Here is a 72,089-nt window from a genome sequence, read left to right as displayed (position 1 = left end):
CTACACTTAATCATGCAGTGCAGCAGCACCAAGAGCTTTATAATCCCTCTGTCCCCAGCTACAGAGAGGCAAAAAAGAGGACTGGTAAGAAGTCTGCAAGCATGCATTTACTGTAGAATGGATCTTTCTTCCAAAGAGGAGCCTAAACAAAATATGTTAAATTGGATCTGAACAGCAGAAAACAAAAAACACTATTTAATTTTTAGCATGCAAACTACCCCATCCACTGATGTCTCCATGCTTTATTTTGTGGAGAAATTACTTTAAAAACATTCCCTAACCTTTCTGGCCATGGCCATTTTGAGTAAGGGTAGATGATTCATGTAGAAATTACTTCCTGGAATCTATCTGTCCTTAGCTCAGGCATGCATGCATGAGTGCCCTTAGCTCAGAAAGCACCTCCTTGCCTCCTGAAGACTCCTGGGATGTATGACATCATTTGCCTAGGCATAGAAAGCAGGATATAACTGAAGAAATGGATAAAAAAGGCTTAAAACAAGTAAATACAATATACCTTTCTATCTATTAACTAATGCTTGCAGCATAAGGATTAAAAAAGTCCATGTTAAGTGAGAGAGTGAAGTTTCACTTTAAAAGGGTATTGCTTCTTTTGTTTTGTTCCTTCTCCTTATACATTATTATTCCTCACTGTGTTTTTTTTCTTTTGATCTACTTTGCCAAAATCAAGCTAACACTTGTTCTTGCATTAATGAGGCCTAATTATTTATTGCAATTTCTGAAACTATCTAAAAAACTAAGTTATCTGTACATCTAAAATAAAAAAATCTATGTTTTGAAAAACTTTACAACTATGATTAAACTATATTAACTATATATTGTAACTATAAGCCGTATAATTAAAGAAGTATTGATATAGAAATGTCAGAGGTAATGACATAGACATTTCAAAACCTCCTTGTACTATGCTTACATAGTTATATAGTTGGTGAGCTTGAAAAAAGACACAACTCCATCAAGTCCAACCTGTCTGTGTGCTTTTATGTTTATATTACATTGTATATCCCTGTTCATTGTGGTCGTTAAGAGTGAGAGAATTATCCTTTTATCTCTGGAGTGAACTCCCTTTTTAATGCATGTAGAAAAAATTATCCGCACTCTGGTTGATGCTCTTAAAATTTCTTAATTTTATTGAATAGCCACAGTAAACAAATGTAGATTGTCAGTTGACGCGTTTCAGCCTATAAGACCTTAATTATGGGTTATGACTAAGGCCTTATCAGCTGAAACGTGTAAAAAAAAAAACAACAACCTGACAGTGTTTTCATTCCTCCCCTGTTTTATCCAAAACTTAAAAGAAAAGTATTGGCTATATATACACTTTATTTCGAAAACGTTTTATTGGTTTGAAGACATTTTCACAAAGGCTTGAGAAAACAAAAATAAAAAGGAACTAGGGAATAGTTCTAAATATACACTTTAAAGAAAATTTATTTTTTACAATAAATTAAAATAGATATTTTATAGTGTTTGGAACATTGGGAATCCTTGCAGACTGTGAAGTTAGTATGCATGCCTCCAATGAAAAAGATAAACTAGATGTGGAGAAGGAAGATACAGAGACTATTCCTCATGTATCTATTTTTGTTTCAAAATGTTTATTAACTTTACAAAACAGAGTACAAAAGCATATATAAGATAAACGATTGTACATCGGCCAACATGGTCTAATATTGTGATAGGCGTAAGAAAAACATTATTGCAATTAGTGCATATTACAATGAACCATTCGAGGCAATGTCTAAACATAAGCCGAGGTATTGATTGTGAAACTGAACACAAGACCTTAAGGTGAATGATTGACAAGGAGACCTGGAAAGCTAAACCTGCCACCCCTAATGGGATCAAACTGTGGCCAGGATAACTCCACCTAGACGTCTAGGCCACCAAAGAAAGACCTTACTATTGTTCAGTAGTTACGGATCAAGAAAAATAAACCAAAAGGCAATAGAGGGTAATGTATTTCCAACTTTAAAGAGACATTGTTGGAGATAGATTACCTGCTTCCGGTCATCAATCTTACACCAACATTACCAAAAGCTGAGAAAGTGAGAGCCGACAGCAGGTGAAGAAGAAAAGAGAAGACAGAAGTCAGAGTACAGAAGAACGCTAGGGTAAGAGGGACTGACTAGAATGCACTAGAGTGCACTCACAGGCGAGAAAGGGTGTGCAGCAGATATGAAGTCAAGGGTGTAGAGGAGCATTTATGAAGGTTTCCCAAGGTTCCCATATCATTTCAAATTTCTCTGTGTGATCCAGGAGTATACCTGCTATTTTCTCTTGAGCCAAGATCCATGAAATTTTCCTTCTTGCTAACAAGACAAAAACAGTTGGCTTTTTCCAAAACTTGGCTAAAGTAAGTTTTGCTCCCAAAAGAATGAAGAAGATAAGGCATTGCATACTCTTGGAGGCAGACTCGACAGGAAGGTTAGGAAGGGTGATTTAAGGAGATTTCTAAAAAAAGAGTGAGGATGACGCAGGGTAGAGCTTAGGTAGTCTAGATGGAACTAAGTACCCCCTATTATACATTTTTATATTTGCTTCAGCGAGACTAGTGTTGAGCACTCCCTTAGAGGACTTAAAGAAGTTCCTATTTCATGTCTCCAGTTCCCATTGTTGAGACAGGTCAGTTTCCCAGGCCAACATAAAGGAAGTCTTATGCCGCTTACACACGGTCGGAATGTCCGACAACAAATGTTCGATGTGAGCTTGTTGTCAGAAAATCCAACCATGTGTATCGGACATTTGCTGTCGGAATTTTCAACAACAAATGTTTGAGAGCTGGTTCTCAAATTTTCCAACAACAACGAAACTTGTTGTCGGAAATTCCGAGTGTGTGTATACAATTCCAATGCACAAAATTCCACGCCTGCTCAGAATCAAGCAGAAGAGCCACACTGGCTATTGAACTTAATTTTTTTCGGCTTGTCCTACATCTTATACGTCACTGTGTTCTTGACGTTCTGAATTTCTGACATTTGTGTGATCGTGTGTATGCAAGACAAGTTTGAGCCAACATCCGTTGTAAAAAAATCCACAGTTTTGTTGTCAGAATGTCCGATCGTGTGTACACAGCACAGCAAGAGTCAGACGAAAACAGTGCCTTGTAGATTACTGTGATTCCCCTTCTGCTCCACGGTCTGACTACACCACTGTCCTTCATTTGGGGATTCCAAAGTTTGTGAAGGAAGTTGGAAATTTGATACAGAGGCTATTCCTTCTATTCAGTCATCACCTCCAAGGTCAACCTCAAGCACTGTTGTTGGATTCTTGGAAAAAAGAGAGTCTTAAAAAATGACTCTGTCCAAGTCCAAAAAAGCCATAGAAATAGTGACCATGTTGAGAGAGATGACCGAAAAACTCCATGAGAAGAACAAGGAAAAGAGGACAGCGTAACTGGTTCTTGAAGTATGACATGAGACAACTTACACAGACTCTCTTTGCTTAAAATTTATATCATGCAGGTAGTCCAACACTACCTTCTCATGACACCTCCACTACACTGAACATACAATTACACTTCTACATCCCACTCGCTACCATACTCGCATCATCTTACAAACAATCATATTCCTACATGGCCATAAAGAGGAGCACTCTCAAACATACACATCTTACACCACACAAGGTAATCCTTCCACAAATTCATCATAGTCCACTGACATAACTCAAACCTCGGGGTCCATCATAGGTGGTTCAATGCACCTCATCCTTAGAGTCTTTCTACCATAACCCATGAAGAAAATTCTTCCAAGCATTTTTTCTCTTTTTCTTTATGTTTTTTGAGACCCTGGTGAGCAAACAAGAGAAGTTTATTAGGTGTACATACCCAAGCTCTTTTTTTGGAAATCCCAGGACCTCTGTGGGCAGTAGAGCTGGCTTACCTTCGAATAGAAGGAGGAACATCCATTCTCCAATCTTCTCTATGGTGTATGAAACCAGAAGCAATAGAAGTGAATCATTTGGATTTGCTGCAAATGTAGACTTAAATTTGCTCATCCCTGAAAATTCAAGTCGATATTTGCATAATAGAGCTTCCTAGGATTGGAGGTAAATAGAAAAACTCATGTGACACAGTTGTATTGCTAGTCTGTTCTAAGAATATTCTTCTTGGAGGTAAAAAAGACAGACTATTCCCATAACTAGTTCTTGCCTGTATTTATAGAGTGATTCACAATTTTAATGGTGACTGTAAGGAAAATTATCCATTATTACTGATTGCGATTTGTGGATTCAATGGGTTGTCGGACTTGCCATGTGCCATCTGGTCTTACTTACCTGTTCCTGTCTAAGCCCAACCAAACCAATTTAGCTTGTCTGTTCATTAGAAAATGTAACAATTACAATATTTTATTTACAACCTTAGTAAATCCTAATAAATCTCCCATTTTTATTTAATTTTCTTACTAAATGTAACCTTCAGCATTGCACCTGATAAAGTGCATTCAAAATGAGGGGGGCTTACATTATACAGGGCCAGGGTTGTTTTTACCATGATGGCACCACTGGGCCAGTGAATAGGGCAGCGGTTAAGGGTGAACTATATTTACTTATAGGGACGTGCAGTCAGGGGAGGCAGATGAGGCATAAACCTGCTATGAACATTACAAAAAAAAAAAATCGAGCTTCCAGGGTCATTATTTGGAGACCCGGGGTCACAGAGACCCCAAATTTGGGGGTTATGTAGCCTAAATCCTACCCAACCACAGGTAAATTTGGGGCTCCTATGACCTATGGTTTCAGAGATATGGGGCTCCTTGTGCAGCCTGTCAGAAGCTAAGTACATAGCGGCTACTTTAAATACAAGCTGACTTACTCTATTTGTAGCAGACTGAGAGGTTGAGCTCACAGTGCCTCTCACTTCTTTTCAGAAGCACTGAGCTCAATAAACAGCTTGGAGCCTTGGACCAATAGTAAAGTACCATTGGTCCCAGCTGTCCAATAAAAATGCTGCAGTGGAGGCACGCCTCTCACTGCAGTGTCATAGAAGAGGCATCCAGCCCAGCCCTCTTGAATACAAGGACAACACATGTGTTTATGTGTATAAGATTTACCCGCAATCCCATGTTTTTCTCACACAGTTAAAGCGGTAGTAAACCCGCATTTTTTTTTTTTTTTTTTTTTTTTTTAAACCTGCAAAGCAAAAGGCATAATGAGCTAGTATGCACCGCATACTAGCTCATTATGAAATACTTACCTTAGAACGAGGCCCCGACATCTCGCCCGATCCACGCCGAGGAAGCCGACATGCTCCCTCGGCGTCTCTTCCGGGTATCGCGGCTCCGGCGCTGTGAGTGGCCGGAGCCGCGATATCGTCACTCCCGCGCATGCGCGCGGGAGATTTAAATCCGGCCGGACGAGCGCTGCCGGATTTTCGCGGAGAGAACCCCCTTGTGCGCATGCGCCGCTGCAGTCAGCGGCGCATACCGAGGGGAATATCTCCTAAACCGTACAGGTTTAGGAGATATTTTTTTTACCTACAGGTAAGCCTTATTATAGGCTTTCCTGTAGGTAAAAGTTAAAAAAGTGGGTTTACTTCCACTTTAAGAGGGAGAATGAGAATCTGCTGCCCGCTGAAAAAGTACTGTTATATTCCAGCTAAATCATATGTTTATATGCTATCTGTTATAACATAATCATTTATTCTTTATCTATTTACTGTGAAATTACTGGTTGGAATTTATAACTTCAAACTTCAGTAATTTGTTTAAGCCACCCGCTTGAATACAGATTTTGAAAATATAGTAAATTACCTTAAAAACAATATATAATAATTATTTGCATATTACTTATTGTAATTACCCCTTGCCACCCAGGCCAATTCTGACACTTCTATCCTACATGTAAAAATCATAATTTGTTTGTTAGAAAATTACTTAGAACCCCCAAACATTATATATATTGTTTTAGCAGATACCCTAGGGAGTAAAATGGTGGTCGTGAAACTTTTTATGTCACATGGTATTTGGGCAGAAGTTTTTGTAAACGTGTTTTTGTTTGGAAAAAAACTGTTTCATGAATAAAAAGAAAACACTAAAGTTAGCCCAATTTTTTTGTATACCGTGAAAGATGATTTTACGCAGAGTAAATAGATCTCTAACATGTTACAATTTAAAACTGCGCACAATTGTGGAATGACGCCAAATTTCAGTACTTACAGTGCCTACAAGTAGTATTCAACCCCCTGCAGATTTAGCAGGTTTACACATTCGGAATTAACTTGGCATTGTGACATTTGGACTGTAGATCAGCCTGGAAGTGTGAAATGCACTGCAGCAAAAAAAGAATGTTATTTCTTTGTAAAAAATTTTTTTAAATAGTGAAAAGTTTATTCAGAGGGTCAATTATTATTTAACCCCTCAATTCAACAGAATTCTGTTTGGTTCCCCTAAAGTATTAACAAGTAGTTCAGGCACAAAGAACAATGAGCTTCACATGTTTGGATTAATTATCTGTTTTTCCCGCCTTTTCTGACTATTTAAGACCCTCCCCAAACTTGTGAACAGCACTCATACATGGTCAACATGGGAAAGACAAAGGAGCATTCCAAGGCCATCAGAGACAAGATCGTGGAGGGTCACAAGGCTGGCAAGGGGTACAAAACCCTTTCCAAGGAGTTGGGCCTACCTGTCTCCACTGTTGGGAGCATCATCCGGAAGTGGAAGGCTTATGGAACTACTGTTAGCCTTCCACGGGCTGGACAGCCTTTGAAAGTTTCCTCCCGTGCCGAGGCCAGGCTTGTCCGAAGAGTCAAGGCTAACCCAAGGACAACAAGGAAGGAGCTCCGGGAAGATCTCATGGCAGTGGGGACATTGGTTTCAGTCAATACCATAAGTAACGTACTCCACCGCAATGGTCTCCGTTCCAGACGAGCCCGTAAGGTACCTTTACTTTCGAAGCGTCATGTCAAGGCTCGTCTACAGTTTGCTCATGATCACTTGGAGGACTCTGAGACAGACTGGTTGAAGGTTCTCTGGTCTGATGAGACCAAGATCGAGATCTTTGGTGCCAACCACACACGTGACGTTTGGAGACTGGATGGCACTGCATACGACCCAAAGAATACCATCCCTACAGTCAAGCATGGTGGTGGCAGCATCATGCTGTGGGGCTGCTTCTCAGCCAAGGGGCCTGGCCATCTGGTCCGCATCCATGGGAAGATGGATAGCACGGCCTACCTGGAGATTTTGGCCAAGAACCTCCGCTCCTCCATCAAGGACCTTAAGATGGGTCGTCATTTCATCTTCCAACAAGACAACGACCCAAAGCACACAGCCAAGAAAACCAAGGCCTGGTTCAAGAGGGAAAAAATCAAGGTGTTGCAGTGGCCTAGTCAGTCTCCTGACCTTAACCCAATTCAAAACTTGTGGAAGGAGCTCAAGATTAAAGTCCACATGAGACACCCAAAGAACCTAGATAACTTGGAGAAGATCTGCATGGAGGAGTGGGCCAAGATAACTCCAGAGACCTGTGCCGGCCTGATCAGGTCTTATAAAAGACGATTATTAGCTGTAATTGCAAACAAGGGTTATTCCACAAAATATTAAACCTAGGGGTTGAATAATAATTGACCCACACTTTTATGTTTAAAATTTATTAAAATTTAACTGAGCAACATAACTTTTTGGTTTGTAAGATTTATGCATCTGTTAATAAATCCTGCTCTTGTTTAAAGTTTGAAGGCTCTAACTTATTTGCATCTTATCAAACCTGCTAAATCTGCAGGGGGTTGAATACTACTTGTAGTCACTGTATATATATGAGTACTTCAGTACTTATAAATAAATCTCCATAGGAGACACTTTAAATATTTTTTACAGATTACATGTTTAGAGTTACAGAGGAGGTCTAGTGCTAGATTATTGCTCTCGCTCTAACGATCGTGGCGTATGTAACCTGTGTCTATCTGGCTGTGATACCAGCCAATGCCTCACCAGCCGCTGACCTCACCACACATCCCTGTTTACTTAGCCTGACATAATCAAGTGTATGGAAGAGTCTGCTTCTGTCTATATATGCATGCATATGTAGCATAGTGTTTCATAAACTATTCGAATAATTTTCTCTGTGCAATTCTATAATTGTTCTCATTGTTCATAAACTGTCAGAAACATAAGGAGAAAGTCATATGCTGCAAGTAAACACACATTTAATAAACAGTCCACACTCCCTTCCTGTAAATGATAACCCTTTCACACTGAGGCTTTTACTCAGCATGCAAACATTAGCAATCACTGAAATACTGCAGGAGATCAGACTACATGCTTCTGCTTCTCCATACATTTGTTCACATACTCTTTCAGGAGGTTTGTCTTCCTCAGCTAAGTCATTGGAATTGACCCAGACTGTAGTTTTGCAAAATCTATCATCAACTTTTACAGATCATTAGTTCTCAGTGCTGACAGCTTGGTGCCAGTATCTTTCAGCACTGTGATGCACAAGTAATACGATTCGGCATAATTATTACCAGTTTAGGAAAGATTGAATATACAGAACAAAGGGTTAGTTTAATTTTAGGACTTAGTTTAGGGGCAGGGATTGGGGAGTTTACTTAGTGATTTGAGAATAAGGTTAAAGTTGACCATCAATGGAAATGATGGAGGAAGATCTGATGCACTCACAGTTCACCATCCCTCCAATTAGGGGCGGCCGGATGCATGAATAGGGGGTGGCAATGGCAGCCATGAATAGCATGAATCTATCCCCTGCATAAAGGGGGGTGGTATGGAGAGGGGGGGCAGGGCACTAATGCATGGGCCGCCACTGCCTCCAATACAAATATCTTTAACCACCAGATTTCCCCCCTTAATGACCAGGCTATTTTTCCGATACGGCTCCGCGCCGCTTTAACTGACAATTGTGCAGTCATGCGACGTAGTACCCAAACAAAATGTATGTCCTTTTTTTCTCACAAATAGAGCTTTCTTTTGGTGGTATTTGATCACCTCTGCGTTTTTTATTTTTTGCGCTATAAACAAAAAAAGAGCGACAATTAAAAAAAAAAAAAAAACACAACATTTTGTACTATTTGCTATAATAAATATCCCCCCAAAAAATAAACATTTCTTCATCAGTTTAGGCCGATATATATTCTTCTATGTGCTTTTGGTAAAAAAATATTGCAACAAGTGTATATTGATTGGTTTGTGCAAAAAGGTATTATTATTATTTTTTTTTACTAGAAATGGTGGAGATCTGTGATTTTTATCAGGACTGACACATTGCAGAGGACGAATCGGACACTTTTTTGGGACCATAAATAGACACTGATTACTGTATAAATGTCACTGGCAGGGAAGGGGTTAACACTAGGGGAGATAAAGGGGTTAACTGTGTTCCCTATGTGTGTTCTAATTGTGGGGGGAATGCTGACTAGAGGAGGAGAGAGATCGTTGTTCCTGCTTAGTAGGAACACACGCTCTGTCTCTCCTCTCCCCTGACCCAACCGGTATTTGTGTGTTTACACACACAGATCTCAGTTCTCGCTCTGTCACGAGCAATCGTGGGTGCCTGGCAGTCATCGCATCCGCCGGCAAGCTAAGCAGCTCCAGGGACAGGCTGCAGCATGCGCCTGCTACAGCTTCTTAAAGAGCTGACTTACAGCTACGACAGCTCGCACAGGGGAGCCAACCTGCCACAGTATAACTGCGGCGGCTGGTCGGGAAGGGGTTAAAAAGACACTGAAAAGTAAATGATGCAAAAATAAGTACAGTGGGTATAGAAATGAATCATTCCCCTTTAAAACAATAAAACAATTAGCTTTGCAGCCTGAAAGGAAGACAGGTACAGTTTTTATTTTATCCAGCTGTATTTACTCAACTTATAACATCCAAGTGAAAGATATAACACCAATATATCAGAAAAAAATATCAAAAATTCAAAAATAGAATCACTGAGATGAGGCTACTAACTTTGCACATCGCATACAATATTTGCCCACTCTTCTTTGTAAAACTGCTCAAGTTCAGTTAAATTTGACAGTGGTTGTTTGTGAACTGCAGTTTTAAAGTCATTCCACATATTTTCAACAGGGTTTAAGTCTGGGCTCTGACTAGGCCAATGCAAGGTCCTTGTCATTTTTTTTTTTGGGTCAATGTTATGTTGGAAGGTAACTAAAAGAAAAATGATCTGCGCAATTTCTTAAAGTGATAAAACCTAAAATTCCAGTGAATATAATAATAAAGTCCAATAAAATGAAAGACAACGAAAATGTCCAAACAAGTAGAAGTGAAATTGTTCTGCTGAAAAGGGGCAACCAATTCTTCTTAACCACTTCCCACCCGGCCAATGCATATATACGGCCGGGTGGGAGCCGTCTACTCCTGACAGGCCGTTCAGGAACGTCCTTCAGGAGTAGCGGGATCGCGCGCGCGCGCTCGCGCAGCGGCGCGATCCCGATGTGCTCGTGTCACCCGGACACGGCACATCTCAGATCGGCAGGAGGGCTCTGTGATTGGCCCTCCTGATCACATGACGGCCGTGTCCAATCACGGCCGTCATGTGATGTAAACAAACAGCCGGTTGCTAGGCAATCGGCTCTCCTCTCCTCACACGGAAGTCACCGCTGAGGAGAGGAGAGCAGATTGCTGCAGCCGGCTGATGATCAGTGAGTATGGGCTGCTTTTTACAGCTTTTTACTCACTGATCATCAGTGTAGTGTAAACACACAACACACCACACAGTACAAACACAGTCCCCACATATGTCCCCAAAACACACATGTCCCCAAAACATACATGTCCCCAAATAATAAAAACACATGTCCCTAATAATAAAAACATGTCCCCCACATATGTCCCACTAAAATCACATGTCCCAATGATTATCTGCACACATATGTACGTGATCACCTGCACACATATGTACATGATCATTTGCGTACATATGTCCGTGATCACACAAACCAATTATTATACACTTAACGGAATTTTTTTTACCAAAAACATGTAGCAGAATACATTTTGGCTTAAATTTATGACAAATTTTGATTTTATTGGATTTCTTTTCAAATAGAAAAAAGAAAATATAGTTTTTTTTCCAAATTTCCGCTATTTTTGCGCTTATATCGCAAAAAAAAAACGGAGTCGTGAATAAATAACACCAAAATAAAGCTCTATTTGTGCGAACAAAATGATAACAATTTCATTTGGGTACAGTGTAGCATGACCGCGCAATTGTCACTGAAAGCGCTAGAGCGCTGAAAGCTGAAAATTGGGCTGGGAAGGAAGGGGGTGAAAGTGCCCTGTATTGTAGTGGTTAATATGTAAAAAGCTGAATGCTCAAAGACCGCTTTCCTCCATTAGAAGTATAACGAGCCTTGAAAGTATCCTACAGTGGGAATGGATACACCACGGTTGGACTCCGGTTGATGTCTATACCGGGAGGTATTTTTAAGATGCTAGTGATGTACAGCCAGGTTGTAGTTTCACTACGCTGATGGTCCACTGCTCCTTCAGACCTCCCCGTGCCTGGATGCCACTCCAGTTCCAACTGCCACCAGCTGGCCCTCCACACATAGCACACTGATTACATTTTATCACTATAAGAAATTGTGCAGATAATTTTTCTTCCAGTTATACTTTTTTGTGCATTGTGTTCACTTAAGATCTAGCAGAACTTTCACATTATTCAGTTAGTTAGGCATTGTTCACTTAGTAGGGATCACATTTTATATACACGTTGGAAAGTAAACCTTCTTCCCATTGGCAACTTCTGGCATAAGGCAGTAGATTTTTCTCAAGGATGTGACAGTATTTTGCCCCACTCATTTTTCTTTCTATCCTGACAAGTGCTTCAGTCCCTGATGTAGCAAAAAACACCCCAATGACAAGATATTACTACCTCCATGCTTTACTGTAGGAATGGAAACTGTATTTGGATGGGGAGCTGTATTGGATTTCCGCTAGACATATTGTTTGGTGTTGAGGCCAAATAATTAAATTTTAGTCACATCTGCCAATAACACTTTTTCCATGTGGCCTCAGAATCTTCAAGGTGCATTTTGGCGAAGCTCAGTTGTGATTGCATGTGGCCTTTCTTGAGGAGTTGCTTTTTTTCTTGCAACCCTCTCATGCAAGCCACATTTTTGGAGAATTTGTGATATTGTTGTTACATGCACAAAATTACCACTCTTTGTCATAAATTCCTGCAACTGTTTCAGAGTTGCTGTAGGCCTCTTGGTAGCCTCTCTGACCAGTTTCCTCCTGGTTCTTTCATCCAGTTTGGAGCAACGTCCTGATCCAGGGAGGGTCTATGACTAAGCACCACTACACGGTGTGAAACCCGTTATCTGTTTTTTTCCTGTTTCTTGTACACATGAAATGACTGTATTGGATTTGAATTTTTGCAATAAAGATGCCTTCAGTGGAATGGGGCTGCCCAGGACTCTGACTGTTTCTTTAATCAAATTTCTTTTCAAAGTAAGGATCCAACTTTGCTACATTAATATCAAATATCTTTGTAGTTAAAGGATTTCAATGATCACAGTGTAGCGCTTCCCTCCAAAGGAGCCACTGAATTGTTTTGTGGTTTCTCTGGCTCACCCAGCACTTGCTGACACACCTTGAGGTATTTCAAAGAATTTTTTGGGCCAAGCATAGCCTAAAAGAAGCAAGTGTACTTATACAAACAATCAATGACAATAATGTTACTCTGAGAGGTTTGATTAAACACCTACAGTAATTAACAGGCTTGAACTGCATTTACCTAGCAACAGTATGTAAAGAGTCTCTCTTCCTTCTTTACAAGTGATGGGAGTACTTTCTATTACCATTTGATTACGCCAGGCATCCAAATCACACCTCACACCTTCCCAGGGAGAAAGTTCACATCTCTGAGGCAAGGACTGCAATGAGGACTCTCTCCTAATTGTGGTCAGCTAAAGCAGGGTTTCTTTCAGCCAGGAGCAGAAGCCCAGTCTTTTGTTGTTGCCCCCCTCCCCCCCTTAGTTTAAGACTGTCCTTCCTTTTCCCCTCAGCAGTCTGCTCATCCAATTCTCTGTCCTCTGTTGCATCAGCCAATCACTGTGCTCCAGACGCAGCCAAGATGGCTGCCCCCTCCCCATGGAGACACTCCATCGACAAACATTGCAAAATGGTCTTCTTAGTAATGACTGACTTCTGCAGTAAAGAATATTCATTTTAACCGTGTCCACACTGCATGATAATACAATAGCAACAAAGGAAGAAGCTCTACAGCAGGTATCAGCTACAGTCCAGGTTGGAAAAGCATACACATGTATTTTGTAACATTAGCATAGTAATAATAATACAAACAATATTGCTATTTCAATATAAGCTTACCTATAAAATTACCTTTTATGCTGTGCTTCCTGTCTGTTGTGCTGCCTGTCTATTAGCCATTTCTTTCCACAACTTCCTGGATTCCTTGCATGCTTTCCAGCTTCTCCTCTGCTGTTTACTTTGAATTTCTAAGGACTACATAACCCATGGTACCTTGCTGGCTGCAAGCAGTGATTTCTGTACTGACTCCGCCTTCCCATCAGGGTTGCCAGCCTCAGTAAAACCAGGGACAGTATGTAAAAAAATTGTGTTTTTTTTCTACATCTGTCTTTGAAATGTCCCTTACCGACATCCTTTTGGTCTAAAAATCCAGAGATTATAGCTGCCCCACTTCTCCAGTACCTTCTCAGCCAATAGAAACATGTCTGTTTGTACTGTGTGATTGTATACTGTGTGTGTTTGTGCATACTGTGTGGCCCCATAATCTGATTGCCTGGGGGCCCCATAATCTCCTGTTGCCCGGGGGCCCCATGAGTTGTCAGTCCGCCCCTGGATGTGCCATGAGAATGATGCCTTACCTTGCGGAGGCAGAGGGAAGAAAGAGCTGGGGCAGCTCTGACCGATTCTCTGGCAAGTACACAGTGGGACATTCTCCTCCCGGTCACACAGGAACAGGAAGCATGTCCTGAGACATGATTGGCTAGGGAGCCTAAGACTCCCTGGCCAATAGGGGGCTTCCTGATTGGCCGGGAGGAGAATGAAGAAGACAATAGCAAATATTTATTCGCTATTGTCACACAAGTGGGTGTGCTCGGGGTGCAGTGCTCTGTGCCTCGAGCCCACCCTTTTTTAAAGCCTACTAGAGCCTCAGGCTGTAATCACATGCTTAAAAAATAACCCCAATGGAATCCAACGCGTCTGGCGCCCTTCATTTAGATTAGGGGGCTAGATCCATTATGGAGCGGCTGCCACTGGCTGGGATCTTCACAAAGTAAATATATAAACTTCATGATCATTCAGATTAGTAGGAGTAGGCTAGAAATAATTGAAATATAATGTGTAAATAAATACAAGATTTTAGTTAGATTGTCACCTGATTGACAGCTCTGAATCTGCGGGGGCTGCTGACATCACATCCAAGATGGCATCCAGCAGGCTGATCTAGTTTTATCCCTTTAAAATGTACTTATGATAATAGAGACTGCCCACAACTATTTTAGGAAGATAATTGCTGCTCTAAACTTAAATCCTCTAGAGGCATACGCCCTGTAGGAACATTCAGGTGCATGCTCTGCAATGAATCAGATAGTGAAAAAACAAGTCCTGGATGGCCGCACATCGATAAGACACCTTTATTGCAGATAAAATCCAATACAGTCAGTTCATATTAGCAAAGGCACGGATGAATGGCTGATGCGTTTCACACCATATATTGGTGCTTAGTCATAGCTTAAATATCATAGTCTGACTGTTTGTATAAATAGGCATTGGTGTCCAATCAAAAAAAACACAAAGATTTGACCATATTTTGGGCCCGTGGTTTACATCTCCCTTCTCAATACCTGGCTTTAATGCTGTTTGTTTTATGATATATCGCATGACCCCCTTTCAATTGAGTCTTTCTCTGATGCTTTGAATTTAGAATCCTTTACAAATGTAACACGTATTTTGTTTGTAAAACTGGCATATTGTTTAACTTCTATGTTGTATATGCAAAATTTAATAAAAATCATCTTTAAAAAAAGAAAGATGGTGGTGCCAGCAAGTAGTTCATGCATTTTGTACACAAGGGAGGTTTTACAGGTGAACAACATGTATTAAATATGTTAAATGCACATATAGTCTTATGGAAAGATTTTTTCTGAAATTAATGGTCTAATTGCAAAGTCTCTTCAAAGCAGAGATCCACCCAAAAGTGGAACTTCCGCTCATTTGTCTCCTCCCCTTCTCCGGTGCTACATTTGGCACCTTTCGGGGGGGGGGAGCAGATACCTGTCTTTGACAGGTATCCTGTCCCCACTTCCGGGAGTCCGGGCCATGGCGAATTACGTCAGCAGCTCCCTCCTCCTTCTTTTCCCTGCTGTAGGGCCAGTAGGAGAGCACAGCTGTGCCTCGCGCATGCACAGTAGGGACCCATTGTGAAGCCAAAATGCTGCACTGACGGGTTCCCTTACTGCCAATGGCGGTGGCAGCACCTGACAGCTGATGGAAACAACAGCTGCCATGCCAACATCACTGGACTCCAGGACAGGTAAGTGTCCTGTTATTAAAAGTCAGCAGCTGCAGTATGTGTAGGTAGGTGCTGGCTTTTAATTTTTGCAAGGGTGGGCGGGCATCCTCTTTAAGTTACTTCAGTAGCACAACCCCCACAGGAGCTGCTGGATTAGGATTCCCCACTGCTACATGGCCAGGTGCACATTTATTCAGACACAGTAAACAGTCCTTGGTTTTTTTTTTGGGTTTTTTTTGGGGACGACAGCTTGGAGGGGGTAGGGAATTATGGGACAAAAATGTCCAGAACATAGAACAACAGGGGACAACTTCCTCCCTATTTACACAGAAATCCTCTTTTTTCCTTCCTCTGCACAAACTTGGTTCACTAAGTACATAGTTGCCAACATTGTAAAAAAAATTATAGGGACAATTTTTTTGTCTGTAGATGGAGTCTTATTATAATTAGGGGTGGGCATTCATTTTTAGGCATGTTATAGAGAGGAAAGGAAAATGAGCATGGTTTCAATAATGGGCGTGGCTCAAATGGGGTGTAGTTAGAGTCTGAGATGAACGAGGGATGGAGAGAGAAAGAAAGAAATAGTGGGGAAAGGTGAGAGAAGGAAAGGAAGAAAGAAATAGGGAGGAGAGGAGAGAGAAGGAAGGAAAGAAAGAGTGATGGAGGGACAGCAGGTCCAGATCCTACACCATAATATAAATATGTGTATTTCATAAAGTTTCACAATCAGCAGATAAAGATCCAAACACATGGTGTTAGTGCTTCAATCATCCTGGCACCATGGATAGTTATGGTGTCAGGATGATTGAAGCACATTATTTCTATTATTACATTGTAATGTAAAAGTAAATAGTTCAACTCACCATAATGCAGAATCAGTGGAAGTCCTGAGCGTCTCACTTGCACATTGCCTGCCAACAGATGCCATCAGGTGTCCCCAGCAGAGTCCCTCCTTACATCAGGCATCCACAGCAGAGTCCCTCCTTACATCAGGTGTCCTCAGCAGAGTGCCTCCTTACATCAGGTGTCCAAACAGAGTGCCTCCTTAGATCAGGTGTCCCCAGCAGAGTGCCTCCTTAGATCAGGTGTCCCCAGAAGAGTGCCTCCTTAGATCAGGTGTCCCCAGTGGAGTGCCTCCTTTCATCAAGTGTCCACAGTGGAGTGCCTCCTTACATCAGGTGTCCCCAGTGGAGTGCCTCCTTCCATCCCCGGTTCCCCCAGTTCAGTAGAGTCCCTTGGCTCTGCTTCTCACAGACCTGCCAGCAGCAGATCACGAGGCAGAGGGTTGGCAGCAGCTCCATGTTTGCAGGTCTCGTTTTCCTGTACTTAGTGGAGAGGAGAGGGGCCTCCAATCCATGCAGCTAAACAGCTTCAATATACAAGAGAATGTCTACTTGTTCACTGAAGGGGAAAGAACCTGCTAGCCGGAAAGAGAACTCACGGCAGAAGCCAAGTTGTGGTACCCAAAACAGTCCCAATTTACAGAAATTTACAAAGGATAAAAGAAAAATCCCAGGATTTTGATCGGGACGACCTCAGATCAGGGCGAGGGTCCAAAAATCGTTATTGTCCAGGGAAAATCAGGGCTGTTGGCAAGTGGTGTAGTGGTTAGCACTCTCACCTAGCAGTAAGAAGGGTCGCTGGTTCGAATCCCAACCACGACACTACCTGCCTGGAGTTTGCATGTTCTCCCTGTGCCTGCGTGGGTTTCCTCCAGGTACTCTGGTTTCCTCCCACAATCCAAAGACATGCAGGTAGGTTAATTGGCTTCAGTCAAAAAAAAAATTGGCCATAGTATATGAATGGGGACCTTGGATTGTGGGCTCCTTAAGGGTAGGGACCGATGTGAGTGTGCAATGTACAGGGATAGGGACAATTGTAGACACTCAGGTTGAACTTGATGGACTGGTGTCTTTATTCAACCTAACAAACTATGAAACTATGAAGTATATAAGTACATCACCTGCTAATCACTCCAGGGGAATTAACAGTCTTTTTGTTACTTCAGCAACAGCCCATTGCTGTTAAGGAACTGCTGGTAAGGAACCTTCGGTCCCTTTGTGGATAAAATGTGCACATTTGTGGAGTGAACAGCCTCTCCTTCTGCTTTCCTGTAGCCACTGAGCCCAGTCCTACTGCTGCAGAAGATACCAGCCTACCTGGCTACTTGCTTTCCCCAGTCCTCCTGACTGACACACTTCCCCAGTCCTCTTGACTAGCACACTTCCATTGAGATTCCCCAGATCAAGGATTAAGACTTAAGCACACTGCTGTCTTCAAGCACTGCTACAGCTGACAGTCTCTCCCATGCCTCCTGCCTCCTGTGGTAGGATCCTTCCAGGCCAGCTATCCTGAGCTCCAGCCTGAGGTAAACCCCCTTTCCCATTAAGGGGTTTCTCAAGGGTCACGACAGCCTTTCTTCAGTACTGCTTCTCCATCTACCACCCGACTCCCCTTGCTGACATGGCCCATGTTTATTTATAGGATTTCTCAGTTCCCTGCCAGGCCCACTACTGGGGATTGGCAGAGGCCCCATAAATAGTCATAGCAGCCCCTCCTAACCTCTGCCCACTAGTTCTAGAACATTCTCCAATGTCCCAGAAACAGGGGGAGGCACCAGAGAGCTGCTAAGATGAGTCACCCAGCCCTGGCCTCTAGTAACTCTGACCCAATTAAATGACTGAGGTCTAACCAGCATGTTTTTCCTACACTGCCACTACTAGTATCACACACTAGAAGGTGCTACACTTATATTCAACCATAGATAAGCAATAGTAGTGAAGCAGAAAGTGAACATTCAATTTATGTCTACATATCTCCATGAAAAGTGATGAAGACATATGCTGATAGGTTTTTTAACTATAATTATTTTAGGAGTTTGAACAAATAAATACTTGGATTTGACAGACATGTCAGATAGCACACCGTATTGCTACCTTGAACAACAATCACAGCTGCAATTCAGCCACTTCTTAGCCAATGTCAATTAGTACACTTTAATTCCCCAATAGGAAGGCACAAAAGTTAATGGATGGGAATAAACAAGTACACAACTCCACTTCTGTTCAGCTAGCTGATGTACTGATACCACACTGTGAGAGATAATTACAGCATAATAAACTTGGCCGTGAAGCAATTTTACAGTCATCTTGGGTAAATTTACAAAATGATATATAGAAATGCCTGTAGAAAAATAGCAATAGTGCACTCTACTGATAGTTAGCAATACTTCTGAACTAAAGTAAGGAAGTCAAAATGACATAATAGGCCTCTAGGCTATGACATAAAATAAAGTGCAAAGGAGCAATTGCTGGTCCAGTCCCAGAAGATTGTAGTACTCCTGTTACCAGAGCCACTGCCTGCCCTGTAATGGTGCCATCAAAGATATTTTGAGTCCACTAAGGTAGGTCTCTGCTCAGCTTTCAAATACAGTAACCCCTGAAGATGTATCAGCCCACCAAGTCATACATCTCAAGTCTCCCACAAGGTACGGGAGTCTCCCTCATTTCTGCGGTGGTTCCCGTACACCCGCAAGCGCCTTGCGAACTCCCGGGAATGAACAGCTATGAACACCGATCTCCTTTGTATTGATTTTTAGCTGACAGTCCCTTCTCCTCTCCCTCCTGTGGCTGTCAGCTAAAAAGCTATACACAGCTATCCCTCCTGCTGCACCAATCATTCCTGGATGTTCTGTGTGCTCCTCCCCGGTTCCCTCCATGTCCTTCTTTGCTCCCCCCCCCCCATTCTCCTCTGGCCCCTGTGTTCTCCTCTGACCCTGTGTTCTCTTCTGTCCCTCCTGTCCTCCTCCTCTGCCTTCCCTCATCCCCACCCCCACCCCCATTCCCTTCCCTAGAAGCACTGTGAAAAAATATTGAAAAAATGATTTAAAAAAATATTTTTCTGTGGGATTAGGTGGGGAGGCTGGTGGGCGCGAAGCGTCAACTCCCTGGTATAAGTTTGTCACTTCCCTGAAATTATTTTTTGCAGGTTGGGATGTCTGCCATGTAGAGCACCAAAAAGTCAGGAAGTATGCAAATCTGAAATCTGGGGCTTGTGGCTTTCAGGCAAGGTTGAAGTAGGGGGTAAATAAATTATTACCTGCTAGAACAAAGGATATAAGGCTGAGGTCAGGAAGCAAATGGTACAAGTCAGAAATAATGGAAAAAGAGTAAGTACAGAAGCCAGAACTAAAACCCAAGAAAAAAGACTCAAGCCCAGACACAAGATTCACAGGTCACAAAAACCAAGTTGGTTGGAACCATGTACCAGCTATCCATGATGGTAGGATGAGTCCTCATATACCCAGGGCCGTCTTTAATATTGATTGGACCCTGGGCAAAAATTTTCTTTGGTCCCCCCATGCAGTTTTGCTCTTCACTTGCTCTGAGACATACAATAAATAGCAGCTAGACTTAAAATCAGTTTACTGTATCAGATCAGGCAGCAATTGCGATTGGTTGCCAGCAGTTACATATCATTACTGCTTAATGACTGGTTGCTAGAGGTTACAGCTCACATTACGGCTCCCTCATTAGTTGCTAGAGGTTACAGCAAATTATTTATGCTTGTTAATTGGTTGCTAGAGAATACTGTACAGTAATACTGCTCACTGATTGGTTTCTAGAGGTTACAGCACATCATCTCCTCACTGCAGAGGGGCATGATATACTTATGAACGCCGCCTTTATTTACATATCTATGCTGCCGAATGCAGCTATTTACATATGAATGACAGTTATTTACATGTAAACACAGGGTCTGCAGGTGAGTCATCTGTACACAACAATAGGGCAGAGCTGGGCAGCGTTAGGACCAGCACTTCACACTGAGATATCAGGACACAGCACATGACTAAAACTTCAAGGGACAAGGGAATTTAAACTGGGATTGTTGGCAAGTATGAGGCAGCTGCTTTGGGCCCCACAACAATGACAGGGCCCAGGGCAGCTGCCCCTCTTGCCCTGCCTTAAAGACTGCCCTGCATATACCCTCTGAGACTGATGAAGGCAAATATTCCTGATGGTAGAAAGAGTCCTCATATACCCTTAGAGACTGATGAAGGCAAATAGAGCATACCATTATCCGTTGGCTGCTGAAGCTCAGAAGAAAAAATAAATGCTCTCAAATGTTTGCAGGAAGGAGTAGAAGCTAATATACATTCATTCATGGCATATATATTTATCAGGTTAGAATTTTTTTTAATGGTAACATGAGGGAGCGTGTTCAGAGGGAAAGCTCACTTTTCTTATAGTGGGATATACTGTGACACCACACCAACAATGTTAGGGATCATTCGCTCTAGCGGTTAGGCAATTGCATGTATTGCACCACAGTTATAGCTTCAAATCAGCCTTTTCACAACCTGTCAGACATGCTTAGATCACTTGTTAGAGGAACACTTGTAAAACAGCCCTTAGCTACATTTGATGGTGGTACCCTTAGGGATTGTTTACACATGAGATTGGGGTTAGTAAAATCCTGTGGTTGAGTCACACTTTTACCTTTCCCAATCCCTACACTCTTTAGCTGCAGAGGCAGCAGCCAAAGGTGTACACATGCCATGTTGTGCTGATATAGCTGATATTGTGCATCTGCGTGGGCTCAATAGCATCTTTATGGGCTCAATAGCATTTTTATGGGCTCCGTAGCATCTTTATGCTATTGTGTCTATATAACTGCTATTGTGCCAACATAGCTTTTACTGTGCCCCATTATGCCCACTGACCCTAACTTCTTGCAGAACTTCCGGCTGCTGTGGAACCCGCTAATGAGAGGCGGAATGCAATTGTCATCACTCCATATGACATTGCAGCCAGAAGGCATTGGCACACGAGGCGGGCCTGATGACCCCATGGCTGCCTGCTCCCTCCTGCCCTGCTTCTCTGTTCTGTAGCTGGCTGCTGCCTTCATCTACAATCAGTGAGAGAAGGTTGGCAAGCCCAGGACCAATCTACCAGTCATCTGGATCTGATTTCTTCTGGGAGAAAGGAATACTTAGTGTCTGTGTTCCCTCTGACACTGTCCCTGAGCATTTTGTAACAGCCTCCTGATGTGTAAATATACAGAACATACAGTATATAGTGATGGCTTTCCTCTGTTTTCTTCACTACCTACACTAAACCAAGGAGCTGTGACTGTCCAGGCTGCTGCTGAAGATGGTTCTAACCTCCCTGAAGCAAAGTACAGGAAAAAAAAACACTCATGTGGGCCTTTGAGAACTGAGGGGTCATTTTGGCTTCTTCTTGCTCTGGTACTGAAAATCATTTTTGGAGTTTGCAGCAAGTATAGGTGTACGGGAAATGCATTGAGTGTGCAGCGAGCATAAGGGGTGTGTGGGGAATGCATGGAGTGTGCAGTGAGTATAGGGGTGTATGGGGTATACTGTGAGTATTGGGAGTGTATGTGAAATGCATGGAGTGTTCTGAGATTATAGGGGTTGTATGGACAATGCATGGAGTGTGCAGCGAGCATAGGGGGTGTATGGGGATGCATGGAGTGTGCCACGTTAAGTGTGCAGAGCTCAAGAGTGCGCTGTATACAGAAATTTACAAAATACAGGATTCAGGCTTGTGCTACACACAAAGTGCAGGGTTATGTGTGCATGTTACACAAACAATGCAGGGTTCAGGAATGTGCTACGCACACAATGCAGGATTCAGGAGTGTGCTACGCACAGAATGCAGGATTCAGGAGTGTGCTATGCATACAATGCAGGGTTCAAGAGTGCGCTTTGCACACAATGCAGGGTTCAGGAGTGCGCCACCAACACAATGCGCGGGTTCAGGACTGTGATACGCAAACAATGCAAAGATCGGCAGTGCGCTATGCACACAATGCAGAGTTCAGGAGTGCGCTATGCACACAATGCGGGATTCGGGGCTGCGATACGCACACAATGCAAGGATCAGCAGTGCGCTATGTACAAGAGCTCTGGCTTGTTACTAAAGTGTGGGAAATATAGGGTTAATATAATGTCATCAGAATATCCTTCCTGTATTGTGACATCAGCAATGAGGAATGGATGGTCGGATGGATGAATGAATGGATGGATAGATTAATGGTTGATTGAATAGATAGGAGAATGAATGGATGGCTGGATAGATAAATGGATGGATGAGTGAATGAATAGATAGATGAGTGAATGGATATATGAATGGATGGATAGATGAATGGATGGTTGAGTAAATGAATGGCTGGATGAATGGATGAATGAATGGATAGATTGATAGTTGAATGAATGGATAGATGGATGAAGGAGTGAATGAATGGATAGATGAATGCATGAGTGAATGAATGGATAGATGGATGGATGAGTAAGTGAATGAATGGATGGATGAATGAGTGAGTGGATGAATAGATGAATGAGTGAATGAATGGATAGATGAATGAATGAGTGAGTGAGTGAGTCTGTAGATAGGTGGGTGAGTAGATAGATAGATGAGTGAATGAATGGATAGATGGATAACTCAGAAATCCTGCATTTTCTCCCTGTCTCTGTAAGAACCATATGACTTGTGCTGACAGAGAGGAATGCAGTTGTCAAAATACAGGTAGATGGATGGATAAACTATCTTGTTCTCCTCTGGTAACCTTCCCACACTGTAGAAACCAACTTGTTCTCTCCATGCTGGCAGCAGTGCAGACAAACATAAGTCATTGTTTATCAGTGCTGGGGCTGAAAAATTTGTCCCCCATAGCAGGCTGTGTCCTTTCCTCTCTCTTCCCTTTCCCTCTATCAGCCTCTAAAATTAGCCTGTGCCGGTGTAGTATCAGATACTGTCCCTCATCACATAGTGTCCGCCCTGTACTGCGCTTGCGCAGTACAGGGGACAAAGAGAAGCCGAACATATCCGAAGATGAACGGCGCCTGTGCCGTGAGTCCAGGTCAAGCCCCACCATCCAAGTGGACATAGAGTTAGAATAATAAAGAGCTGAGTGAAGCGAGGCCGTGCCCGACGCGTGGCAACCGGCCCTGTTACTATGAGCAACCAAAGAGTCCCCAGCTTCTAGGCAGCAATAGAGAACATGCAGGCAAGGAAAAAAAACACTAACATCTGAAAATATTACCATGTGGATTTTGGAAGTGCTATGGGCATGCTTAAAGAATTTTTGGGGAGGCTTGAGCACCCCCAAGCACCCACCTGGTAGTGGTTAACGTTGCCCCAGCAAGGAAGTTGGAGGTTATTTGTGTTTCCTAGGTTTCTCTTGGCAGGTTTTTCCTGGGTCTGACCCCTGGTTCTGTGTGCTGTAAATGAGATGGGGGTCCAGATCCATTGGCCAAGGAGGTTCTTGTTGCTGTTCTGTTGGTTCAGTTAAGGGCAGTTCGATTTAGTCGGACCCATTCCCTGCTGTTACCAGAGTCCAGATTGGCAGTAATATGCGGAGATCAGAGTTCCCACTGTCTAGGACGATTGCTGGGGCTTGCAGTCCTTCCTGAAGGCGCCAGCCATGGACTCTTGCCAAAGATGGACACTTTCTTGTGCAGGTATGCTGTGGCAGTCACAAGCCTGAGTTAGGAAATAGGGATGTTAAGGAAATGTTTGCACTTTATTCTGGACTGTTGTCAGTCTATGTCATCATGATAATTTATTCAAGTAAAGCATTTGAAGCGTTGCCTTGGCCTGGTCTGAAGTTACTAAAGGGGTGTAATGCATTAAGCTGCACATATAGTCTACAGCTCGGGTTACTAAGCATTATTGGGGTATGAAGATAATGGTAAAAGATTTAATACAGTGTGAAGATACAAGTGGTTACCAGGGTAACAATAGTTTCTCTAGCAGCCTGTCGTAAGTGTGTACAAGTGATAGGTGAGAAACAGCCTCCTGCAGCAAGGGAGATGTTGTCAGCACTCCTTCTACAGCGATCCATGTCCCATAGCAACAAGCGCAGATCTGCACTAGTTAGTTAGTTAGTTGCAGTGTACATATATATATATATATATATATATATATATATATATATATATATATATATATATATATATATATATATATATATATATAGTCAGTCAAGGGTTACTCGCCACCAGTTGCCCCACCCAACCCTGCCCCTAATTCCGCCCCTAAACACACCCTCATAAATGATCTCATGAAATTACACTTAAATGTTTTCTGCAGAATTAAGTTATAAAAATAAATATTAACAACAACAATTTTATCCGTGCCCACCAATGCAGCCTGCCTGTGTCCACCAATGCAGCCTGTGCTCATGCAGCCTGTGCCCACCATACAGCATGTTCCCACCATGCAGCCTGTGCCCACCATGCAGCCTGTGTCCAATATGCAGCCTACCTGTGCAGGGGAGGAGAGAAAAAGGAGAGCCGCCCGAGTGATCAGAGTGCAGCTCAAGGAACACAGCAATAACAGCTTTTATTTCAATTGCTGTGTTCTCACCGCTCAACATCATATACAGCCCCACCCCTTGGCTGGGAAACTTTGACCGATCACCTGTCCTGGGATTGGACAGGTGATCTGTCTATCAAAGTCTCGGGACCAGGAGGAGGGGCTGTATCTGACAGCGAGCGGCGGGGAACACGGCAATGTGAAATGAAAGCTGTTATCATTGTGTTCCCTGAGCTGCGCTCTGATCACCTGGGCATCTCTCTCTTTCTCTCTCTTGCTCACTTCCCCTCCGCAGTCGCTGGCAGAAGGACCGCCATTCCACCCAGGCTGCCGGCGGTGCTTGCCCCCCCCCCCCACTTCCAGGCAGCCATAGCTCCTCAGCCCTCAAAATTCACTTGCAAAATGCAAGCTGAATTTTTGGGGGCTGGTCTAATATATATATATATATATATATATATATATATATATATATATATATATATATATATATATAGATAGATAGATAGATAGATAGATAGATAGATAGATAGATAGATAGATATAGATATATATATATATATAAATATATACTCTGCATTTCGTGTAGCCTATATAGACAGTGCATTCAGTGGTGTACAGTTTCTAATACACTTCAGGTGGTGTACACAGTATATAATAGTGTGTACAATTTCTAATACAGTGCAGGCGGTGTACACAGTATATAATACAGTGTGTACAGTTTCTAATACACTTCAGGCGGTGTACATAGTATATAATACAGTGCAGCCAGTGTACCGTTTCCAATACAGTACAAGCGGTGTACACAGTATATAATACAGTGTAGTATGCTGTGAAAAGGGCCATGGGGCACGCTTGTCCTTTTTTTATGCTGCGGCCATGTTATTGAGCCACAACATGCAGAAGAGTTTGTGGACTGGATAACGAAGCTGCCCTCATCCTCCTCATCCTTTGTCACCCACGCTCATAGTAATTTGCCTTACAATGCAGCTGCCAAAACAGCCTATTCCACTGGCTCTTTGTCCACAGTTACTCCTTCTGTAGCCCCACCATCATGCACAGAGGTGTCCCCAGAATTATTCGACCACAGTGTCGTTTACATGCTGCTGTAGGATGTACAGCAATTTGAAGGCTCTAATTTTGGTTCCCAGGTGGAGGAAGGGAGTGACCTGAGCCTAGAGAGAGGGGGTGACACAGAAGGACAATAAACTGTCAGTTATGCTCCCCAAGCTGCAGCATACTGCCAAGTATGCTCCAGTGACGAGGAGGGTGGGGATGATGAGGTCACTGACCGTACTTGGGTACCTGAGAGAAGAGAGGAGGAAAGTGAGGAGGAGGAGGCACAACTCCAATGAGGTAGGATGTCCTCCAGGGGTCAGCTTAAGGGCAGCCACCCTATTGCATCACCCTGCAGGTGCAGGGCACTGCTGACTCCCTGCTGACTTTTAAAAGTTCTTTGGTGTGGGCCTTTTTCGACACGAGTGCAGCATATCGCACCGTTGCTGTTTGCAACCTATGTCTGAAGTGGATCAAGCGTGGCCAGAACAGCAGCAGCTTGGGCACCACATGCTTGTCTAGACATATAACGACCTGCCATGCAGTCCGTTGGCAGCAGCGCCTGAAAGACCCACATCATAGAAAAAAGCAGACATCTTGTTGCTCCTTATCTGGGATCTCAAACCCTACTATACCGCCAGTCCTCTAAAAAAAACCTGCACTGAGAGGAATGAAGGTATAGCAATAGGTGTCACAAGTGCTTGCAGCCAATCTGCTAGCAGTACACCACCAGTTGATTTCAGCTGGCAAATCTCCCTACCCCAGATGCTGAACCGTAAAAAGAAATTTTGTCCCACCCATCCACATGCTCATAATCTAAATGCTAGCTTGGCCAAATTGCTAGCACTGCAACTGCTGCCTTTTCAACTGGTAGAATTTTGTGAATTTGTGGAATGTGATGTACCACAGTGGCAGGTTCCAAAGCACCATTTCTTTTCACGTAAGGTCATTCCGGCTCTCTACTGCCATGTGGAAGGCAATGTTTTGGCCTCGTTGGACAGGACAGGCAGCAGAAAGGTTCATATAACCGCTGACTCATGGTCCAGCAAGCATGGGCAGGGACATTACCTTTCCTTCGTGGCACACTGGGTAACTCTGCTGGCAGCTGGGAAGGATGCAGGACAGGGTTCAGTGTTGGAGCTTGTTCCACTACCATGCCTCCAAAAAGCTAGTGGTGATTCTGCCACAACATCTGTATGATCCCCTCCTTACTCTTCTTCTCCCTCTATGGCCTCTTCTGCAGAATTGTCCTCTGAACCAGCAGTGCTCCCTAAAAAGCTCAAGAGGCTATGCAAGCAGCCAGGCAAAAAGATGTTATGTGGTGCTTGAGTTGGTCTGCCTAGGGTACAGGAGCCAAACTGGGACATAGATTCTGTCAGCTCTGCAGGGGCAGGCTCAGAGGTGGTTGACACCATGCCAGCCTCATCCAGGAATGGTTGTATGTGACAATGGCACCAACCTTCTCTCTGCCCTCCGTCAGGGACACTTGATCCATGTTCCATGTTTGGCACAGGTCCTGTGGTTTCTTGACCAGTTACCCAGGCTTACAAGATCTCCTGAGGCAGGCCAGAAAAGTCTGTGGTCATTTCCACCAGCTGGTTGATATTCAAAGTGAATGCAACCTGCCCATCAACCACCTCATTTGTGACATGCCCACCAGGTGGAACTCAATGTTGGCAATGCTGATACGGCTGCACACACAGCAGAGGGCCATCAATGAGTATCTGTGTGAGAATGGCACCAGGACAGAGTCAGGGGAGCTTGGCTTCTTTTCGCCATGCCAGTGGCTACTGATCAAGGATGCATGCACTGTCCTGTCACCATTTGAGGAGGCCACAAGGATGGTGAGCAACGACAATGCATATATCAGTGACATGCATGTAATTAGAATGTTTGAAATAATATTTAACAGCAGGGCCTGTTCCTGCTCCCAACAAGAGTAACTGTGAGAGGTTACCATGTTCTGGCACCACCAACACCTATGGCCCAATGTCTCTGCCCCTGTTTAACAGGGGCACATAATTACAATTTTTGAAATAATGTTTAACAGCAGTCCTGCGTCCAACAAGAGTAACTGTGAGGGGTTACAGTGTTGTGGCACCATCAAAACCAAAGGCCCAATTTTTGTGCCCCTGTTTAACAGGGGCATGTAATTACAATTTTGGATATATTATTTAACAGCAGGGCCTGTTCCTGTGCCCAACAAGAATAACTGTGAGGGGTTACATTGTTCTGGCATCACCAACACCTGAGACCGATTGTTTCTGCCCCTGTTTAACAGCGTCATGTAATTACAATTCTTGAAATAATATTTAACAGCAGGGATCGTTCCTGCGCCCAACAAGAGTAACTGTGAGGGGGTACCGTGTTCTGCCACGACCAACACCTAATGCTCAATTTTTGAGCAGAGTATATAGTGCAGTCCCTATAGTATATGTACTGTAGTTCAAAGTATATAGTGCAGTCCGTATAGTGTGTATGTTCTAAACACGGGAAACGTGCTACTTTACAGGTAGACTAAGGGGACCCCCTAGGCCTGATATTTAAAGGAATTTCATTTTTATTGTTTCACTTTAAGCATTCTTAAAATCAATGCACCTGAAAGTTGGGCGTTTAAAAAACCTTTTTTGCATTGATACATGTCCCCGGGGCAGGACCCGGGTCCCCAAACATTTTTTATGGCAATAACTTGCATACAAACCTTTAAAATGAGCACTTTTGATTTTTCACGTTCATGTCCCATACACTTTAATGCTGTTCGCATGTTCGCACAAATTCTTTGTCTGTTCCCAAGTTCTGGTTCGCAGGTTCGGCTCATTCCTAGTGGAGAGGGCATTGGCTCTCAGTGTCTCTCCTAATTGCAAAAGTGACCATGGTGATGTACAGTAATATTGAGAGCTTAGTAGAGATCAGTCGGTTGTTTCAATAAAGGTACCTTATGTGAGGCAAGACCCTGTGTGAGGCAAGTGACCCTGGACACGGTGCATAACGACTTATATAGGCATAAGGGGACCCGGTGACCCCACCCCTTATGATGTCACAGTCCCGGAGCATGCTGTGACGCACCGTGTCCACAGCATTACAGCGGGAGAGAGTGTTGTGTCACCATCGGAAGAAGAGAAGAAGGAAGAAGAAGAAGACGACGATGATGGCGACGACGAAGGAGAAGACCGGGCCAATTCTAGTAACAGAGCTGGAAGAAGATAGCGGAGGAGCCCGGCAGAAGAAATGGAGAGTGGGAGAAGAGGCCGGAAAGCGCGGAGAAGTCAGAAGAGACCCCTGAAGTCAGAAGAAGACCCCCGGAGCTGCCTAATAAACTACTTTAAAAACCTGTCTAGTGTGTTTTTTTATTGACTTTCTTTCCACCAGGTTACTGGGTAGGGGTACGATGTACCCCATACTTATTCACATAGGGTGGGGGGCCGGGATCTGGGGGCCTTCTTGTTAAAGGGGGCTCCTGGATTCCAATAAGCCCTCCACCTGCAGCCCCCGACAACCAACGGCCAGGATTGTCGGGAAGAGGCCCTTGTACTCATCAACATGGGGACAAGGTGCTTTGAGGTGGGGGGCCCGCAGAGTGCCCCCTTCCCCAAGGCACCCACCCCCCATGTTGAGGGAATGCATTCTGGTATGTCTCAGGAGGGGAAGGGGGGGGCTCTCTCTGGTCCCCACCCCCTTTCCTGACTGGCCAGGCTGCGTGCTCGGATAAGGGTCTGGTATGGATTTTGGGGGGACACCCAAGTTTTTTCGGCATAGGGGCTTCCCCTTAAAATCCATACCATGTGACGGGATCGCAAGGTGTCAATCTCACTGATAAAAGTGGGGAGATTGACTTCTTTTTTAGTCCCGTCGTAACTCATCACGTTCAAAATGAACGGATTTTGGTCCGTGTGTGGGCAAGTACGTTCATTTGGAAGTCTGCCGGAACTCCGGAGGGAAGTCCGTCAGACCTAGTCTGCTGGAAAGTCCGGTCATGTGTACAGGGCATTAGAGTCTCCTGCTGGTAAACAAGCCTACCAAATGTTTGTAAGCTACTGCTTGTATTATTTTATTCCAATAGGGCCAGACTAGTTCTGAGAGCCACAGTACAATCGTGTAAATTGGATGCCTTGGCCAGTATTCCAAACGGCAGCAGGGAGCTAGTTATGTATAGTACAAAGGACTGTTCGTGGTGGCAGGCTTGGTTTGATTTTGATTTTTCTCTACAGGGTAACTTTAACATTTTCTCAGACAGGAGATTAAGTAGCCACTTGCTTAGACCGGCAAACATAAGGATACAGCTACTCTGTGGTTTAAATCTTGGAATGCTCCACTGATTTATCCTATTAACTCAATTTACCATGAAAACATAGCATGACATAAAGGCCTTTCCAAATAGAGCTCTGTCCAGGTTTTCTGTCTACACAGGGGAAATTCTTGTAACATTTCTCTGAAGTCTGATTAGTTTCTGCTGACAACTTCTGCTCAATAATCTTTTCTTTTTTTTTCTTTTTTATAAAAGTATAATATACTTAATTGCCATTTTCCAATAGTTATCAATATTATAAAGCAGCCCCTGCATAATGGAGCTGATTTTTTGATAATGACTGAAGATTAAGGCAGTGAGAATTTTGTTATGTGTTTGTTAGATATATGTAAATACATGGCATTAAATAACACCCGTGTTTTTCTAAAAGCAATTCAAAAGGTATTTGATTGTCAAATGACCTGAGGACAAGCATCTATTATTGCTTATATCGGTACTACATCAACAATCCTTATGCAAAGCTAAACTGTGAATCAATGGTAATTTGCAAGCTGTCATTTAGGCCTTGTTCTAGGCTGAAGCCCTGTTATGTTTACAGTTGTACCAAAGTCGAAATGTCTTTAACTTTATGCATTCGCTACATTAGGATAAAACATCCTCCACTACCTGTCCTACCCAGTACCGGGACAAGGTCACCCAGAGCCCAGGGCAAAGATGCAGAATTTTGCCATTCCCTCCGCAAGGTAGAGTCCCTAGTAGATCAGGTGTCCCCAATAAAGTCCCTCTTTACATCAGGCATCCCCAAAAGAGTACCCCTTGCATCAGGTGTCCCCAGTAGAGTCCCCTTTACATCAGATGTACCCAATAGAGCCCCCTTTGCATCAAGTGTTCCAGTAGAGCCCCCCTAATATCAGGTATCCCCAATAGACTCCCCCTTTACATAAGGTGTCCCCAATAGTGTCTACCTTCCCAAGTATCCCCATGCTCCTGAGTTGTTGCCCTCCACTCCCCCCTTGTACTCTTAGCCCAAAGCAAAGATGCAGAATTTTAACATTCCCCCGCCAGGTAGAGTCCCTAGTACATCAGGTATTGCCAATAGAGTCCCTCTTTACATCAGGTGTCCCCAAAAGAGTACCGCTTTGCATCAGGTGTTCCCAGTAGAGTCCCCTTTACATCAGATGTCCCCAATAGAGCCCCCCTTTGCATCAGGTGTCCCCAGTACAGTCCCCCTTAATATCAGGTGTCCCAAATAGAGTCCCCGTCCCAAGTATCCCCATGATCCTGAGTTGTTGCCCTCCATTCCCCCTTGTACTGGGAGATCAGTACTCATAGTGTCTCCTTCTTTTCTCCGGTCAAGTCACAGGACAGGGGGAGAGAGGAAGAAGGATACAGTCAACCCTCCTTCCTCAGCAGTATGGCGTTGAGACAGAGGACAGTTCTGTCTCAGTACCGGCTCTTTTCTGCCCCATGCAGGCTGGAGAGGGGAGAAAGCCAAATCCTCCCTCCAGCAGCAGATTTAAGCTGCTGCTCCTTCTGACAGGAGTGACACTGCAGTCAGTAAGGAGCAAGACCAACTCATCTGAGCCCCCCCCAACACCGCGCCTTTGGCAGGTGCCTGCCCCCCCCCCCCCCAGTCCCAGCCTTATTCTTACCCATCCTCCCCCATATTCCTAAGCACTTACCTGGCTCCATGTCACTGGTTCAGCACTGTATCCTATCTATCTATCTATCTTTGCATTATTTGTTAATAATAACAGTAGTGTATTACTATTGTTATTCATTTCTGGTACTCATTATTTATATTGCACTCACATAATCTATGCTATATGAATATAACATATATAATAAAAATAGTAACTGCTTGCGCAAAAACAGTGTACCCGTGAATGACAAGTTCTATAAAGGGGCACATTAAAAACAGGAATAGAATAGTCCATATATAGCGGTGGTAAAAACAAGTCCATAAGTCCATATAATACATTTATGGTGGCAGCTATCCTCAGAGAAAGCCATGATGCCTGTAAAGTATCCTGTGGCCACCAGGAAGTCCAGGGAAACCAGTATGAAACACATAGCGGAAGTAACGTCACTGGAAGCAGAGCGACGGTGGGGTACTCTGCAATCAATAGGCTATTTGCAGTGTTCCTGGCCGTCTCTCTGCTTCCGCTGATGTCACTTACGCCGTGCGTTCCATGGTGGTTCCACTGGACTTCCTTTTCTTTACAGACATCTTTCTACTGCTCTAATTGCTCTAAAGAGGACACCAAAAGTTTTCATATGGGTTATATTTTTCACAATACAACAGGAACAAAAATATCTGATTCTGGGTCCACTTTAAAGCCTAGCTCCATGTTTTAGTGAATTTTAATGACTCCTTTTGTAACTAACAATTTTTTTTTTACCTAAGTGGTCCAAACAAACTATTTTCTTCACAAACACAGGTCAGCACTGTATAAACCGTATGTAGCCTCAGGTATATACAGTCTACAGCACTGTGTTCCAGCAGGGATACTGGGCCTTCCCATCCAGCTTCTGAAACAATACTGGGTTGGGCTGAATGCTGCTCAGTCATTCACAGAAAGTGTTGTATTTTCTCAAGGAATACAAGGCTTCCTATGATTAAAAGATGTCACAATCTCTGCCTCAGTCAATTAGAGGAAGCTTTGTATTCATTTAGAAAATACATAGCTCCCAGTGAATTGCTGAGCAGTGCTGACTCAATTTTGCTCCAGGAGCAGGACGGGAAGTACTCATCCTGCTGCCAGAACACAGCACTGTATACTGTATGTAGCTACACACAGTTCACACAACGCTGACAGCTGCTGCATGTGTTAGTGAAGGAAATTGATTGTTTGGATCTGCTTGGTCCAAACTAACTCTTTAAAATTCACTAAAACATGGAGTTAGGCTTCAAACATTATGTTGTTTTTTATTTTTTTATTTTAATCACCAATTTTTCAGCTTTAGTTTGGATTAAAGGGGTGTCTGCTACAGCTATTATACTGAGACATACTGAGACCTCCATTGTGATATTCTTTTTTACATAGGCTTCTCATGTTGCTTGGTAATTTGTAGCCTATGGTTACAAAGCACCATAAGCAAAAGTTTGCAGTCTGTCACATCATTTTTTGTTTTCTAATTCCCTCTTGTAGCATAGATTTATTACAGTGGCAGCTGGTGCTCAATATTTTGGGGGGGGGGGGCGGCAAACAAACCTGCCCCCCTCCTCACTCGCACCGCCGGCGACGCCACTCCCCACCCAGAGGACAGACGGGAAGGTGGCGGCCTTACCTAAGGAGATGTCTAGCAGGCTCTTTAGCTGTGTGGCTGCTTCAGTGCTCCATGGCTCCGAAACCCAAAGCAGGCATGCCGGAGTGCTGGATACCCTACAGTGGTGTCCCAGATCTATCAGGCTGCTCCGGTGTGGTCGGCTGAGTCTGGCCTCGGGACTCACTCTGCTACGGCCAATACACGCTCCTCTCCTGGCCCGGGCTTCTGACTGGGAAGACCCGCTTGAACAGACATTGCTTCTCCTCTTAGCCGCTTCCTGATTGGGAGGGGTAGCGGGTGGGCTCGGGATACAGTGCTGTGCACCCCAAGCCCATCCTTTTTTGACCCACTTGAACAGACATTGCTTCGCCTCCCGGCCCGCTTCCTGATTGGGAGGGGGAGGGGGTCAGGTGGGCCCGAGCCCACCCTTTTTTTAAACCAATTAGAGCCTCAGGCTCTAACCACGTGCTTAAAAAAAATATACATAATTGGAATCCATGCATCCGGCGCCCTGCATGTAGATTAGGGTCTGGGAGCATGGATTGGGGGGCGGCGTATGTACGGGCCACCACTGATTTATTACCTATTGATTCTGCCTGGAGGTCTGTTGTTTTTCCATTCCCTGTAATAGGGTGACAACACTATTCGTTATGTAGTAAAATCACTGCAGCATTATCACTCTGTAGATAGGGTAGTCTTAAATGTTCGTAGCTGGACTTTAACCACTTGAGGACCGAGCCATTTTCTGAGATTTGGTGTTTATAAGTTAAAAACAGTTTTTTTGCTAGAAAATTACTTAGAACCCCCAAACACATATATATATATATATATATATATATATATATATATATATATATATATATATATATATATATATATATATATTATTTATTTTTTATTTTTTCTAACACCCTATAGAATAAAATGGCAGTGTTTGCAATACTTTTTGTCACATCGTATTTGCGCAGCAGTCTTACAAGCGCACTTTGTCTGGAAAAAAATCACTTTTTTGACTTAAAAAATAAGACACCAGTGAAGTTAGCACAATTTTTTTATATTGTGAAAGATAATGTTATGCCGAGTAAATTGATACCCATCCTGTCACGCTTCAAAGTTGCGCCCGCTTGTGGAATGGTGACAAATGTTTACCCTTAAAGATCTCCATAGGCAACGTTTAAAAAATTCAACAGGTTGCATGTTTTGAAGGTCTAGGTATAGAATTAGTTGCTCTCACTCTAACGATCGTGGCGATATGTCACATGTGTGGTTTGAACACCGTTTTCATATGCGGGTGCTACTCACGTATGCGTTCGCTTCTGCATACAAGCTCAGCTGGGTTGGGGCACATTTTAAAAAAAAATGTTCTTATTTATTTCATCTGTTATTTTTTATTTTTACGCTGTTTTAAAAAAAAAAAAAATTCGGGTCACTTTTATTCCTATTACAAGGAATGTAAACATCCCTTGTAATAGAAAAGAAAGCATGACAGGACCTCTTAAATATGAGATCTGGGGTCAAAAAGACCTCAGATGTCATATTTACACTAAAATGCAATAAAAAATAATAATAAAAAAAATGGCCCTTTAAGAGCATTGGATGGAAGTGATGTTTTGACGTCGCTTCTGCCCTGCAATGATATAGAGATGGGTGGGGGCCATCTTCCCCTCACTCGTCTCCATGTCAGGCTAGGGAGAGGATCCGATCGCCTCCGCCGCTACTGACAGCTCTGGTAAGTGGAGGAGGGCACTGGCGCCCCCCTCTCCCGCCGCCGATAAAAGTGATCTTGTGGTGAATCCGCCACAAAGACCATTTTTATCTTGAATCGGACCACCCGCTCTTGAAGATAATACCGATGTTATGGTAGCTAACTGCTACCATAACAACGGTATTCCTCTTCAAAGTAGCGACGTAAAATAGCGGTCCAGAAGGGGTTAAGTAAAAAAACGAACAAATTGGACTTTATCTCCAGCTAAGACTTCCTAAACAGTTAGAGCAGCAGATTTTTTCTTTTGGAAAACATGTCTAAACCAAATAATAAAAGCTAACTGCAGTAAACATCCCTATTAACATAATAGTGTGTCATAGCTGTCCCTTTTGAGAGACAGCTTGGTCTGCTTGTAAAGGTAGAGAAAAATATAAACAATATATAAAAAAAATGTAAAATGATGCACTTGGGTGGCAAAAATATGAATGAAATCTACTCACTAGGGGATGAACCTCAAAAGGACTTGGGGGTCCTAGTAGATGATAGGCTCAGCAATGGCATGCAATACCAAGCTGCTGCCAATAAAGCAAACAGAATATTGGCATGCATTAAAAAGGGGGTTAAAACCAATAATTCCCCCACTCTACAAGACTCTGGTCCGGCCTCACCTGGAGTATGCTGTCCAGTTCTGGGCACCAGTCCTCAGGAAGGATGTACTGGAAATAGAGCGAGTACAAAGAAGGGCAACAAAGTGAATAAAGGGTCTGGAGGATTTTGGTTATGAAGAAAGTTTGTAAGCACTGAACTTATTTTCTCTGGAGAAGAGACGCTTGAAAGGGGATATGATTTCAATTTATAAATACCATACTGGTGACCCCACAATAGGGATATATGTAACTATGTAATATACATAATACTATAATTGTAGGTATTAACCTCATACAGTTGCAATATTTTTTTATTATATGGGTCCCTTAATCCCTGTCACCTACTCTCAAATTGCTTTCTCAAACTAACGTATGAGTCTGTAGATCACATGGTAAAAAAAAAAACTTGTTTTTACTGTTGCAGCACCCCGTACCCCTAAAGAGTGGTGATTGAGACATTGTCAATATTTAGTTAGGTGGAGGCTTCGTCTTTCTGCCGTATTTCTCTCATTAACTCTTTGGTTACTTGGCCTATGATACTTGTTCTGTTAGCCCTTGTACACACGGTCGGAGATTCTGACAATCAAATCCGTCGGATTTTGTCCGAAACTGTTGCATACACACGGTCAGACAAGGTTGTCGGAAAATCCAACATGATTACATTATTTCGTTACGACGGGACTACGTTCCCGCTAGTAGCCAATAGCTTTGGTGTAGGAATTTGATCTGAGCATGCGTGGCACTTTGTCCGATCGGAATTCTCTACACAAGATCGGAATATGTCCAATCGGAGCATTTTGTCGGAAAATTTTACTGGCAAGTTGGAAAAGTTGGTCCGTCGAAGTATCAGTCCGATGCAGACCACACACAGTTGGAAAATCCGACAAAACGGCCCGATCGGACACATTCCGTTGTAATCTCCGACCATGTGTACAAGGGCTTACACTTGTCTATCACTTGCACCTTTCATAGGTTAGTAGGTGGTTTGCATTATCACCTTATTCACACACAACTTTTCACCCCCTTATTTGGGTCCTTATTTCCATATCACTTTCACCATCTAATGGCTACTTCACTCACTCATTATAGGTTTTATCGGAAATTATTACAGTATTTCCTTTCACCATTCTGGATATACTATGGAGACTGGCAGTCTGTGCTTGGGAGTGCTGCGTGTGCACCTCCTTGGCTACAGGGTTATACGACCACCTCAGCTCCCAGGGCGGACCACCTTTCTGGCCCTGGTCCTACATACACCACACACCGTAGCTACCTGTGACATGAAGATTTGCATTATTTAATTTACAGAACATGCCCACAACTTTGAAGATGTTTTTTTTTAATTGTGAAACAAACAAAAAATAGGACAAAATAACAGAAAAAGTCAATGTGCATAACTATTCACCCCCTAAAGTCAATACTTTGTAGAGCCACCTTTTGCGGCTATTACAGTTTCAAGTCACTTTGGATAAGTCTCTATGAGCTTGCCACATCCTACCACTGGGATTTTTGCCTGTTCCTCCTTGCAAAACTACTCCAGCTCCTTCAAGTTGGATGGTTTGCGCTTATGAACAGCAATCTCTGACCACAGATTTTCTATTGGATTGAGGTCTGGGCTTTGGCTAGGCCATTCCAACACATTTACATATTTCCCCTTAAACCACTCAAGTGTTTCTTTAGCAGTGTGTTTTGGGTAATTGTCCTGCTGAAAGGAGAACCTCCGTCCTACCCTCAAATCACACACAGAATGGTACAGGTTTTGCTCAAGAATATCCCTGTATTTAGCACCATCCATCTTTCCCTCAACTCTAACTGCTGAAAAACATCCCCACAGTATGATGCTGCCACCACCATGTTTCCCTGTGGGGGTGGTGTTCTTTGGGTGATGTAATGTGTTGGGTTTGCGCCAAACATAGCGTTTTCTTTGATGGCCGAAATGTTCGATTTTGGTCTCATCAGACCAGTTCACCTTCCTCCATACAATTTGGGAGTCTCCCACATGCCTTTTCGCAGACTCAAAGCATGCCATTTTGTTTTTTGCTGAAAGTAATGGCTTTCTTCTGGCCACTCTGCCATAAAGCCCAACTCTATGGAGTGTACAGCTTATTGTCATCCTATGTACAGATACCACAGTCTCTGCTATGGAACTCTGCAGCTCCTCCAGGGTTACCTTAGGTATATATGCTACCTCTCTGATTAATGCCCTCTTTGCTCAGTCAGTGAGTTTTGGTGTACAGCCGTCTTTTGTCAGGTTTGCTGTTGTGCCACATTCTTTCCATTTGGTTATGATAGATTTGATGGTGCTCCTAGGGATCATCAAAGATTTGGATATTTTTTTTATAACCTAACTCTGACTTTTACTTCTCAACAACATTGTCCCTTTCTTGTTTGGAGAGTTCATTGGTCTTCATGGCAGTGTTTGGTTAGTGTTGCCTCTTGCTTAGGTGTTGCAGCCTCTGGGGCCTTCCAAAAAGGTGTGTATATGTAATGACAGATCATGTGACACTTAGATTGCACACAGGTGGACATCATTTCACTAATTATGTGACTTCTGAAGGTAATGGGTTGCACCAAACCATTTTATGGGCTTCATAACAAAGGGGGTGAATACATATACACATGCCAATTATCAGCTTTTTATTTCTGAAAAGTAGTTTTATGTATATATTTTTCTAATTTTACTTCACAAACTTAGACTATTGTGTTCTGATCCGTCACATATAATTCAGATTAAAAAAAACTTTGAACTAAAGGCTGTAATGTAACAAAATAGGTAAAAAGAAAGGGGGTGAATACTTTTGCAAGGCACTGTAAGTACTTCCCCTCACTCGTCTCCATGTCAGGCTAGGGAGAGGATCCGATCGCCTCCGCCGCTACTGACAGCTCTGGTAAGTGGCGGAGGGCACTGGAGAGCAGCGGGAGGGGCACCCCCCTCTCCCGCCGCTGATAAAAGTGATCTTGTAGTGAATCCGCCACAAAGACCATTTTTATCTTGAATCGGACCATTCAAAAAGCCAAGGGGGTGAATACTTTTGCAAGGCACTGTAAGTACTCAAGGTTGGCAATATCATCTTGCCCTCTTGTACCTTTCTCAATATTAGGTTTTTATTTTTTATAGATAGAAACCAGCTGGCACTCACTAGGCAAATCGTGTAAAAGGGTAAAATATAAATAATAGGGCAGTGCTCATGGTTTAAAAAAGTGAGGAAATAATACAGTTCAATGAACAAGTATTATGTCAATAGTTGAGACAATAAAGTCGTAAAACTATTAATATGCACATAAATAACAAAACATAAAATCCAAACAGCAAAATAAAATAGTGAATTCCGTGCTGTGATCAATAATGCAAAAAATCATGAATGCATACAATTCAATGGCTTCAAAATAAAAGTTCAATTAAAGATAGTCCACCAAGAAAATTAAATACTTGAGATGAAGATGAAGATACCCATGGTGAAGGCACAATAGAAAAAATACTTGTCACTGGTTTGTGCAATCCACCACCAAGGACTAAAATGAGCACGCTTACCAGAGAGTGGGAGCTCATATACTGGTTTGTAATGAGTCAACCAAGCATATATGAGGTAATACCTCAACCTTATGCAGCTGTATCGAATGGATGGTCTATAGACACCCCTATCACCGGCTGGATGGAGAAGTTCGACTTTAAATGAACAACCTCCCAATGGGCAGCAAACATCAGAATGGAAGGCTGCTCCTGAACATATGTGTAGGGAATAACTATCACACATAGTGTAAAACTGTACAAAAAGCATTTTTTTGTAAAAACAGATATACACTTACACAAGTCCACTTAAATAGTGCTTAAAAAATCCAAAGATGCATCAGAAATGGATTGCAATGGCTGCACGAGCGTCACTGATGCGTTTTGTCCTTTTGGACATCATTCGGGGCGTGCGGGTCTTGTGCAGTCATTGCATTATATATAGATAAGCAATCCAATAAATGGCCCCAAATTAGCAACTGGGGACACCTGAAAGTGGAATTCCGTGACGTTCCAAGATGGCTCTGGTGTGTGCTCCACGCCTCGCTATCATTTTCCTTTACAATATAAGTAAAGGGAAGCAATGCCTTAGACATTGTACTCCAAGTCTCATTATGAGAATGTAAAGCAGACAGGAGGGTGCATGCGATCAAAACCCAAACAAAACATTCACAGGCCCCCTCTAGTCACAAAAAGGAATAACACAGAAATAATCCTCATTGTAACACAGGTATTTTATACACTATATAAAACAGTACAGATCTTAAAAAAAATCTATTGAGATTTATCGCCTGAAAGTCATCTAGACTCTAACAAATGTAAACAAAAATGTTAATACTATGACAATATAATAAAAAATTAATTCAAAATTAAGGATGGTAGGACGTCCCAACCGATGGGGCACCATCTAGTGAGAACATACAAATATAAATCAATAATTCTAAAGAAAATTATTAAAAAGACTAATAAGTGAATCATAATTGAATAAATTAATAAATAAAAAAGTGTTCTTGTTTACACTTGTTAGAGTCTGGCTGACTTTCAGCTGATCAATCTCAATAAATTTTCTAAGATCTGTACTAAGAGACTGTCATTATTGATCACAGCACGTAATTCACTATTTTATTTTGCTGTTTGGATTTTATGTTTTGTTATTTGTGTTTATATATATATATATATATATATATATATATATATATATATATATATATATATATATATACATAGTGGGTTATATAGTCACCTCTGGTGATTGGACACTGGTTAACCCCAATTAAGGAGAAATCCTCCCCTATATAACCACTCCCATATGGGAGGCACCTCAGTTTTTTCGCCAGTGTCTATGGTGGTTGGTCACGTAAAACATGTGCTATGAAGAAAGCTCTGTGCAGGTCCCTGCGGGGGCCTAAGGGCTACAACAAACCGGATCCATATCTCGGGCCGATATTTGACTCCCAAGATGGTATGGTACCCGGGCCTCGTCAGCCGAAGAAACGAGGTTTGGCCTGTAAGTCTTCTCCTATTGGAAGACTGGGCTCTGGGAAAACCAGACTCTGTGTACTGTTTACACAGAAAGCACGAAAGTTTCTGGCAGAGTCTTTTACAAGGTCCAGGTAGGAGGCTCTTCTTAGAAAGAGCCCCAGATAAACCTGAAGGTTGGCTAACACTGCCCGCCGTGATGGGTGAAGGCTGGAATCTGTCTGTTTCAGCAATTCCTGCGGCGAGGACAGGTAAGGGAAGTTAATCCTATATATAATTATATGATAAATTTCTTCATTTTGAGTAGTTGAATGTCTTACCTGGTTTCCACCACTAGAGGGAGTAAGAGCAGCCTGATGCATACTTACATGCCTTTCAGTACACACGCTCAGTGAAGCCTGGTTCTCCAGAGGTCTCACGTCTCCACTGCAGTCCCTGCCACAACAAGGTAATACAGGGGTCCCTCGTAGTCTGGGGGTCCCACGCAGCTCTGATGAGACTCCTTCCCCCCCCCCCCCCCCCTGGATTCCGGCGGTCCTCGTGCACACGCGCCGCGCGCGCTCCCGGGCTAATGGAGGAGGGGGGAGTGTGGTTGTGAGCCGTGCACATTGGTGTGCACGGCGCTGTACTGCACAGGCGCCAGGCGGCAGTTTTAAAAGCCCAGAGCGTCAGGGGACTGTAAGTGAGAGACACAGGAGCTGTGGGCAGTAAGCATCCCAGGGGATTGGATCCAGGCAAACCTAAGACACCTACTCAGCATCAGGTTGTGCAGTATTAAGCATATATATGTTATTGTGAGACTTTTAGCACAACAGTGATTGCACTTTGTACTAGTACCTCTGCTTTGTAGCTTAGGACTATGTCTCCTCGTAAGAGGGTCTCAGGGGGAGGTAACAAGGGCACTGGTTAATCACCTCCTAGGTCCAGGGGTTCTAAAAAATGCCTGTAAGTTACCATCCCCCCCCTGCAAGACTGGAGCCAGCCTCACAGGACGAGTCAGTGCCCCTGTCAGGTTTTGCAGCCTCTCCTAATGTCCCAGCCCCGGTATATGTCACAGAGGACTCCCTTAGGGCTACATTGGGGGGTTTTGAAGGGAGAATCATGAATTTTATTTCTGCTTCCCTGAAAGATAGCAGGAAAAGGGGTAGATCCCCTCCCTCTGCTGAGATTCCTCTCTCAGATGATTCTTCTGACAATGAGGAGAGATCCCTATCTTGGGACAGGGATCTTGAGCAGTCGGAGGAATCAGATGAAGAGGAGAGAGTCCCCTCCTCCCAGGCGCTCAGAAAACAGGTGCAGTATTATACTGAATTGGTGCGTACCACATTCAGAATGCCTGCTGCTGAAGTCGCTACGTCCTCTGTTTCTTCCCTGGGAGTCAGGAAAGCCCCACAGACTGCCTATTCCTTCCCAATTCATTCCAATTGATAAATTGTTGTATGAGGATTGGGGACATCCCGATAAACTGTTTGCTCCTCCTAAAAGGTTTTCTATGCATTATCCTCTGGAGGAAAGTTTCACCAAGAAGTGGGGGGTCCCATCTGTCGATGCGGCTGTTTCTTGTGTGAATAGAAACCTGACCTGTCCGTTGGATAATGCTCAGGTATTTAAAGATCCAACTGATAAGAGGTTGGAAACATTATTAAAAGCCTCCTTTTCCATGACTGGCACTGTAGTGCAACCTACAGTCGTAGCCGTGGGGTTGTGTCAGTTCCTCAAGGAACAGGTTAAGCAGACGCTTGGCCTCCTTCCCAGTGAGAAAGTGGAGAATTATGCAGAAATACCTCAAATTCTGTGTTTCATGATGGATGCGATTTTGGATTCTGTCCAACAAGCATCTCATTTATCTCTCCTGTTGGTACCCATGCGAAGGGCCCTATGGCTAAAGAATTGGGCAGCTGAGCTGTCATTGCAAGAAGCATTTGATTGGGTTCCCGTTTAAAGGGGAACGTCTGTTTGGAGAAGAATTGGACAAATTCGTCCAAAACATTTCAGGGGGTAAATCTACTCTCCTTCCAGTCAAAAGAGCAAACGTCCGTCATTTAGGCATTCTCTCTCTCCCCCGGAGCATCAAGCTCTAAGCAGTGGCGACGGCCTTCTCAACCCTCCTCTACAGGAAAGGCTCAGGGCTGGGCCCAAGGGCAGAAAAAGACTTAGGGGTGGAAGCCTGCCAAGCAGAGCCCGAAAGCTTCCTTGTGAAGGGGCGCCCCCGCTCGGCCGAGTGGGGGGAAGGCAGTTTGCAGAAGCCTGGCGGGAAGAGATCCGGGACAAGTGGGTGATCTCTTCGGTGTCTCTGGGCTACAAGCTAGAGTTTCAGGAGATTCCACCTTCTCGCTTTCTAAGGTCAAGGATCCCCAGGGATCCAGTAAAGCAAAAACCGCTATTTCTGGCCTTGGATCACTTACTATCCCAAGGGGTGATAGTAGAAGTGGACCCAAAAGAACAGGGTTCAGGGTTTTACTCTAATCTCTTCACCGTTCCGAAGCCAAATGGAAGTGTCAGACCTATCCCGGATCTGAAGGATCTGAACCAGTTTTTACGCATCCAGTCCTTCTGAATGCAGTCAATTCGCACTGTGGTCTCCTCCCTGCAAGGGGGAGAGTTTATGGCATCAATAGACATCAAGGATGCATATCTCCATGTGCCAATTTTTCCCTCACACCAAAGGTATCTAAGGTTCGCGGTAGAATGGCGCCATTTTCAATTTGTGGCCTTGCCGTTCGGGCTCGCTACGGCCCCTCGAGTCTTCACAAAGATTCTGGACCCTCTCTTGGAAAACCTAAGAGCTCAGGGTATAGCTGTCATGGCTTATCTAGACGACTTGCTTCTCATGGAGAAAACAGTAGCGTTCCTGAACCACAGTGTTTCCAGAACACTAGAACACCTGGAACGCCTAGGTTGGATTATAAACCTAGAAAAGTCGTCCCTACAGCCTGCTACCAGGTTGGAATACCTGGGTATGTTTATCGACACCGCTCAGGGCAAGGTGTTTCTTCCAAGGCCAAAAGCCTTGGCCATCGGGGATCTGGTGCACCTAATTCTGGGCAGGAGATCTTCCCCATTCGGTTATGCATGAGACTGTTAGGGAAAATGGTCGCCTCCTTCGAGGCCGTTCCATTTGCCCAGTTCCACTCAAGGCCTCTGCAAAGATGCATCCTTGCGGCCTGTAACAGGAAGCCCCAATCCTTGGATCTTCCTATGTGTCTATCCCCATGGACACGCAGGAGTCTCGTCTGGTGGTTACAAACTGAGAATTTGCTGAAAGGCAAAACCTTTCTTCCTCTTCCATGGAAGGTTATTACGACAGATTCCAGCCTGACAGGCTGGGGAGCAGTGTTAGAGGAGACTTGCTCGCAGGGGAAATGGTCTGCGATCGAGAGGCTATTGCCCATAAATGTCTTGGAGATCCGGGCAGTTTGTATGGTTCTCATAAGGTGGTCTTCCAGACTACGGGGTCTCCCTGTTCGGGTTCAGTCCGACAATGCCACAGCAGTGGCCTATATCAATCACCAGGGCGGTACCAGGAGTCTGGTAGCGCAAAAAGAGGTGAATCGCATACTTGTCTGGGCAGAAAAGCATGTTCCATGCCTTTCTGCAGTCTTCATTCCAGGAGTGGAAAATTGGCAGGCGGATTTTCTGAGCCGCCAGCAGTTGTGCCCAGGAGAATGGGCTCTGCACCCTGACGTGTTTTTGGACATATGTCACAGGTGGGGTACTCCAGACGTAGATCTGTTTGCGTCCAGATTCAACAGAAAACTGGACAAATTCGTGTCAAGAACAAGAGATACACTTGCTCAGGGGTCAGATGCTCTGACAGTTCCCTGGGATCAGTACAATCTGATTTATGCTTCCCCCCATGTCCGCTTCTGTTGCGGTTCTTGGGAAGAGTCAAGAACATTTGCATCTGGCTTCATTAGTTCTTTTGACCAAAAAATTGGTTTTCTCGGTAGCCATTTCCATGGCTAGAAGAGTGTCAGAACTAGCAGCTCTCTCCAGCAAAGAGCCGTATCTAATTGTTCATAAGGACCGGGTGGTCATGCGCCCCCAACAGGTCCTTTCTACCTAAGGTGGTTTCGGGATTCCATTTGAATCAAGATGTAATCCTACCATCCTTTTTTTCCGGACCCACAGTCCGCAGAAGAAAAATCCTTGCACACTTTGGATGTGGTTAGGGCAATCAGTATCTATCTTCAAGCAATGGCTCAGATAAGGAAAACTGATTGCTTATTTATTTTGCCGGAGAGCCCTAGGAAGGTGGCATCAAAATCCACTCTCTCAAGGTGGATCAGACAGATTATTTCTCAAGCCTATAGTGTTAGAGGGAAAATCCCTCCTTTTCAAGTGAAAGCGCACTCTACTAGGGCTATAAGTGCTTCTTGGGCAGTGCATCACCAGGCCTCCCTGGCTCAGATCTGTAAGGCTGCAACTTGGTCATCAGTCCACACATTCACCAGATTCTATCAGGTGGATGTCAGAGGGCAAGAGGATATCACCTTTGGGCGCAGTGTACTGCAGGCTGCAGTTTAGGTCCTCCGGCCCATGGCGGTCTATAATTATGATCTGTGTCTCCCTCCCCTCAATCTGAGCATTGCTTTGGGACATCCCACTATGTAATGAGCTCCTGTGTCCCATGATGTATGATCAAGAAAATAGGATTTTTATATACAGCTTACCTGTAAAATCCTTTTCTTGAGAGTACATCACGGGACACAGGGCTCCCGCCCCTCTTGGGTTTTACGTGGTTTCCTATTGCTTTGCTACAAAACTGAGGTGCCTCCCATATGGGAGTGGTTATATAGGGGAGGATTTCTCCTTAATTGGGGTTAACCAGTGTCCAATCACCAGAGGTGACTATATAACCCACTATGTAATGAGCTCCTGTGTCCCGTCATGTACTCTCAAGAAAAGGATTTTACAGGTAAGCTGTATATAAAAATCCTATTAGACACATAGGGCACTTCTTCCTTACAACCTCCCCCCCCCCCCCCTGGAAATTTATATCCCCCATTTCTTCAACTGAGTTCTCGGGGTAAGGAGATTTTTCCAGTTAAGGTGTTCTTACTGTTTAACAGATCACACACCCAGCAACATGTCTACTAAAAAATGTTATTTTTTATTTTTCAATGTATGGGACGTCTGTATGTTACCTATCTGATTGTAACTCTGGCATACTCTGAAATGCAGTTTGTATTTTCCCTTTTCTTTGAAGAAAAAATAAAAACTTTTATGGAAAAAAAAAAAAATCCTATTATATATATATATATATATAATGTGTTTTTTTTTTTTTTTACTTACTTTACTTATTGTCACACCTATTAATATAATACTTTTTCATTGCACAGTATTATTTCCTCACTTTTTACACCGTGAGCGCTGCACTATTATTTATATTTTAATAGAGAGGTGCCTTTAAGCAAGAATTGTCATTCACTTTAAACTACATAGCAACTTTAATGCAGCACACTGAATGAGCTGCCAGAATGCCTTGCAATTAGCCCTGGCAGTAGTTTCTACCTAGCTCTCCAGTGTAATCTTCAGCAGTATAGTCTTTAGCCCTTGTGCTTCAATCCAGGTAACCACAGATTTTTAGGCCTCTGATCCAGACATCTCCTCTAGAAATGGTCCTGCCGAGGCAGCAGGTCTTGGAGACACTAACCTCATACTCACAGCCAGGGCAAGACTTAGGGTGGTGGGGGCAAATGGGCTTGAATCACTTTCAGGCCCTACCTTCTATACATTACCGTATTTATCAGCGTATAACAAGTATCCCAAGTTTAGGAGGGAATTTTAAGGAAAAAAACTTTTAGGAGAGAGGTTTAAGGTAAAAAACTTACATTTAAATGCCCATCAATGCAGCCTTATCAGTGTCCATCTGCAGCCTTGCCCAGTGTCATTTGCAGCCTTGTCAGTGTAGCCTTGTCATTTGCAGCCTTGCCCCAGTGTCATTTGCAGCCTCGTCATTGCAGGCTTGAAGTTTAAAAATGGCGCCGCCAAGATATAGAGTCCTGTGTATCTCGGCCGCTCTCGGGTCCTCTCAGTGGCTCCCGGTTCCTCTCGCAGTCCCGAGCGGAGCCAAGAGTAGCTGAGTGTACTCGCCTCGGCTCACAATCACACCCAGTCCCTGTGTTATGTCCATCATAGGGCAGGACTGCGCATGACTGTGAGCAGAGCCGAGTACACTCGGCTATGTATCTCGGCGGGGCCCCCTATTGGGAGGGGCCCATGGGCTTGAGCCCAGTCAAGCCCAATGGTAAGTCCAGCCCTACTCACAGCCTACTCCCTTGGTCTAAGAAGCAACTGAGCTTTCCTATGTCACCCCAAAGATTTGCATCCCTCTCTAGCATGCATCACTTACAGTAGCCTCGTAGTGGTTGGTCAGGGAGACATAAATATTGATAAACCAGAATGATTGTATCTTCTCGCACTATAGTAGTTCCTTTGGCCTTTTGTTAAATAGGAATATGGCTGATTAGGGTTACAGACATTGAGGGAAATTTATCAAAACTAGCACAGTTATGCAAGACAACCAATCAGCCTCTGTCTTAAATTTGTAAAGCTCAACTGAATAAGCTGAACATGGGAGCTGATTGGTTGCCAATGCCATGTACTCATAGCTATGAGTAAGCACTACGTTTAGTGTGAAACGCGTCAGCTGTTTTTGGTTCTGTATTACTTTGCTGTGACATGTACAGTGTGATCCTGATGTTCTAATAAAGGCACGAGAAGTTACATTTGGAGTGCGGCTGTCCAGAATTTACTACTCACCTTGATTTGCTATATGCATTAGCCGGCACCTGGGGCTCTTCATTTCCTGGAGGAAAAACCTTTTTGTTTCAGCAGACCTACCTGGAGTGGTGGTAACCCCATCTCCACCCCATAGATTTAAATGTAACAGGACACAGGATAGGTTGCACAGAAAAAGGGAATAACAAAAGTAGGGGGAACATCCCAGTGCATGTCAATGAAGACAGATATACCCAATGGGGGGGGGGGGGGGGGGGAGGGATGGTGACATTTATAGCCCTAATCCATTGTTGGTTAGTAGGAGGCGACTCCCTTATCCAAGTCCTATCTATTTGCATTTTAGCCAGAAACAGTGCCCCTACACAAAGGTGTTTGGCTGCTCTAGTTTTAATAAAACCGCCCCACCCCCTCTGTATTAAGGAGTAATTGATAGCATCATAATCTGCAATTTTCAGTCCCCAATAAATGCATAGATTTGTTTGCATTTCCCTCATGACAATTTCCTTAAAAAATCTCTATTTTAAGAAGAATAGGTTCCTGTGTGCAGTATATTCAGTTATAGATGGCATTGAAACAAAGTCAGGGTCCACACATATTTCCTTGTTCAATTTTTTAAATTTTTTTTACTGTCCTCAAAACCTTAAGCCCCGTGTCACTATATATTTTGGATGAGATGTTTAGGATTTCACAGAACCTTAATCTGAGCATTATGCTCTTTTATCTTTATACTGTAAACGTCCTTGTTCCCAGTCATACTAATATTAAATATTTCAATTGCCTTTGGATAACAGACAAAAACAGTCTCCATTCTGATTACATCATTGCTGCCATTTAACCTTTAGCTGATTTATTTTATGTCAGCAGAGAGCCACTGTAACAATAATTGCTTGAAATGGTGAGTTTATTTTACCCTTCTGTCAAATCATAGCACAGAAAATTAACAAAAATCTCAGTTACTTGTCATTCTTAGCATTCAAAACAACCTGATTTGGCTTATTTCCCATATTTAGCTTGTGCCAACATACTCTGCAGTGTACAGTGTGCAGAGAACCATTCAAACCAGTCTCAGCTTCAGCAAGACCTTTTTTCCCCACTGAAGTCATATACAAACAAGGGCTAGATCTGGGAGGCATTTCTTAACCGACTGGTATCTTTTGTGTTGTAGGTGAAGACCACACCATCCAGGTGACACTCAAAGCTGCAAGATAAGAAGGGTAAACAGTTTTCCATCATTCATGGAAAAAAATGTGCAATATCTCAGAATATTTAACATTGAAAATTGCACACTTTTTGTATGTTTCCAAAGCTTTCTGTCTACTTGAATTGCTCAAAAGAAGTTTCCCACACAGGAGTATATTAGGCAGTTCAACAGCAGAGGTCATCAAATGAATTTTCATACTTCTGGCTAGGAATGTCTCAGCCCTAGCCATTTGGCTAACCCCTGGATTTGTATATGGATTTGTTCCATTCACAGATCAGCTCTCTTGATATCCTCTTATGCCTTGTACACACAGTCGGAAATTCAGACGGAAAAGGTCCTATTGGATTATATTGTTGGAAAATCTGATCATGTGTGGCCTCTATCGGACAGGATCTCAATTTTTCAGACAAAAAAAATTCCGATCAGACTTTTTCCGAACGTTTGTAGAGAATTCCGATCGGACAAAGTGCCACGCATGCTCAGATCAAATTACGAGACCAAAGCTATTGGCTAGTAACCTCAACGTAGTCCTGTCGTAACGGAGGAACGTCATCACGTTCCGAACGTTCGGATTTTCCAACGACTTTGACCGACCGTGTGTATGCAACACCAGTTTAGGACAAAATCTGTCGGAAAAAATCAGACGGATTTTGTTGTGGTAATATCCGGCCGTGTGTACAAGAAATTACTGTTTCACGGGTCAGACCTCCAGTCTGATTCAGAATTCCATGAGTTCAGGAACAGAGAGGTCTGTTTATATGTAATCAGTGTATACTTGGCTTACACATTACTTAACCTCAACTTTTACAGGACCTGCAACTTATTAGCCAAAAAGTGGGAAAAGGTGTAGCTTGCACAGAACTGACCCCTGAAGGAGCTTATGGAAATTCTGCAATTTCCTTCCATTTGCAGTGATGACCCTGCCAATAGCTGGAGCAATAGCTGGAGCCAACAATACACCAACGCAGCAATAGAAATATTTGTTTTTCATGAAAATAAATAACAATAAGCCCTGCAGAGAAGTATTGGACAGCAGTAAAACCATAAGATTGTCATCAGCAGCAAAATGTAATAATGCACGGAAGAGGATAAGCATGAAGTTAATTTTCTAGGCCACCTGTGCCTCAAATGCACAAGATGTTGGAGAATAATACTGATAATGCAGTAATATAAGACCTTGAGTACAACAAAATTCCTTGATATAGAGTCAAAGGAATAGGGTTACCTACTAAGGCTCAACTAAACTTTTAGTCCCTGAGAATGACTAACCACTGACCAGTGGTAAACCTGTCACAGAATCTGCTTGTTATGGGGCCCTTTAAATGCAATGGTAGAGTGCTCATCCTTCTATGCCCTTGCACACACGGGTCGGAGATTCCGAAGGAAAATGTCCGATCAGACCGTGTTGTTGGATCCGACCATGTGTGGGCTCCCTCGGACTGTTTCCGTCTGAATATCTGACGGACCAAGTTTTCCAGCGTGGCTATAAAATTTTCCGACAACATGATCCGATCGGAACTTGCGATCGTTTGTAGAGAATTCCGATCGGACAAAGTGCCACGCATGCTCAGATCAAATTCCTACACCAAAGCTATTGGCTACTAGCCTGAACGTAGTCCCATTGTAACTAAATAACGTAATCACGTTCTGAACGATCGGATTTTCAGACAACTTTGTCCGACCGTGTGTATGCAACAGTTTCGGACAAAATCTGTCGGACAAAATCCGACGGATTTGGTTGACGGAATGTGCCGACCGTGTGTACAAGGGCTAAGGAAGGTTTTTGTAATCTGAGTTTAAATGTCCCTTCACAAAGTGTCCCAAACTATTGACAGTGAATGGAAACTGAGGTCCACTTTAAGAAAGCTTAGCCAGAGGCAGTAGTGCTGCTAAAGAGGTGTAGGCACTGTTAAACATGTAAGAGGGTAGTCAAAGGCTGCTCAACATGGATACTGGCTGTTTTGTGGTGGTCCCCGTGTTGGATGATGAAGCATGTGACATAGCTCACACTGTCCTAGAGTGGACAAGTGTAGAGTAGTCCATGTTGTCCTTTGCTCCAGCTCTGTTGCTTCCCCTCCTGGTCCCGTGGATCTCTATAGTGGCCACTGTGGGACTGCCTGGATGCCTGCTTTCCTCCTGGCCTGTGTCCCCCAAAAAATTGGCCACTGTCAGCCCCCCCAGTACAGACTGACACCCTTCTGTCATGCTGACAGTAGAGACCCGCTGATTACACCAGAGCAGATGCTCTCCCACTGTAATTGCCAGTGCTGGTTTGTCACTTTTACAATCAGGTCTTGCGCAGTGCAGGAGAGGGCCTGTGCAGAGCCACTGAAGGATAATACAACAGCTGTATCCCACCACAAAGTCAGAGATGAAAGCGTCCCCTACCTCTGCATTGGTCAGGCTTGAGGAGCAGAGCATTGGGGGGAAGTGGTTCCAAGGGGTATGCAAATCTGGGAGATTAGCTCCACCATTTAGGTGTGTAATAGAGGGTTAATCTTTAATACTTATTATTTGTTTGATACCAGGTTACTCTGCTCTGAGATAACTGGGTGTAGTTCAATTACTCAACAACTCATGGAAAATATAATAATAAAATAAATATACTTAGCTAGAATGAAAGATAATTTACAGATGAAAAATACATCATCATTCCAGTGCTGGGAAGTACTCAACTTATGCTTAGAGGTTCCTAGATGACAACTATCTTCCTGTTCCAGACACTTATGACAGGGCCCTCAGTGATCTTAAAGAGGAACTCCAACCTGCCTATCAAAGATGAAAATTTATATCCCTTAGCCCTTGTACACATGGTCGGAGAATCCGTCGGAATGTGTCCTATCGGACCGTGTTGTCGGATAATCCGACTGTGTGTGGTATGCATCGGACTGATTCCGTCGGAATATCCGTCGGACCCAATTTTCCAACTTGTTGGAAATATTTTCTGACAAACTGGTCCGATCGGACATACTCCGATCATGTGTAGAGAATTCAGATCGAACAAAGTGCCACGCATGCTCAGATCAAATTCCTACACCAAAGCTATTGGCTACTAGCCTGAACGTAGTCCCGTCGTAATGAAATAACGTCATCACGTTCTGAACGATCGGATTTTCCAACAACTTGGTCCGTGTGTATGCAACAGTTTCGGACACAATCCGTCGGACACAATCTGTCGGACACAATCCGCCGGACAAAATCCAACGGATTTGGTTGGCAGAATGTCCGACCGTGTGTACAAGGGCTAATACTTATCACTGAAACCAAGAATTAAAAAAAACACATACTAACTAGTCCATTAAGTTCAGCATTGTCTTGCTTGCAGGCAAAGTTCTCCTTTCATGTCACCATATTGATTTGTCAGCTAAGCATGCACAGACATGCCATCTTTAGGATGTGTCTTTATCACACACCCAGAAGTCAGTTCACAAGGTTAAGGGCTAAAGGTCTGCTTCATCTAGTACTTTTCTTCCACTCATTTATATACCTGGCCTATAGAGTCTCCTTGTCTCCTGTTGGAAATTGATTACAACCAGTTTGACCAAATAGCAATTCCAGGACAAAGAGTGTGAGCATGCAATAAGGTCAGACATCACAGCTAACGAAAATAACCATATACATATATATTATATGCATGCACAGAAATGAAACCTACTGTATGGACTATCATAATTTATAATATAAAATGTAATGGAGCTATGGAGTTCCTTATGAATCAAGAATAAAGAATACAGTGCCTTGCAAAAGTATTCTTTTTTTGTATCGTGAAGCAAACAACAAATAGGACAAGATAACAGAAAAAGTAAATACTTTGTAGAGGCACCCTTTGCAGGTATCACAGCTCCAAGTCACTTTGGATAAGTCTCTATGAGCTTGCCACATCTTACCACTGGGATTTTTAACCATGCTTCCTTGCAAAACTGCTCCAGCTCCTTTAAGTTGGATTGTTTGCACGTGTGAACAGCAATCTTTAAGACTGACCACAGGTTTTCTATTGGATTGAGGTCTGGGCTTTGACTAGGCCATTCAAACACATTTACATGTTTCCCCTTAAGCCACTCAAGTGTTGCTTTAGCAGTGTGTTTGTGGTAATTTTCTTGCTGGAAGGTGAACCTCCATCCTAGCCTCAAATCACACACAGAGTGGTACAGGTTTTGCTCAAGAATATCCCTGTATTTAGCACCATCAATCTTTCCCTCAACTCAGACCAGTTCCCCAGTCCCAACTGCTGAAAAACATCCCCACAGCATGATGCTGCCACCACCATGTTTCACTTTCGGCATGGTGTTCTTTAAGTGATGTAATGTGTTGGGTTTGCGCCAGACATAGCATTCTCTTTGATGGATAAAAAGTTACATTTTAGTCTTATCAGACCAGAGCACCTTCCTCCATACATTTTGGAGCACCAGGACAGTGGAAATTACCCAATTTTGAAAAGCAAGCACCCCAATGTATATTCTATGAGGCATGGGCTGGTGGCAGGTACTCGGATACTCTGATGGGCTAGTGAAAGGTATTCGGGTACTCTGATGGGCTGGTGACAGGTACTTGGGTACTCTGATGGGCTGGTGACAGATACGTGGGTACTCTGATGAGCTGGAGATAGGTACTCGGGTATACTGATGGGCTGGTGACAGGTACTGGGGTACTCTGATGGGCTGGTGACAGGTACTCTGGGGATGGTAACAGGTATTTTGATGTTGGTGACAGATACTCTGATGTTGGTGACAGGTACTCTGGGGCTGGTGACAGGTACTCTGGGGCTGGTCACAGGTACTCTATATTTTTGGGGCAATGGGGGAGCACATCAATGTACTGTAGCACAGTCTTCTTCCAGGTCTCCTCCTCACACACTAAGTAGGAGAACCCGGAAACGGCACTACAGCTATTTGTTGAGATAAATGACCAGCTGTGCTACATGAGTGGTGATCACAAGCAAAACACATGTGGCTGGCTGTCATTGGACACAGCCGGTCACATGGTAAACAGCCAATTTCTTTGGCTCTTTACCCTGATCGGGGATGGGCTGTGTCTGAGGGACAAGCCTCATCCCTGATCACCGCGCTGTGGCCTCCTGGGTGCCCGAAGAGCAGTGAGAACTGGAGGATGTCATATGAAAGTGGTTAAAAAAATGGCTTTGTTTGTTTGGGATATTGCACACTTTTAAGCCTAGGGCCATATATTGGGTGACATCAGCCAGTTCAAAAGAAACCGGCTGACATTCGGCCAGTTTAATAGAAACTGGCTGACATTCGGCACGTGTATAGTGTAGTCCCTACAGTGCAATTGAGGTATTCATCGAGGTATGATATGGACATCACAAACTAAACATGGCATATCAAATGATATCATCACATGTAATATACTGCAATTGTTTGAGTCATTATTTTTAATATATTAGAAAAACCCTTTAACAAAATTTTTCCAAAATTTGAGAATACAAAAATTTGAAAGTCCAAACATTCCGAAATTCAAAGATTCAGAAATTCAAAAATTCAAAAATTGAAAGTTTAGACATTCGGAAAGCGTGAAAATCAGAAAATTAGAAAATCTGAAAATAAGAGCGAAAATCCAAAAATAAGAACAAAAATCTGAAACAATAACTAACTAATAATATCTATTACTAAATATTAAATTATAGGTATTGTTTCCTTTCATATTTAGCTATTAGTGAACATAATGAATACAAATGTATCCAAAGTTACAATCAGTGCTATAAAAATACACTGATTACTGTGCAAATGTCACTGGAAGGGAAGAGATTAACACTAGGGGGTGATCACGGGGTTAAGTGTGTTTAGGTGTGTCCAGGTGTGTTTCTAGCTGTGAGGGGATGGGACTGATTAGAGGAGGAGCCAGATCCCTGTTCCTACTTAGTATGTCTTGCCAAGCTGTCTTGCCTACACACGGTCACACCAAATTCCGATCGTTTATAACGCAGTGACGTACAACACGTACGACGGGACTAGAAAAAGGAAGTTCAATAGCCAGTAGCCAATAGTTTCTGTCTCGTAGTTGAATCTGAGCATGCTTGATTTTTGGCGTGTCGGAATTGCATACACACAATCGGAATTTCCGATAGAAAGTTTTTCCGTCTGGAAAATTGAGAACATGCTATCAATTTTTGGCTGGTGGAAATTCGGACAGCTAAATTCCGATGGAGCATACACATGGTCGCATTTTCCGATGAAAAGCTCTCATCGGTCTTTTTCTGGACGGAATTCCGATCGTGTGTATGCGTCATAAGTGTCTCTTCTCCCCCCGCTGTCAGAACAGGGATTTATGTGTTTACACACACAAATCCCTGTTCTAACGCTTGTGCCTGCAATCGCTGTGCAGCGGGTATGCCTGCTATGGCTCTTAAACGAGCCGTACATATACAGTGATTCCTGCAGGAGAGCCAACCTGCCACCGTATATGTATGGGAGCCGATCGGGAAGTGGTTAAAGTGTACATATAGCCAAAACTTTGAGTCAACATTTTTGTACAGAGTTGGAAAAGTTAAAAACCCAGCCAGGATATTTTTTATTGTCTGTATACCATTGGGCAGATTTCCCTTCATTCTCTATTCTGGGGATGCAACTGGAACTGGCAATCTCCCAAAGGGAGGAGAATGTCTCTCTTTGACAATCATCATCAAAACAAGCACCCCCATTAAAAGAACACACTAATGGCATCATTTTTCCTTTATGCTTTTTTGTTAGGCCGCGTACACACGCGCGGACTGTTTGCCCAACCTTGTTCGTCAAACAGTTTCATCAAACAGTCCGCTCAAAATTTGCATGAGCGGACTTGCCCACACACGAGCGGACTGTTTGAGCGAGCTGTTTGCCAAACAGTTGGCTCAACTTTTGAAATGAACGGACTCGCCCACGTAAGGAGGAGGCAAATCCGCCCATTTCGAGTGCGTGTACAGGTAGGCGGGGCCCGCGAAGGAGACGTCGCGGACTCCGCCGCCTGGAATGGGCTTAAAGGGGAACCCCAACGCCGAAAAAAATCGGCGTGGGGGTTCCCCCAAAGTCCACACCAGACCCTTGTCCGAGCACGCTACCCGGCCGGCCAGGAAAGGGGGGCGAGCGAGCGCGCCCCCCCTCCTGAGCCGTACCAGGCCGCGTGCCCTCAACATGGGGGGGTGCCTTGGGGAAGGGGGGGCCGCGCGGCCCCCCCACCCCAAAGCACCTTGTCCCTATGTTGATGAGGACAAGGGCCTCTTCCCGACAACCCTGGCCGTTGGTTGTCGGGGTCTGCGGGCGGGGGGCTTATCGGAATCCGGGAGCCCCCTTTAAGAAGGGGGCCCCCGGATACCGGCCCCCCACCCTATGTGAATGAGTATGGGGTACAATGTACCCCTACCCATTCACCTGTGAAATAAAGTACAAAAAAAAAAACACAACACAGGGGAAAAAATATTTTATTGCACAGCTCCGGGGGTCTTCCGTCTTCGGGGGTCTTCTCGCCGGACTCCTCCGCTATGTGTGTGTAGCTCTTTTACTAGCGGAGGAGTCCGGCTTTCTTCCTCCCCGCCGCCGGCCTCTTCTCCCGACTTCGGGGGTCTTGTCCCCCTCTTCGGTTCTTCTGCCGGGCCACCGCGCCTTCTTGTAGCTCTTTTACAGGCGGTGGCCCGGTCTTCTGTCGCCGCTGCCTTCCGTTCTTCTGTCGCCGCCTTCGGTTCTTCTGCCGGGCCACCGCGCCTTCTTGTAGCTCTTTTACAGGCGGTGGCCCGGTCTTCTGTCGCCGCTGTCGTCGCCGCCGCCGCCGCCTTCCGTTCTTGTTCTTCTTCTTGTTCTTCTTCTTCTTCTTCTCCTGGAGATGTTGACTCGACGAGCTCTCCGGCCGGAATGCCAGGGACACGCTCCGCTGCCACTTATATAGTGACAATGGGGCGGTGTCACATGGTATATGTCACATGGGTTGGTCACATGGTGACCCCGCCCCCTTACGATGTCATAGTCCCCATGTGACATCAACCCATGTGACCAACCCATGTGACATATACCATGTGACACCGCCCCATTGTCACTATATAAGTGACCGCACAGCGCGGCTCTGGCATTCCGGCCGGAGGGAGCGACGTGTCAACATCTCCTGGAGAAGAACAAGAAGAACAAGAAGAAGAACACGAACGGAAGTCGGCGGCGACAGCGGCGACAGAAGACCGGGCCACCGCCTGTAAAAGAGCTACAAGAAGGCGCGGTGGCCCAGCAGAAGAACCGAAGGCGGCGACAGAAGAACGGAAGGCAGCGGCGACAGAAGACCGGGCCACCGCCTGTAAAAGAGCTACAAGAAGGCGCGGTGGCCCGGCAGAAGAACCGAAGAGGGGGACAAGACCCCCGAAGTCGGGAGAAGAGGCTGGCGGCGGGGAGGAAGAAAGCCGGACTCCTCCGCTAGTAAAAGAGCTACACACACATAGCGGAGGAGTCCGGCGAGAAGACCCCCGAAGACGGAAGACCCCCGGAGCTGTGCAATAAAATATTTTTTCCCCTGTGTTGTGTTTTTTTTTTTTGTACTTTATTTCACAGGTGAATGGGTAGGGGTACATTGTACCCCATACTCATTCACATAGGGTGGGGGGCCGGTATCCGGGGGCCCCCTTCTTAAAGGGGGCTCCCGGATTCCGATAAGCCCCCCGCCCGCAGACCCCGACAACCAACGGCCAGGGTTGTCGGGAAGAGGCCCTTGTCCTCATCAACATGGGGACAAGGTGCTTTGGGGTGGGGGGGCCGCGCGGCCCCCCCTTCCCCAAGGCACCCCCCCATGTTGAGGGCACGCGGCCTGGTACGGCTCAGGAGGGGGGGCGCGCTCGCTCGCCCCCCTTTCCTGGCCGGCCGGGTAGCGTGCTCGGACAAGGGTCTGGTGTGGACTTTGGGGGAACCCCCACGCCGATTTTTTTCGGCGTTGGGGTTCCCCTTTAAGCCCATTCCAGGCGGCGGAGCCCGCGACGTCTTCTTCGCGGGCCCCGCCTACCTGTACACGCGCTCGAAATGGGCGGACTTTCCGAGCGGGAACAGTCCGCTCATTTCGAAAGTACAGCGGACAGGCCCACACACGGGCGGACTGTTCGCTCAAACACAGTTTCAGCGGACAGTTTTTCGGAATTTCCGAAAGACTTTGTCCGTCCAACTGTCCGCTGAAACTGTCCGCTGAAAGCCCACACACGAGCGGACTGTCCGCCCAAACACTGTTCAGCGGACAAGGTTGGGCGAACAGTCCGCCCGTGTGTACGCGGCCTTACACGTTTGTTTATTCCTGACTAAGCTGAAAAATGCATCTAACGCTTTTTCTTCCTATGTGCAAACATTCAATGTGTAATGTATATTTTATACAAGGTGTTGGTAACTCTGTGACAAAAAAACAAAACAAAAAAAACAGTGGCCATAGAAAATAAATGTACCTTCTATGCCTTCCTACATGCATGTTCCATTCATAAGAAATTTATGAGAAAGCGCAATCAACAGTAACTGATGTATGTTTCTAGTATAGAGAACAGCAATGTAGGACTACTCAGACAGGCTGATAAACATTAAAAACAGCTCTAAAATAAGCTAAGTGTATTTGTCCTTTATTTGACATTAATCTTGAATCAGATGGTTTTAATAGTAGACACCAAAAGGCCATAACTATGGCAAGACATTCAGGAAATCTCTCTTTAAACAGCAGTAAATACCATTTACAGTATTCAGCGTGTGGCAAAAGATTAATTATTTAAAGTGATGTCCCAAAATAGCACAGTTCAAAATCATTGCAACACAATAACATAATTTGTCTGGCTGGCTTAAATGAGGCAAAACATCTGCAATGAATTATTACAAAGCTTAGCCAGAGTCTGAAAAAGCGCAACAGCTTTAAAATCAAATCATGCCATGTTCTGTAAGACAGGGATCAAAGGCCAAAGGCAGCTGACAGCTGGCTTCTGGATTAATATATTTCTTTTGCCATCACAGATTTTGTTTTAAACACTATGAAAAGGACGTACAGACATGGCAGATCTGGAAAACACAAATATCCTGGTTATGTTATGGCACTTATTCTATTATACTATTTCAAATTCAATTATGTCATGTACTTGTGTATGCATTAAATCCTTCACCCATTCATTTATTTTACGTTACATTTCATCTTCTCTGAATAGTCCTTGTGGGGGTCACATGAAATGAAAGCTACAACTTGAGTTTACCTTCCAATGTACACAATGGAATATTTCTGTTGTGTTCACCCAATCAGTTTATATAAAGGGCTGTTGATTCACAGTTTTTCAAAGAAAATACACAATCTGTAAAACACTTAGTAGTTCAGGGTTTATTCTTCATTGTTCTTAAATTAAACACACATTTTTCTTGTTCAAATGTTTTTTATTTATTATAAAGCAATAAACATAGCTAGCAATCGTTGTTATGCCTTGTACACATGGTCGGACATTCCGACGGAAAATGTACGATCGGACCGCGTTGCCGGATAATCCGACCGTGTGTGGGCTTCATCTGACTTTTTCCGTCGGAATGTCCGACCAACAAAGTTTGAGAGCTGGATATAAAAATTGATCAGACATTGTAGAGAACTCTGATTGGACAAAGTGCCAAGCATGCTCAGATCAAATTCCTAGACCAAAGCTATTGGCTACTAGGCTGAACGTAGTCCCGTCGTAACTAAATAACATCATTACGTTACGAACGATCGGATTTTCCGACAACTTTGTCCGGCCGTGTGTATGCAACACCAGTTTCGGACAAAATGCGTCAGGCAAAATCTGACGGATTTTGTTGTCGGAATGTCCGACCGTGTGTACAAGGGCTCACAGTGGAAATCTCATAGCCATATTGTATACAAAGAGTTTACATATAAAATGATGAATGCAAAAGTGTTTGCAGCACTGTACATAAATACAGATTGTAAACAAATGTAGAAATAAGGAAAGGTAAGGGAGAGTAAAGAGGTGGGATAGGGAGGGGTGAAACACACATTTTAATCTGCTTCCCACACAGGCCAATTCTGACATTTTTCTCATACAATTACTTAGCACCCCAAAGATTTTATTATATATATATATATATATATATATATATATATACATACATACATATACATATATACATATATATATATATATATATATATATATACACACATATATATATATATATATATATATATATATATATATATATACATATATATATTGTGATATTGGGGTGATTAAGCTCAATTGGTAGATGCGCGTTTTAGTCTACATCAGGCAGGCGTTTTATGGTTAAGGGTCTGGTAGCCCATGTTTATTATAAGAAAACAAAATATTTAGTTCATCCAGTAATCCCACGCAGGGGTTTAAATTCATTCAGCACACAAATGAACATACCAAGCCACCTGGCTCTCAATTGTCAACAGTTCCTCTGCTTGCTCCCAACAGATTTGTCAACTCTTTCCAGCCCCCTGGACTCACCGGCTTCCTTAGTCTTCCTGACTCTCAAGGTTGTCAGCCTTTCCCAGTCCCTTACACGGACTACAGTCTCCCACAGGGCAAACCACTCTTCAACCAGCAGCAAGCTGCTCACACTCCACCATCCTCTACCAACAGCCCTTCATTTATATGGCCTATATGCAGCTGGGCACACACCCTGCTCGTTAACATCAAGACCCAGACACAGGGCTGGAGATCCCGTCCCACCCATGACTCTCAGGGATCTCCAAACTACAGAATCCCATCTGGAGCTAGCAAAACCTGGAGAAAACTGACAGAGCAGTTTTCTCCATTTAAAAGCTACACTCTGTAGTCTTGCAGCCTGCAGATATGCAAACTCTGTGTCTGCGTCTCGTTTTCCTCCAATTTCATAGGGACAGAGCCTCGCTCTGTCACATATCCCCCCCCTTTGTTTCGATCCAGAGGGAGGAACACCAGCACCCATCACGATGGTTGGGACACCTCTGTGCTGGCTGTCAGCCACGTAGGCCCAACCCTTTTTCCGGGTGCGCTTCCAGGAACATTCCCCCCTGGATCTTAACAGGTTCCTATATTTTCCTATACTCAGCCTTCCTCTTCTTTTGGGGTCCCTGGGCTTATTCACTTTTCTTGGGGGAACTCTGCCTTCCTTGAGCCTTCTTTTCACCTTACAAATACCCATTTTACCCTTCACCATCGGTATTTCAGGTTTAAAACAGTTTCTCTTGTTACCCATGGCAACCAAATCATTGTTTGCAGAATGAACTCTTAACAGATCACAGCTTTCCGTATCATCAGTGCTTTCCAACTCAGTGTTTGTTAGAAGAAGACCCGAGGAGGGACTACATCCGACGGGACCATAGCACAGCTCCACCTCACCCATTGTCCAACACTCCATGGGTACCTGTTCTAACAAACTACCCTGACCCAAGCATAAACCATTTTTTTCAGGTGTACACATTACATTGTTACGGCAACCAACATTAACACTTTCTCCCATAGTGTCTCTGGGCACCTTAACTTGTACCCCTGGGCCAGTGACAGAAAGCATCTCTGCTACTGCTGAGTCCATTCTGGGCCCTTCCTTCTCATGAGGCCTAGCGGGTAAGGCAGTATCTGCGCCCTCTACTGACCACTGCTCCGCCGCACCTCGGACCACACCAGCAGAGATTTTTCTAGTCACCGCCCCAGACGGAGAGACCTCTGATATCTCAAGCAGTTCTCTCGTGTGCCTTCCATACCAATCAATAACTAGAAGTACGCTCACAGAGAATCTGGAGATCCTGTGCCAAATGGGTAACCATTGGTCCCACCAATTCCACTGTTGGTCAAGGTTTCCCAGCACTGCCTGTACCACTTGGCTCCACCCATTGGTGCTACGCAGCACCACCTGGTCCAACTGCGGCAGAGATACCCAAGTATACAGTAAGTTCATCTTTACCAACTCTAACATTTCTAGTAAAGTTTCTGTCATCTCTAAACATCCCATGTCTAAACACCAGAACTTTCTAGGGTCCTTTACCCTGTCCAAGACATGGAGGGGCTCAGCGACTGCAGGTTGAGAGGGTGAGACATTTGAAGAGACCTCATCCTCCTTGGAGGTACTCATCATCACAGCTTGTTTCTCCCCTGGAGAGCTGTCAGACACATGTCTCACACTTATCCCTTCTGCACCAGTGTTGGTGAGCCTCTGCAGGTCATTACAAGTCACACTATCACTTTGATACTCAATATCATTTAGCTGTGGGGCTGTGGCCAACACATCTGCGATGCCAGTGTCCTGAACTGTTTCTTCAGAGTGGAGGGCAGCAACCTTTGCAGGGACCAGGACGCCCTCAACCACCGGCGGCTCTGCGATCCCCCTGTCTGGCATAGCAGTTGTGTCCACACCCTTGTTACTTAAGCTAGCCTTAGCCAGCAAGGCTAGCAATTGTTTGGCCCAGCTGTCCCAGTCCATTGTGGTTCCACCATGGGTGTTCCACAGCGTTGCATCACCTGCTGTAGAAAGCCGCACAGAACCCTGGGATTCATTAGCTTTAACTGCACATTCGTCATTTCTATATACATCATTTTGTAACACCACACTTTTATCAACGTTGCATTGGGGTGATGCTTCATCACCTAAAGCTTGGTGCAGCACACCATTTTGAACACCTTTTTCTGGTGGCATTACAGACACATTCAGCTTTGTACACTCAACTTTTGCAGGCTGAATTAACCCCTTGCCCACTGGGCTACATGTAGGGTTGTGGGGCTGCGCCCACACGCTCTCACTGTGTGAATTAGTCCCCCCTTGTTCCACCAGCATAGCACCAGAGCCATCCTGGGCAGCCTCTGACTCCAACACATGGAGTCCCCATGAGACTTCCATGGACAATCCTGTGCCTCTGCCTGTCATGGGAGATCTCCTACTCTCATCACTGGTAGTGAACACATTACCAACCTCACTCTCAGATATGACATTACAAGAAATACATGTTTCAATGTCATTACACTCATCACGTTTAGCAATAGTATCACTTTTGTTAGTACGATCATTAGCATTCTCATTACATGTAGACACAACTGCTGTTTTTGTGGTTTGTTTATGAGCCACCATAACCTCTGAGCGACTCTTCACAGCACCTGCTCTCTGTAAAGGGGCACTTTTGCCTATTTGGGCAGCTCCATAGCTGACCTGGGAAACTCTCTGCTCCAACACTGCAAGCTCCTTGGAAGTTTCCCTGGGCAACCCTGCAGCAGCTGTCACTAGGGAACATGGTACCAGCACTGTTTTGGTCACCCCTAGCTCAATTTTCCCAGCCATCTGCTGGATCATAGCAGGCATATGCAGAGTCCCCATGTCCTTTTCAGTCTTTAGCCCTGCGTCTAGTTGGGCTTTACGCTGCGCCTCCCCACTGCTCTGGGTAGCACAATGCAGAAAGTCTATGTCTATTTGTACTGCGGATCTCCCCACTGGACATACTCCCACTTCACTGGATTCAGCATCATAAACTGAAACAGTCTTACCAGTTCCTGCAGCTGGTGTCATAGCCTTCACTTGAGTGCGTTGTCTCACTGGTGTGGTGTCTCCACAGGCTGACTCCCCCATGTGGCCATGGAGCAAAACTGCAGCCTTTCTGGACCCACTGACGCCCCCTGTAGGTAACACAAGATCCTTGTTGCTAGGGGTAACTGCAGACTTGCGCTCCAAAGCTGGTTGGCTATACCTCATGCAGGATTCAGGCTGATATACTCTCCTTTCTGGACTGACCCCTTGGCCTAAGTGGCCATGACAGAAAACCTTACGTTTCTCTGGATTTCCAATTCCTAGGACTTCCGGCGACACTTCTCCCATCCTGGAGCATTGCTGGCGGCCCATGATACGATGGAACTCTCCTCTAAGAAGGATTTCCTTTTTAAACTTGCGATAGTCATCCTGGCCCCCATCCATCAAATGGTAAACCGACCGGAACTCTATCCGCAATAAGGTTTGCAGCAGTTTTGGCCACCGGTCCCTAGGCCATTTTCTCTTTACAGCAACTTTTTCAAATCTTACAAGGAAGTCTCCCACCTCCTCTGTAGGCAGCATGGGTTGCATATAGTCAGAGGCCAAGATTTCAGCTCCTTGCACTGCGCCCCACTCTTTGCGATTCCGCTTGAACCATGCATTCACTGTCTCACAAATCACTGGCCCCTTTTGACTGGCCCTACAAGGTGGAGACATCTTCCCAGGCCATGCTGAGCTCACATCCTCTTTAACTTGATTAAACATGAACTTGCTTTTTGACTGCCTCATCCTTGCAATCACATGCACACAGCAGCTTGTAACAGTTCTCAGCAAAGGACAAAAAAAAAAAAAAAATCTGATGTTTGATTCTTCCTTCACAGGTACACAACCTGCATGCAACACAGTCCATCAAATAAACGTATACACAATGCTGTTCGCCTGGCTGCCACACACAGCTAGCAGTAGTTCCTGATGCGACTCACCATGGAGCAAGGACCCGGATTCCACCGTCTACATGCCCGCATTCGAACACCACTTGTGATATTGGGGTGATTAAGCTCAATTGGTAGATGCGCGTTTTAGTCTACATCAGGCAGGCGTTTTATGGTTAAGGGCCTGGTAGCCCACGTTTATTATAAGAAAACAAAATATTTAGTTCATCCAGTAATCCCACGCAGGGGTTTAAATTCATTCAGCACACAAATGAACATACCAAGCCACCTGGCTCTCAATTGTCAACAGTTCCTCTGCTTGCTCCCAACAGATTTGTCAACTCTTTCCAGCCCCCTGGACTCACCGGCTTCCTTAGTCTTCCTGACTCTCAAGGTTGTCAGCCTTTCCCAGTCCCTTACACGGACTACAGTCTCCCACAGGGCAAACCACTCTTCAACCAGCAGCAAGCTGCTCACACTCCACCATCCTCTACCAACAGCCCTTCATTTATATGGCCTATATGCAGCTGGGCACACACCCTGCTCGTTAACATCAAGACCCAGACACAGGGCTGGAGATCCCGTCCCACCCATGACTCTCAGGGATCTCCAAACTACAGAATCCCATCTGGAGCTAGCAAAACCTGGAGAAAACTGACAGAGCAGTTTTCTCCATTTAAAAGCTACACTCTGTAGTCTTGCAGCCTGCAGATATGCAAACTCTGTGTCTGCGTCTCGTTTTCCTCCAATTTCATAGGGACAGAGCCTCGCTCTGTCACAATATATATACATATATATATATATATATATATATATATATATATATATATATATATATATATATATATATATGTATATATATATATATATATATATATATATATATATATACACATATAAATATATATGTAGTGCCGGTACTCCTAACGAGTACGCGCTATATGTTTAAATGTAGTTTTTGCCCAAAACTGTAAAGAGTTTTGAGACTAATTGTGCTAAATTGTACTTTGGCATCAGTTTGGCTGGGCTGTATAGAAGTTCTGCTTGGTCATAGGTGGGGTTGTACACCTGTGGGAGGCTATAGAACGCAGTCTGGTTGGATGAATTGGGTAGCAATCTCTATCTCGGAACCAATCAGTGGGCGCATTTGTCTCACTACGTAATCCAAGAAGGGGTACTTAAGGTGTCGAAGTCACATGGTTCGAGGTTCCGGTCCAGACATTGTTGCTGGCTCTGTGGTCCTGGTCCTCCTGACCAGCCCCACAGGGGCCCTCATGGCCTGGGGTGCGGATCCATCCATTTACGAGCCTCAGAACTGGCTAGTTCAAGGCTTAGTAACTGGAAGGAGGATTCTAAGGTGGTTCAGTGCCGTCTCGGGTTTTGGAGAGGCCCAGCAACTCTACATGCGACCAGGGGAGGACTCTTTGGTAAGAGAGCCACGCACAAGACTGGCTGGTCGGTAAGAGCCAGGAAGCTGAGCTGCCATGGACATTGATTGATTCCACAATTCTTACGGTATCGCCGGACCGGCTGAAAGATTCTGGTAGAGTAAGAAAAGTTCCTACTTCTACCCTTCCAGTTGTTAAAAAGTTTCCAACCAAGTCTGTGTGAGAGACTTTGAATGCTAGAATTACATGTTGGCTGCTAAACCCAAAACTTAAACAGTTAAAGAGTCCAGTTGCAAGAGGCTGTTCCCTGGATTGTGTACATAGAGAGAGACTTTTATTGAAGTCAGCAGTTCCAAGCACCTGAGCTAACTCCTACCCTGATACCCTCTATTCCCAACTTAGAGACTGAGTTTGTTCAACCGTTTTATGCAAAATAAAAATCCTAACAAGGAATTGAAGTGTCGGTCTCTACAGTTACTGGGTTATTAACCCTGGGAACCCCTAGACAAGGACAACGAGTGCGAGCTAGAGGAGGTAACCAGAAAGCCCAGAAAAATTCAGCAGCTCCTTCAGGGGTTAGTGCTACATATTTATATCCTAATAAATAATATAGTGTAGCGCAACTTATCATCAAATGCATACAACATAAAGTGCAGTAGTGCAAGATAATAGTACAGTGTAATATGAATATATCCCACCGTTCATTCAAAGTGCAAAATAGTCCAATATAGCACAATCTGTAGTCCAGTCTTCCTGAACAATAAAGATAAAATAAACGCCCGAGTGTCTTCAAATTCAATTCATACTATTGTGCCCATTCTCCACTAGGTGAATAACCTGCTCACCTTAAACACAAAGTAAAATCACATTTGATAAATTATGCTCCAGGTTTGAGTAGGCAGAGTCTCGCTCCTTAGTCCTCCTTTCTGCTCCACCGGCACAGCTCACAATTCCCCAGCAGGTTTTATGGAAGATACAAAAGGCACAAACATATTGTACTCCCACTAAAAAAAAACTTTTATTCCTGCATATAAAGACATACACTTACTAAAAGCAGATAATAACAGTGTTCTATTCCTCTAGTCAACTGCCGACTCAACTACCGGGTGAGAGCACAGCTTAATGTCAAGGGTTTGGGAGGTTACATATGCCTAATAATTTTCTTTTTTCTTTTTTGTTAGGATAGCACTGATTATCTTTTATTTTATATATATATATATATATATATATATATATATATATATATATATATATACACATATATATATATATATATATATATATCTCAAACCTCAGAAAGGTTACTCTCCTGCTGTTGATCCATTTGGGTTTTCAGGAACATTCCAATCATCCACCAATAATCATTCAGGAAAAAGACAGGACAACAGAATTGTGGCAATGCCAGAGACAGCCTGAGGAAGAACGTTTTGCTCGTAACTGTACAGTGGTTGTTGCTGTTGTTATGCTTGTATATATCTATATCTGTAGATACCTCCCAAAAGTGAGTACACCCCTCACTTTTTTTAAATGATTTTATTAAATCTTTTCATGTGACAACAATGAAGAAAAAACACTTTGCAACAATGTAAAGTAGTTAGTGTACAGCTTGTATAACAGTGTACATTTGCTGTCCCCTCAAAATAACTCAACACACAGTCATTAATGTCTAAGCCACTGGCAACAAACGTGAGTAAGTGAAAAAGTCCAAATTGGGCCCAAAGTATCAATATTTTGTGTGGCTACCATTATTTTCCAGCACTGCCTTAACCCACTTGGACATGCAGTTCACCAGAGCTTCACAGGTTGCCACTGGAGTCCTCTTTCACTCCTCCATGATGACATCACAGAACTGGTGGATATTAGAGACCTTGCGCTCCTCCACCTTCTGTTTGAGGAAGCCCCACAGATGCTCAATAGGGTTTAGGTCTGGAGACATGCTTGGCCAGTCCTCCACCTTCACCCTCAGCTTCTTTAGCAAGGCAGGGGTCATCTTGGAGGTGTGTTTGGGGTCGTCATCATGTTGTAATTCTTCCATGCGGCCCAGTCTCTGAAGGGAGGGGATCATGCTCTGCTTCAGTATGTCACAGTATATGTTGGCATTCATGGTTCCTTAATGAACTGTAGCTCCCCAGTGCCGGTAGCACTCATGCAGCCCCAGAACATGACACTCCCACCACCATGCTTGACTGTAGGCAAGAAAAACTTGTCTTTTTACTCCTCACCTGGTTGCCGCCACACACGCTTGACACCATCTGAACCAAATAAGTTTATCTTGGTCTCATCAGACCACAGGACATGGTTCCAGTAATCTATGTCCTTAGTCTGCTTGTCTTCAGCAAACTGTTTGTGGGCTTTCTTGCGAGTCATCTTTAGAAGAGGCTTCCTTCTGGGGTGACAGTCATGCAGACCAATTTGATGCAGTGATGAAGTGCCCTTCAACCTCTGCAGCAATGCTAGCAGCACTCATACATCTACTTCCCAAAGACAACCTCTATATATGATACTAAGGACGTGCACTCAACTTCTTTGGTCGACGTGGCAAGGCCTGTTCTGAGTGGAACCTGTCCTGTTAAATTGCTGTATCGTCTTAACCACCATGCTGCAGCTCAGTTTCAGGGTCTTGGCAATCTTCTTATAGCCAAGGCCATCTTTATGTAGATTAAGAAAAAATAGGGATAGCCTCTAAAGTCAGTAGTGATAAATGAAAAATATAGAAAGGGTTGTACCATCATCCAGAAAACTTAGAGATAAAGGGGTGGGGAGCCTGGTCCTCAACCAGGCCTACCCAGAGAAGTAGGGCAAATGGACTATCTCAGTACAGTACAATAGGGGTGAGCTCAAGTATATACAGTAGGCACTTTAATAAAATAATACAAAAGTTTATTAATACAAAATCAATAACACATTGCAAAGATTGAATTACAAGTTAAAAACATTGCTAACAATCCATGTATGTCACCAGGATAATAATCCCCTAATGGGGAAGATCACAGTGGGATAGTTGACTACGGATAACATCCCAGCTAGTTTCGGGGACTACTGTCACATTATCAGGCGGGTATCTGTAACTTGATTAACAAATAATCAATGGCAATTAAATTGACCTAGAACATAAAAAGTAACAGTATTTAATACAATCTGTCAGTTTGTACATTATACTGTATATAAAAGTAGAGGGGGAAAGCGAGACCGCTTCCCCATATTCTGGCAAGTACAGGGCTCAAGGCGTCACCAAAAAGAGTCTCCTGCAGCAACTAGGGGAGACCTAAAAGAACAATGGGCTGGATAAGGCAGATAAAAAAGCGAACCATGTACTTGGACAAACTAAAAAATGGGGGGATGTGACTTAAGTGATTAAAATTGATGGGAAGCTGCTGGTCACAGGATGTGAGTGTGAGGGTTGAATTGGGTAAACGGAAACACATGAATAAGTGATTGTACACTTAATTATTTTAAGTGTGATAAGGTTGAAAAGACCCCACACATGAAAAAATGTCACACGAAAAAATATAATAAAATATTTACAAAAATGTGAGGGGTGTACTCACTTTTGGGAGATACTGTGTGTATGTATGTATGTATATATATATATATATATATATATATATATATATATATATATATATATATATACATTTTTTTGTGGGTGTTGTAATTTTTATGTCGCACAGCATTTTTTCAAACACACTTTTTAAATAAAAATAAACTTTAATAAATTGTATTGCACAAAAACACAATATAATACCCAATATGTGATAACATACAAAAGATGATGTTATTCTGAGTAACTAGATCCCTAACATGCCCTGCTTTAAAATTACGCATGCCTGCGAAATGACGCAAAACTACAGTACCTAAAAATCTCCATAGGTTCCACTTTAAAAGCCTTTACAAATTACCATTTTAGAGTTACACAGGAAGTCTAGAGCTAGAATTATTGCTCTCTCTCAAGTTTGTGGCGACACCATACATGTGTGGTGCGATCATCGTTTACATGTGCGTGCAGGACTTTTGTATGAGTTTACATTTGCGTGTGAGCATAGGGGCACTTAAATTTTTATTTTATTATTATTTATCCTATTTAAAACTTTATTTAAACATCCCTTTAATTGTTTTATCACTTTTATTGCTATCACAAGGGATGAACAACATTCCTTGTGATAGCAAGGGGTGTGAAAGTTCCTCTTTATGGAAAGATCTGGAGTCTGTTAGATTCCAGATCTCTCCTCTGACCTCCAATGCAGCCAATCAGACACAGATAGGTCTGATCAGCTGCTTCACTGGCTGGTAACAGCCAGGTAAACAAAGAACCAAAACCGAAAGGGACAAAATCCTTGTAGCTTCCGGTTTCTGAAGTCACAGAGGGAGGGACAACATAATTTCCTATTTATCATTGTATTGATCTCATTGTTGATCCTTCCTGGGCTCCTGAATCGGATGAGAGATCTCAGGAAAGGAGGCAGTGGTGGGAGGGGGAGACCCCTTTCTGCTGCCTGTAGAAGTGATCAAGTGGCTCTATAGCCACTTGTTCATTTTTACTTACAGGGAATCGGCTGCTTAAATTTCTGATACTGACAAGCATCATCCCACCATAAAATCACTGAAAATCCAGGATGTCATATGACGTCCTACAGGCAGGAAGTGATTAGACTAGAATGATTTGAAAGAAAAGGCATTAAGAAAGGATTTGTACGTAAACTGCCCTTATAGGCTTCAAAGCTGGAAACGTAATCTAATATGAGATAACGATGCACAATAAAATACAGTAATGAAAAGTGAAAGTGAAAGAAAATGTATTTTTCACCTGTCTCTGGGAACTAATAATTCTACTTATCTTGAAAATCAATAGTGGTCCTCTCTTGAACAAGGCTGCCTGGATCAGTCAAAAAAATAAGTGAATTAATGTAGCCTTACCTCAATAGTATGTAAACTGTTCTAAATGTTGGAAAGAATGATAGGGAACCTTATCCAATAATTTTCTGATGAAAATAGCATCATCAACAGTAACCAACATGGATTTATGAAAGACTGTTCTTACCAGACCAACTTTTTTTTAAATTTTATGAACAGTTGAGCAAGAAATTGGATAGAGGAAGGCCTGTGGATGTAGTATTTCTGGATTTTCCTAAGGCATTCGATATAGTACCCCACAAACGTTTAATTTAAAGATTACGTTCTTTTGGCATTGATGATATTATATGTAATGGGATAGAAAAATGGTTGCAGGAGCGCATCCAAAGAGTAGTGATTATTAACTTGTTTTCTAAATGGTCTAGAATTGTGAGTGGTGTGTCCCAGCGGTTTGTCCTGGGACCAAATCAGTTTACCTTGTTCACAAATGATGTAGAAGTTGGAATAAGTAGTCCAATCTAAGTGTTTTCTGATGATACAAAGTTAAGCAGGGCAATCATTTCACAACAAGGTACAAGCAACTTTACAAGAATACCTCATCAAAATAGAGGGGTGGGCAGCTATAAAAGCAGATGAGGTTTAATGAAAAATGTTTATAAATTGTAAAGTAACGCACTTGGGAGCTAGTTACTCACTAGGAGAAGAAATTCTGGGGGAATTTAGGATGGAAAAGGATCTGGGGATCCTAGTAGATCACAGATTCAGCAATAGCAGGCAATGTCAAGCTGCAGCTAGTAGGAATAGCAGACTATAATTATGCTTTAAAAAGAATATTTATTCAAGTGATACAACTATGCTTCTACCACTTTTCAAAACTCTACTTTGGCCACATCTGGAGTATGTGATCCAGTTTTGGTCACGGAACCTCAGGAAGGATGTTCTTGAACTGAAGGGCGTGCAGAAACAAAACTAGTAGGAGGGCTGAATGACCTAAGTTGAATAATAACTGCAAATATTAAACTAATTCTCTCTGGAGAAGAGACGTTTAAGAGGGAATATGGTTGTAATATACAAATCTTTAAATGGTGACTGTATCATTGGGAGAAAACTATTTAATCTTGGATCTCTAGAGAAGACATGCAGCCACACAATGAGAAGCAATTAAATCTTAAACTGCATAAGGTTTTTTTTTTTACTGTCAGTGCAGTAAGGATGTGAAACTCCCTTCCACAGTTTGTAAGGTCAGCGGGAAGTGTAGATAAATGCAACTGTTTTTAGATATGTTTCTTAGTGCACCATGGTAGGGACAACTCATACACACACACACACACACACACACACACACACACACACACACACAGGTTTAAGTGGATGAACCAGTGTCTTTAGTTAACCTTACCAACTACTGTATGTAACTATGTAGATCAGTTGTAGTCAACTAACTAAATATAAGGGCCTCAAGTGTGGCACCTGACATAATATTTAGTAAATGTAATGCTACAGAAACCTGTCAGACTGCAGACATCCAACAGATGGTCAGAGACTATAGACATGCTGCAGAAGATGGTCAGAAACTGTAAACATGCTATAGGAATTACAAGAGACATGCTTCAGGAGACAGTCATTATATGAGACTACTAGAGATCACTCATGTGTGCTTCCTATAGCACTCTTAAAAAACATTGTTGCCATATTTGATAGGTCTCCTAACAAGACCCATTATAAAGGATTATGGATGACGTTTCGGTTCAGTGCTACCATGGGTTTGCAGCAAATCCAGTGTGTTTGAAATTTACCGTCCCATCAAGTTACTGC

The sequence above is a fragment of the Lithobates pipiens genome, unplaced genomic scaffold (assembly GCF_037356315.1).
Source record: "Lithobates pipiens isolate NorthernLeopardFrog02 unplaced genomic scaffold, aLitPip1_a1.2 Scaffold_18, whole genome shotgun sequence".
In the NCBI taxonomy this organism is placed as follows: domain Eukaryota; kingdom Metazoa; phylum Chordata; class Amphibia; order Anura; family Ranidae; genus Lithobates; species Lithobates pipiens.
This window is presented reverse-complemented; position numbering follows the sequence as displayed.